At 42.5% G+C, this 72,089-nt stretch overlaps 1 non-coding gene and 1 pseudogene across 1 annotated transcript; one reads left to right on the top strand and one right to left on the bottom strand.

The window, feature by feature from the left end:
* Window positions 1-24,734: 24,734 nt before the first annotated feature.
* Window positions 24,735-43,311, bottom strand: LOC122096477 (annotated as a pseudogene).
* A 14,727-nt stretch (window positions 43,312-58,038) lies between these two features.
* On the top strand, window positions 58,039-58,201 carry LOC122096484. Its single transcript, XR_006145315.1, has one exon. It is a non-coding gene; the product is annotated as a U1 spliceosomal RNA (small nuclear RNA).
* The last annotated feature ends 13,888 nt before the right edge of the window (window positions 58,202-72,089 follow it).

Genomic DNA, 72,089 nt, shown 5'->3' on the forward strand with positions numbered 1-72,089 from the left:
GTTTTTGTTTACGTGGTGCTGAGGAATCAAACCCAGGGCCTCGTGCATGCAAGGAAAGTGCTTTACCACTGAGCCACCTTCCTAGCATGAGCAAACCATTTTATTTGTGTGCACGTGTGTATTTGTTGTTCTTTTTTCGTTAATGTCCAGTATGAGCCCAGCCACAATTTTTGTTTTCTCTTTCACAGTGTCATGGCTCCTTTAGAGAAGGTTTCATTACATCTTCCTTCCCATCATTTTCTCCCCCTTTCCTGCAGCCCGCAGTAACTGCTGGGCCTGCGTAGGTCTCACCTAGGAGGCCTGTGTGCACCGCAGACCAGCGTGGATACCTGCCCTTCTGTCTTTAGCCAGAAGGCTCATGAGGCTACTGTGACCACAGCCGCATTCTTCCAGCCAGACATTCTGTTCTCATGTGTATAGTTGGAGCTAATTCAAAGTTGGGAATGTGTCTGCCAAACATAATTAGGGAAGGAGATAGGGCGTGTAGGGCAGGGGCTGTGAAGCTAGGAGGGTCTGGGAAGTGATGAACGGTGTGACATGGCAGATGGTTCACCATGACCGAGGATGAGAGGGGAATCTTACCCAGGGCATTGACGGTGTCCATGGGCATCTGAGCAGGGGGCTCCCTGCCCCCAATGTTGCCATGGATTTCCTCCCAGGGCAGTGCACTGGTGGGCAGTCCTCCCTGGAGTCCTGCAGACTCCAATCTGTGTCCCTCTTGGGCTGTTTCCAGCTGGACAATGGTAGGCAAATGTGTTCCCCCTGCTAGAGCCTGCTTGGGATCAAGATATGGCAGTTACCTGAGGCTCTCTGAATGCCATTTTCTGTAACCTGCTGTAGGCTGTCTGGAAGGAAAAGGGAACTACTGATTTTGGAACCCATTAAGTTTGAGTGGGACAAGTGAAATGCCAGCTTTTACAAGGTTTTTTCTTGAAGCTGGCAATTTCTACTAACATCTGGGATTCTGGGTCAAATTAGATGGACCATTTCAGCCACCAAACAATGACGTTCAAAGCGGCACAGGCAGAGTTCCCTAGCCAGATGGTTTCCTACTACGAACGTCGTGCCTTGACTGCCTTTCTCTGGCAGCTGCTGATTCTCCTCCGGCTCTCTCTAGGGTGACCACCACAGTTGAGAATGTCTTGAGGAGCAGAGATTGTGACCTCGCCATCCGCAGCCTGCCAGCTGTGAGCAGAGACAATTCCCAGCACCTGCACTGGAATCTGGGAGATTCAGAGACCCGGGATGCCTCAAGGATCCTTTCTCTGCAACATGAAACTTGGGGGCCAGATATAGTGGACCATCTTGTCTGTCCCAGGGAGTGGAGAGAAGGCCCCATGAGCCTGGCGTTCACCTCACAGCAACCTTGTTCATACCTGAGTGGGGAATGGAGTGCCACAGAGCTGGTTAGTGGCTGGACAGCAGTTTTTGAGAAGATAGGCTTCCCAGAGGCCCTGGAATCCAGTGAGTACACCATGGCTCACATCCTTGCAACCAAAACAGTTAAGTGCGGTGGGTCCAGGAGGGTGGGAAGAGGGAGGAGGGAGAACTGTGGGAGAACTACATCAGGCTTTGCCCCCACCCAGGATGTTTACCTGAATTAGATGGGACTTTTCTGTAGTATTGTCATAGACAGATGCTCATTTATTTATCCAATAAACCATTACAGTGTGTGTCAAGCCCAGGGGGAAAGGGGAGGGTCATACACGATGAAAGGTTCCAGTGCTGGTTCCACAGCACATGAAGAAATCTTGGTTTGAGCTGGATACCATTGCTTCACTCCTGTCATCCTAGCTACTTAGGAGGCTGAGATGGGAGGATTGAGGCTTAAGGCCCATGAAGGAAAGCCTATAAGACTCTTATCTACAACTAACTACCAAAAAAAAGTGGATGAGTGGCTCAAGCCATAGACTGTTGGCCTTGAGTAAAAAGGCTCAGAGACAGCACCCAGTCTCTGATTTTAAGGCCTAGGAGTGACACAAGGAGAGGAAAGAGAAAGAGAGGAGGGAAGGATGGAGGGAGAAAAGGAGGAAAGGAAGGAAGAAGGGATCATGCAGGCCTTGGTTTGGAGTTCCTGGATCAAGGGAGCCAACCATTCACAATCTCTGTGGGGACAGTTTCAGAGCCTAAAGACAATACGTAGGAGCAAGCCACTGTCCCCTCAGCAACTTCATGACATCCAGGATCTGAGTGGTCGCCAACTGCAAAGGGAAACAGCCTCGGGTAGACCCTAGGGCTCAGGGTGGGTCATGGAGTTTCAATGTCCCCTGGCTCACCGAGTTTATTTTCTGGTCAGATAAGAAGAAAGTGTCCAAAGGCTAGGGAGGATAGGGAGAGGGAGTGTCCAGAGGGGGGTGGCAAGGGATAAGCAGGAAGATGAAGAGGGAGGATGATCCCAGATCAGGTGTGTCAGGCCATTGAAGCCATGACCTCACCTGACAACCTAGACCATCAGTGATAGAGCCTTTGACCCAGACACATGGCCATTAAAAGTCCTGGCACTTTGGGTTCACCATTGACGACCTCGTTGTCGTCCACTGCAGGATGCCTGTGCAGTACATCCTTGGGTACTGGAACTTTTGCTGGCTCAATCTGAAGATTACACCCCCAGTGTTCATTCCTCAAGTAGAGACAGAGGTAAGACAGCCTGGGAATGATGGCAGGAGTCAGACCCGTGTTGCTCCCAGACTTCCTCTAGGGGACTCTAGGACCCCGTGACTGCCATTCTCAGAGGTAAAGGTGGGTCTCCTTGCTGGCTCAGCCTTTAGTCTAGATGGCAGATGTGGGATTTAGAGAGGGCAGACTGAAGGTCGAGGCTGGTGAGAAAACCAGAGGCACTGGGCTCTGAGCAGGGTTGTTTCTTTGAGGATACACAAACACAGGAATATTACTGAGATGGATCAGCCCTTTTCTCCTTCCCAAGAGAGAGGCACCGAGAGCCCTCCAGTCTGCATCCCTTGGCTGAGAAATTCACTCATTCTCATATCCTTTGGTTGTATAACTAGATCTCACCTGACTGCCCAGTGTCAAGGCAGGACAGTGAGAGATCTTGAGTCCTTGATGAGATCACGGGATTCTCAGTATGAGATTGTACTTGAATGTCCTGACTTGGTGCATGGTCAGTCCCATCTAAGACTGCCATGACCTAGGACATAGAATCTAGAGACTCAGAGCAGGATGGGGTCTATTCTGTTATTCTTGAGTATTATGTGTGAGCTTTGAGCTCCCGTGTGCTCACCTGCTTCCCTTTTTTGGGTGGGTGTATGCTAGAAAAAGCTTAAAACTAGGGCCTGGGTCCGATCCCTTTTTTCATGCTCAAAGCTAGCACTCTGCCATTTGAGCCATAGCTCAACTTGCAATGTTTTTGGGTGTTTAATTGGAGATAAGAGTTCTCAATGACTTTGTTGCCAAAAGTGGCATTCAATTGCAGTCGTCAGATCTCAGTTTCCTGAGGGGATAGTATGACAGGCATGGAAAAGCACCTTTGGCCAGGTGCCAATGGCTCATGGCTGTCATCCTAAGTACTCAGGAGCTGAATCTTAGGATCAGGTTTCAAAACCAGCTTGGGCAGGAAAGACCCTCAGACTCTTCTCTCCAATAAAGCACCAGGAAACTGGAAGTCGTGCTGTGGCTCAAGTAGTACAGTGCTGGACTTGAGCTGAAGAGCTCAGGGATAGCACCCAGGCCCAGAGTTCAAGCCCCACAACCAACAAAAAGAAAGAAAGTAAAACATCTTTGCCTGCAAAGGACGGTGGAGGTGTGTTTGTGTGTATGTGTGTGTGTGTGGGGGGGTGTGTGGTAGACATTTAGCGCCTGCTCTGTCATCATTTTAGATGGATTGTCCCAAACTCTTAGTTCACAGCAGCGGATTCTTCACTACAGGTGAAGCTCTGGGTTGGATGTCGACAATCGAACCTCAGTCTCCTCATGGGACAGTTGTGAGGAAATAAGGGACTAATACAGAGGGATCTTTGGAGCAGTGCCAGGCACAGAGGGAGCAGGTGTCAGATACAGTTCTCAATAATTCTGTGATTATATGACAGGAAGTTACCAGAAAGGGCTCAGATGGGGTCTGTTATTAATAGTGCAACAGGTGTGGGAATATGAAACAAAACATGTCTGTCTTTCATCATTACCCTATTCCCATGAGGAAGGGGATCCTTCACTGTATACAGTCTTGCAGCTGGGGAAAATGAGTCATGGTGAAGCCACGTGAACTACTCATGACCCCCAGCTGACAGGAAGCTCGGCCTGATTTCTCTGACATGCTTCCTAGGACAGTGGGTGTTATTCAGTCCACTTCTTGTGGTGGGAAGTCCACTTCTTGTCATTTGTGGGGTTTGAATTCTGGATCTGGATACTGTCCCTGAGCTCCTCAGATCAAGGCTAGCACTCTACCACATGAGCCACCACATCACTTCCGGTTTTCTGTTGGTTCTTTGAGGATAAGAGTCTCACATATCTTCCTGCCAGGGCCAGCTATGAGCCATGATCTTCACATCTCAGCCTCCTGTGTAGTTAGGATTATAGGCCTGAGCCACCGGCACCTGGCTTAAGTGTAATTCTGGTCTTCTCTCTCTCTCTCTCTCCCTCTCCCTCTCCCTTTCTCTTCCCCCCTCGCTCTCCCTCTCCTTCTCTTTCTCTCTCACTCTCTCTTTCTCTCTCTCAGGAACTGGTTGAATGGGTGCAGGAGGAGGTAGCCCAGCATCCCCATGTGGCTGGAACCCAAGGTGGCCCTCTCATTCTGAAGGTGGGCTGTGGGTCAGGAGTTGTTTTGCTCAGCCTGTTGAAGCAGCTTCATGAGGTAAGCCCCTCTGTGCCCTGGCTAGACTGTGACGGTTATTCATTGTCCATCCCATGTGTCCTTCCCCACATCCCTCTGCTACACCATTGAAGGAAAGTGGATGAGAAGGTATCGCCTTTTCCCCCTGCCCAGCACAATCCTGGGCCTCTGACCTATACCCCCACCTATCTGACAAGACCCTGGCTATAAGACAATAAAAACACTCTGTGTGTACTACCCTTTGCTGGGGAGTGTCATTTTGGTTAGGGGGGTGGGGTTCAGAGGAAAGACTCCAGACCTGACACCTTCCAGGGGACATTTGTTCTTGTGACAGAGCCAAGTCATTGCTGTGGATAAGAACGAAGCCTCCATCAGACTGACCCAGAACAATGCTCAAAGATAGGTAGGCTGTTGAAGTATCAAACCCACTCATGTCTGCTTCCTACTCCCAACAAGTAGGTGTAGTGTGGGTGGCCCGGCGCTGGGCCTAAGGGATTATGAATGGATGGTGGCAGTCAGGAGCTCATGGCTCCCACCCATCACCCTGGCTCTTTGGGAGGCTGAGGTTTGATGATTGTGACTCAGAGCAGCCCGGGCAGAAAAGTCCAGGAGATTCTTATCTCCCATAAACCACCTCCCTCCCCAAACCCACACATAAGCCAGATGTGCTGTGGCTCAAGTGATAGAGCCTCAGCCTTGAACAAAAGAAGCTCAGGGATAACACCCAGGCCTTGAATCCAAGTCCTAGGACACAATCATAAAATAAATGAACAATGTACACATTTTATCTGACTACCAAGAAAGATGGATACAGTCTTCTGCTGGTACTTGTAGCCAATGGTAAGGGGCTGCCCTAGATGTTCCCCTAAACCTCTCCTTCTCTCCATTATCTGTCCAGGCTTAGGCTGCAGGACAGAATTCGGATCATCCCCCTGGATGTGACCTTTGGTACCCTCCCCTCCCCCACCTTCCTTGGGGTTAGGATCCTGGATGCACTCCCTGCTGGGACAATGAGGCACCGCAGAGATGAGAGTAGGTATCCTGGACACTTTTACACACACACACACACACACACGCACACACACACACACACACACACACACATACGAACACACAAACACCCCTAAGTCAACTCAGACTAGCCTTTTCCAAAGACACATTATCTCCTTGGATTAACTGACCTAGGAGAGAATTTTGATCCCCTGTAATGATTATTTTAAATTGGGCTTGCTAGTTGACAGGAGATAAACAGGAGCAAAAAAAAAAAAAAAGCCTTTGGTGCCCATCACCTCAGGCTCAGGCTCATGCCTGTCATCCTGGCTACTCCGGAGGCTGAGATCTGAGGATCACAGCTTGAAGCCAGCCATAAGCTGGAAAGTCCGTGAGATTCTACTCTCCATGGAACCACTGAAAAGCTAGAAGTGGAGCTGTGGCTCAAGTGGTAGAGCACCAGCCTTGAACAATAAAACTCAGAAAGACAGCTCCCAGATCCTCAGTGATCCTCCAGTGATGGAATCCAGGCCTTTCCCTTTGTGCACTGTCAACCCACATTGGCTGGAAGGCAGAGCCTTTCAAGGCTGGAAGACTGCAGAGAGGAGAGGCTCCAGCTCTGCCAAGGTGATCGGAATGGTCTTCTTGGAGGCAGCACTTGAAAAGGGGGCCTTGCTTAAGATTGAGGATCTGACAGGAAGCACAGAGAGCAAAGGTGCTGAATATGATGGACAACACATCAGAGCATGTTCATTTCCAGCCAGGGCTGCTGGTGAGAGACTCAGTATAGATGTGCAACTTGGTATAGATGTGCGAGACTGTCCTGAGACAGGTCTGAGGGGTCATAGAAGAACAGCTATCCAGGGCTGGAATTGTGTCTTAGAGGTAAAGGGCTCATCAAGCTCGCAGGAAAGCACAGGTTGGATTCCTAGGTCCTGCATACACAGAAAAAGCTGGAAGTGGCACTGTGGCTCAGGTGAAAGAGCCCTCCCCTGGAGACAAAGAAAGTCGGGGACAGCGTTGGGGTCCCAATGTCAGGCCCCAGGGCTGTCACCACAAAACAGTTCTCCCAGGGACCTTGGTGACAGGTGGATGGCTGTGCCCTGAAGCTCTCAGTAGATCCATCCGTGCTTTGTGTCTCCTTTGACAGAGGGGAGCTGGACACTCCTTTTGAGCCTGGGCACCCGTGGATCCAGTTATCAGCAACCCTCCCAACGTCTTCCACCGGGATATGGAGCAGCTGGACCCAGAAATCCTCAGGTATCGGTTGGGTGGGGCAGGAGGATATAGGGCAGGCCCCAGAACTCCTTGTGGGTCTGATCTGCCCTGGAAGACCAGGCAATCAGGAGGAGGCAGATGGGAGCTTAGAGAGGGCTAGTGATGTGGAGGGGGCCCTTTAATCCCCATGGCCCCACTCAGATTCTGAGCCTCCCTTTGCTGTCACTGAGGGAGGTAGAGGGGTGTCTACGTGGTAGCTTCTAGAGGAGGACTAGGTGGAAATTCTGAAGGACTAGACACCTTAAGCCAGTTGCTCACCCCTCTCATCCCACACCTGTCATCCTGGCCACTCGGGAGGCTGAGATCCAGAGGATCTCATTTCCCAGCCCAGGCAGGATAGTACCACGAGAGGCTCATCTCCAATCCAACTGGAAGTGGCACTGTGGCTCAAGTGGTAGAGCACTGGCCTTGAAGAAAAATCGACATCAGGGACAGTACCCAAGCCCTGAGTTCAAGCCCCTCAACAAAAAAAGAAGAAAAATAAAAGAAAAAAAAAACAGGAAAGAAAGAAAGGCATCCCTTCCTTGCTTGCAAGAGATTTTGAAGCAGTATGGTTGCTATGGTTGGGAGACCAGATGCTGGCCTCCCCGGCTTTGCCCCAGTATGAAGCCATAACAGGGTGGGTGATGCCTTACCAAGAACTCCAGAGGTCGTGGCCTGTGGTAGGCAGGGAGTGGGTGAATGGGAGCAAGGGTGGGATGGCAGTGTCAATTATATGCTCTCCACTCATGGAAGAATGGTTTTGGATGCTGGTGACAAAGTCTGAAGTGTAGGGTTACATGTGGTTTGTGTCTTGATGAGTTGGGTTTTCCCTTGGTATTAGAAGGTGGCTGAAGCCGATTGTTGCCGGTGGCTCACAACTGTCATCCTAGCTACTCAGGAGGCTGAGATCTGAGGATCGCGGTTCAAAGCCAGCTTGGGCAGGAAAATCGGTGAGACTTTATCTCCAGTGAACAACTAGAAAGCCAGAAGTGGTACTGTGGCTCCAGTGGTAGAGCGCCCACCTTCAGCTCAAGAGCTAAGGGATTGCGTGCAGGCCCAGAGTTCAAACCCCATGACTGAAACCCAAAAATAAAGTAGCTGAGTTTTCTGCATAGTTGTATGTACATTTAGGAAATGCCAAGATGTGTTATGAGCCATTCCAGATGTGTGAGATGTCCTGAGTTTTGTCTACACTTGGTCTGAGAATGGTAGTGCCATCTTCTTGGGTGTGGGATGTTCAGGGTGCTCAGGGACTGCTGAGGCCTTGGGCTACCGTGTGTGTGTGTGTGTGTGTGTGTGTGTGTGTGTGTGTGTGTAAACATAATGTGTCCTTCGTCTCTCTCTGTCTCCTCCCTGGGTGCCTGTCTGCCTCTTTCTGACCTTGGATGGTGCCCCTCCTCCACACTGACCTTGCCCTTTAGCACCCTGTCAGGGTCTACAATGAGTCCTAAATTGCCAGAGGCCTGCATTCCAGTTTTTCTTTGGGGCCCAAGTCCGGCCTGTCCAAATCTTTGGGCGCCTCCAGGGGATTCTGGATTCTGGGTCAGCATGGCCAGCTAGCATAGGGTCTCCCATGCCTCTGGGGGGCCTCAGTCATGCGATGTCCTGTCCTTTTCCTTAGCTAGGTCTCTGGCTGCACGTCCTTCCCTGCACGCTGGCAGTGGAGTGGGGGATGGAAGTTTTCTGGTGGCTCTGGACAGCTCAGCTTCATCGCTGACCAAAGGCTGCTCAAGCAAGGAGGATCCGGGGCTACATGTGTGGTGAGGCCAAGGTGGCTTGGAAATATCCGTCAGTGTCTAGGAAATGTCAACATACCTTGTCGCAGGAAAGTCTATCTCACCCCCCGCCCCAGCTTGGCTGCTCAGGCCCTTCTAGACAATTTGGATGCCCAGAATACAGATGCACACACTTTAGATTCTAAGTCCAGGCAACTGGGAGATGAGAGACCAGTATGGCCAATACCTCAATGTTCTGGGGCATTAGCCTTGACCTGGCTATGTTCCCCTTGTTGTACGTTCACTTCTTAATCCAGTGCTGGCCCAACACTGGCCACTTGTGGCAGTGCTGTGAAAGTGGCAGGAGTAGAAGTGAGATCCAGGGTGACCAAAATCTGGATTTATGGCCTAATTGGGGGTGGAGTGGTGGCAAAGGGTGTCTTAAAAAAATCTTAGAGCTGGAACTCAGGGCCTAGGCACTATCCCTGAGCTTCCATTGCTCAAAGCTAACACTCTACCACTTGAACCACAGCTCACCTTTCATCTTTTTTAGTAGTTTAGTGGAGAGATGAGTCTCACGGACTTTCCTGCCTGGGCTGGCTTCTTATGTAGCTAGGATTGCTGGTATAAGCCATTGGGATCTGTTAAGGATGTTTTTGTGTGTGCTTTGTGTGTGCTTTGTGTGTGTGTGTGTGTGTGTGTGTGTGTGTGTGTGTGTGTGTGTGTGTGTGTGTTTGTGTTTGTGTTTGTGAATTTACCGGGGCTTGAACTCAAAGCCTAGGTGGTATTCTTTAGCTTGGTTACATAAGATTGGTGCTCTACCACTTGAACTACAGTACACTTCAGCTCCCAGAAGCCCCTGACTATGTGGAGAACATAAAGCTCAAACCTGATCATATTTCTTTGTCCTCAGGGAAGGGTATGATCCCTCTGAAGCCTGGAGGAGTAGGGGTGGAGTAGGAGGGGTAACTGTAGATGGGTGCTAGGCTGGTAGAGAGGTACTCTGGTTTTAGCCAAGAAGGATAGTGATAGCTCAAGCTCTCATATTCCTAGCTACTCAGGAGGCTGAGATCTGGGCAAGGAGGGGCAGAAGCTGCAAGATGGCAGGGTAGGTAATGCCCACTCATCTAAGGATCACAAGAGTGTAAATCTGTCAGGCACACCTCGGGTGGGTGTTGAGTTGGGTTCATGAAAAACTTGTGTGCTCACAAATCCACAGCTGGCTGGCTGCTGCTTCTAGCAGCACGTGGAGTCCCAGGGCTCAGAGCCCTTTTTTCCTCACCAGTGCTTGGGGGCAAATGAAGGTCTGCAATCATGGGCCAACTACAAAGGCGCATCGGTAGTGTTCTTTCCCTAGGTCCTGTGGCCCCATGCACGGATGGAGGGGCAGGTTCCCTGGAACTTACTACCATGGCCCAGACCCCTCAGCCCAAGAAGGACTTAGGGAGAAACCACATGATCTGGCTTGAGAGTTTACTATGTCTATGCCTCAGGACTGCCCCCAGTTCTGGCTCAGCTCATCATTACCACCTTCCTGTGTGTGTGGGTGCATCTTGGTACTAGGGCTTGAACTCAGGTCCTGGGCTCTGTCCCTCAGTTTTTTTCATTCAAGGCTAGCACTCTACCACTTGAGTCCCAGAAGAATATGTCTCACCAGGCTCACTTTTTTTTTTTTTTTGCCAGTCTTGGGGCTTGAACTCAGGGTCTGGGATTGCTCCTGAGCTTCTTTTGCTCAAGGCTAGCCACAGTGCCACTTTTGGCTTTCTCTGTTTCTATGGTACTGAGGAATAGAACCCAAGGCTTTGTGCGTGCTAGGTAAGCACTCTACCGCTAAGCCACATTCGCAGCCCAAGGCTGAATTGTAACAGGAGTTATGAGGGTGGGATTTATTGGCTTACCCCATTCAGCATAGAAATCGCTGACTATGTCATATCTTTGCCGAGATTTGGGACCAGTCTGTGACTAGGCAACGAGGAATGATGAATGAGTGAGAGCCACCAGGCCCCAGAGGTCTAGGCTCACACACTACGGAGGGATAGAGAATATGGATCCAGAACCTTCGACCACTCCTACAGCCTAGGAACTCTGAGGGCTTGTCCCAGCTTGCCCAGCTTGGGTGGGCCGAGCACGGACAACCTGCTGAATGCCCATCATTCATATATCATCCATCCATAAACAGAGACATGGAGTTACTGCTGCCTTTTTTTTTTGGAGGGGGGCCAGGTCTGGGCTTGAACTATGAACCTAGGCCCTGTCCCTGAGCTCCTTTTGCTCAAGGGCAGTACTCTGCAACTTGAGTCACGATCCCACTCATATTTTTTTTGTTTTTGTTTTTGTTTTTTTCCTGTGATCTCTTAGAAATAAATGTCACCTACTTTCCTGCCCTGGCTGAATTCAAATTGGCATTCTCTACATCTCAGCCTCCTGAGGAGCTAGGATTACAGGCAGGAGCCGCTGACACCTAGCTTTCTTTTCTTATTCTTTTTTTAACCATGACAATCTGAAATCTTCACTGTGTCATTCCAATGGTTTGCATTTGAAGTAAACTACCCTGGAGTTTGATTGCTAGGACTGTCACCCACAAATGGAGGGAGATCCTGACAAACTCATTCCTATTTGTGTGAATGTTAATGAAATAATAATTAAATTTGCAGTTAATTCATGATTCTATTTTAGAATGCCACACAAATATTATTGGATTTATATCTTCCATTCTAGCACTATGGTATGATTTCCCTAATTGAAGGATATTGACTAATTTTTAATTAATGCTTGTATAAGTATCCAACCATGATACTTCATTAAATGGTGGCATAATGTAATAACTAATAATTGGTAATTATATATATATAATTTAATATCCTCACATTCCCTCTCTTTCAGTATATATATATATATATATACACACACACACACACACACATATACATATACATATCTATCAATGTATATATTGGGCACTACTGTGGCTTGATCGAAGGTCTTCAGAACTTCCTGGCAGCTCAGTTTTCTGGAGGCTGGTGTGCTAAGACTGTTACCCCGATTTATAGATTGGGCATTGTAGGCCATGAGTTGAAATCCCAGCATGGCCAAAAACTTATTCGTGGAGTATGAAGCCAACTTTGACACATTTTTTTTCCTTCTGCGTGAAAGTCCTGGGTCTCAGTATAATGTATAATCCATATGCAAATATAATCTAGGTGATATGATGTAATAAATGTGTTACATGTGTAACAATACTAAATAAATAAGGGTAGTAAACGTCATACACAGTAAACCCATGCATGTAAATAGATCTCATATGTGAATATTATTTTTTCCAGTGCTGAGGCTTGAATTCAGGCCCTGGGACCTGATCTGAATTTCTTGTCTTAAGGACAATGCCACAGAATTACCCAGACCCTGAGTTCAAATCCCAGACCTGCCAGAAAAATGGTGCAAATTCCAAGCCAGGGCCTTATTATTTATTTATTTTTTGGCCAAGTATTTAGGTCTTGGCACCTCTGCCACAGCTGACCCTGGGATCCTAGGACCCGAGTTCAAATCTTGGAGCTGGCAAAAAAAAAAAAAAATAAGGAGAAGGATAAAACTGAGAAGTTCAAGGAGGTGGTTTTACTATTTTTTTTCCTTTGTGTTGTGACCATCCTGGGTCTAAATGACAAGGCCCAGAAAGTGCACCTTGCATTGCTGATGTTTGGTGGACTATTAGGGAAGCCATAGCCAAAACTGGCAACTTAGGCCTGGAGGTCAAATCCCAGGACTACCACTAATGAATGGTGGGAGGTTCTAAGAAACCCATTCTGATGATACATCCATAAAAATGGAATGTTATAAAAGTAACAATTAAATTAGTAGTTTGTGTATGATTTTCATATTATAAAATTATACACAATTATACTACATTAACTAATTTTCAATTACTACTTTATTATGTATTCAATCATGATACTTAAAAAAGGAAGGAATAATTTAGTTGCCAATTGTAGTACTATCATATATGCAATTTCATAATATATAGACATCTATCTTGTTTTATACATATACATCTATCTGTCTATCTATCTATCTATCTACCAATCTACACATTTATTTGTATATATACTTGTCACTCCTGGGGCTCAGTGTAGAGTGCTCTCCTAGTACATACAAAGCCCTGGTTTCTATTCCTCACTACCACATGCACAGAAAAATTCGGAAGTCGTGCTGTCTGACATCAAAAAAAAAAAAAAAAGAATGTTCTGAGCACAATGATATAAGGATAGGATTGCAAATACCTCATCACAGGGCAAGCTGGGAGTCTGGTACTGACAACTGCCATCTAACCTGACTTAGCCAGAAGTAAACCACTGCAACCCAGCTAGCTCCATGGAACCAGATGCTGCTGGCTCATTCACCCCTGTCATCTAAGATACCTGGGGGCTGAGATCTGACACTGGTGGGTTTAAAACCCAGCCCTGGCAGGAAGTCTGCAAAAGTCTGAGCTGTGGCTCAAAGTTTTAGAGCTCTAGCCTTGAGCTAAAGATCTTAGGACAGTAGCCCCAACCCTAGAGTGCAATACCCATGGCTAACTCCCCCCCCAAAAAAACCCACCCCTCTAAACCATTAGATGTGAACTTTGTGCAGTTTGTGACATGTTTCTGAAAGAATGGTGATACTGATGAAAACACCCTAATTCTAATGACAGCTTGTGGGATACAGCTATGTGATGAGACCTTCATGAGGTGTTTTGTGCTGTCTTTCACGGGGTGCATTCTTTCATCTGGTCCACAAATAAGATGATTGTGCACATAAGAAAGTTGAAGCTCAAATATGTCCCCATATCAGGGCCAAAATTATGTATGTATTGAACTCTAATGAGTTGTCTCCTGGCTTATTTTTCTCGGTTGTGACCCTTCCCTGTTGGGCTCATGGCTAGTGCCCTATCACGTGGAACCAAGGACCCTAGGCATCTGTAGTTGAGGTCTGTCATCCTGCCTACTCAGGAAGCTGAGATCTGAGGGTCTGGGTTCAAAACTATCCGGGACAAAAAAGGTCCCATGAGACTATTATCTCCTACTCACCACTTAGCAACTTGAAGTGGAAGCCAGCGCTGCTGACTCGTGCCTGTCATCCTAGCTACTCAGGAGGCAGAGAGCTGAGGATCACATTCCAAACCAGCCTGGGCAGGAAATTCCTTGAGATGGTTATCTCCAGTGAACCACCAGAAAGCCTGAAGGAGTGCTGTAGCTCAAGTGGTAGAGCTTGAGCTGAAGAGCTCGGAGACATCACCCAGGCCTGACATGGGAGGTGGCACAAATGAAGGCTTCCTGTCAAAACAGAGCACTGGGGAGAGAAAGAGCTTGGGGTACAAAGAGGCCTTTTTCTCCTGGACTTCAGAGCCCACCCACATTCATCCTCACCAATTGCCCCCAGATGAATTGCTACAACGCTGTACAGGAGTGAGGCTTTTTGTCTGCCTGTTCCAACAATGAAGCAGACTTCCTCCAGCTGCCTGGGGTGCACAGAAACACTCAGGCTACCCTGGGAACAGTGAGGGGAGCCCCGGAACATGCAATGTCTTGAAAGCACTCTCTGTTCTATGAAATCATTCTATTCAAAGCAAATTTCCTAGCTGGGTGCTTTTGTTCATAAAGAATCTGGATGTTCACCAATAGAAATACATGCATAGATACACAGACACATGGAGTTACTGGCTCTTTTTTTGTGTGGCAGGTCCTGCGGTTTGAACTGTGAACCTAGACATTTTCCCTGTGCTCTTTTTGCTCAAGGAAGCATTTTATTGTGTCTTAAACCATGATTACTCTAGGCTGGGGTGCAGCTTTTTACACCCACAGATGATCCAGGGATCCTAGGATCCTAGTTCAACTCCCAGCACTGGCAAAAAAAAAAAAAAAAAAAATCAAACCAACACAAATGGAGGAGGAAAAAACCAGGAAGTTTTACATAACTGTTTTACCTTTGTTTCCTTTGCACTGTGACCATCCTGGGTCTCAATGACTTGGCTTGAAAATTGAACGTGACCTTGCATGGCTGAAAGCTGGTGGGCTATTAGTGAAGCTCAACTCACACATCTAGGCCCTGAGTTGGATTCTGGGACTGGCACCTACACACTGCTGAAGATCCTAGGAAACTTGTTCCTATATATAGGAACACTAATAGGATGTTTGAAATGTGCTAATTGAATTACTAATTAGCTTGTCATTCTATAAGTTTGTATGCAATAAATACAGCTCATTGATAATTTAATATTTATTAAGTCTTGTACTGTGATTAATTAATGGAGGCATAATTTTAGACCAAATAGTTGGTAGTATTAGAATATATAAAAGTAAGATATAGACATCACTTTATATAGAGTTATACACTAAAATTTACATAAATGTCTATCTGTCTCTGTATACATTTATGGATGCATATACATACATAAATACACACACACACTGAAATCTACACATCTATGTGTTTATATATTGGCCACCCCTAGGGCTTGATCTCAGGTCCTCAAAGTTGCCCGACAGCTTCACTTGCATCAGACTGGTGTGCTAACATTGACTCATTCATGAAGTGGGCCTTCTAGGTCCGGAGTTCAAATAACAGAACTGCCAAAAACTTAATCCTGGTGGAAGATGCCAATTGTCACACTTATTTTCCTTATCGGTGAAAGTCCTGGGTCTCAGGAATGATGTACAATACATAGGCAAATCTATGTCCTACGAAATAGGATGTAAAAAATGTTATATGTGTAATCATACTCACTAAAATACATAATAAATAAATAAAACAGAATAAAATGAATAACTACTCTAGCTGCAATATGCAGTAAACGTGTATGTAAATATAAACCATGGATTTAAAATGTATATGAGTGCTAGGACTTGAATTCCGGCCCTGGAGACAGGTCTGACTTTCTTGTCTTCCAGCATGGTGAGCTTCCCCTTCCCCACAATGCTGCAGATTTACCCAGACCCTGAGTTCAAATCCCAGGCCTGGCAGAAAAAATGGCCTGAATTCCAAGCCAAGGAGCCTCAAAATATTTTATATATTTTTAATGTATGTATGTATGCATATATGTATGTATGTATGTATGTATGCATTTTTATTTTGTCAAGCACAAGGCTTGAACTCAGGTCCGACAACTCTGCCTCAGCTTCTTTCACTCTAACTACTGGACCCACAGCTGAACCTGGGTTCCTGGGCCCCAAAGGCTGACAGGAAAAAAAATAACACAAGAAAAAAAAAAACCCTGGCACCTTGCATATGGCTGAAAGTTTTACATTTGTTTTCTTTGCAAGGTGACCTTCCTGGGTCGGAATGACACAGTTGAAAAGTGTTGGTAACCTAGCATTGCTGAAGGCTGGCAGACTATCAGGGAAGCCATAGGCCAACATGGCAACATAGGCCCTGGGTGGGAAGTCCGGTCCTGACCTTACCAATGGCAGGAGACCCTAAGAGTCTCGTTCCTATTCATAGGAATACCGATGGAAGTTTATGAATGTCAAGGTTGAATTGGTTGTTCCTGAATGATACTACTATAAAATTAGAGTGATTTTAGGAGGCCGATGGAGTTTAATGAATATTTTTGGCACACTAAATGAATACTATTAATTACATGGATGCAATTATTTTGGGACAGTGGTTGATTTAATTAATAATTCATTAAGGATGAAAACAATATTAATTACATGGAGGCATAATAAGTACCCAATAATTGGTAGTAATGTAGCATATATAACTGAATATTATATAGACATCTCTGGCACTCTATAAAGATCTACATTTATTTGTGTACTACCATCTGCATGTCAATCTGTTCTTATTTTGTCAAACCCTGGGGCTTGATCTCAGGTGCTGGGAACTAATTGTGGGCTCAATATGCACCAGGCTGGCGTGCTGACATTCACCCATTCATGCATTGGGCCTTGTAGGCTGTGAGTTCAGATGCCAGCACTCACAAAAATTGAATCATGGAGTAAGAAGCCCATGGTGACACATGTTTTCCTTTTCTGTGAAACTCTTGGATGTCAGGTGTGAAGTTTCATACATAGGCAAATCTATATCCTCTGTAATAGATATAATAAATATTCCATGTGTAATAACAGTCAATAAAATAAATGGCAAATAGATGCATAAAAGAAAAAATTTAGTGAATAGATACACTAAGCACAATATGGAGTCAACATATGGGGCTTGATTTCAGGGCCTGGGAATTGCCTAGGAGCTGAATTGGCTGCTGTGCTTACAATCACTCATTCATGAACTTCTAGGCCCTGAATTTAGATCCCAGCACTGCCAAAAGTATAATCTTGGAGTGAGAAGCTGAGCATGACACGTTTTCTTTTTCTTTGAAAGTGCTCAGTGTCAGGTAGGATGTATAATTTGGATGCAAATCTATATGCTATAGGATGTCATAAATGTAATAAATGTCATAGGTGGAATAATTGTCACTACAATAAATGATAAAGGGTTGAATTAGTGAATAATTCTAGATTAAATTAGATGCAACAATTATAGGAAGTGTGTTAAGTTTTATTAATATTTTATTAAGCATTACCAGAATAAAAATTACATGGAGACATAATTAAATACCTAATAATAGGTAGTGACACATGATGCATAATTTAATTATATATAGACATCTGCCTCAATCTATAAAATATGTAAATATATGTATATATGTACATATATAATAAACAAGAACAGGATATTGAGTAATTATTAATTAATGCTTTATTAATTGCTCAACTCGGACGCATCATTAAATAGAGACATAATTTATTTATTTATTTATTATTATTTTTTTTGGTCGGTCGTGGGGCTTGAACTCTGGGCCTGGGCGCTGTCCCTCAGCTCTTCAGCTCAAGGCTAGCACTCTACCACTTGAGCTACAGCGCCACTTCCGGTTTTCTGGTGGTTTATTGGAGATAGGAGTCTCACGGTCTTTCCTGCCCGGGCTGGCTTTGAACCACGATCCTCAGATCTCAGCCTCCTGAGTAGCTAGGATTACAGGCATGAGCCACCAGCGCCCGGCTGGAGACATAATTTAATATCTAATAATTAACAGTAATCCCTGCAACTACTGCTGTCTCTTTCTTGCCCTCATCACTGGCCTGTCAGTGCCAAAAAAGGCCTCCAGGAGAACCCCTCCACCCCTGCACCAAATGTATCCTGTACTTCCAGTGACTCCTGGTGGTCAGTATGATCTACATGACCACAGAAGAGCATGAGGATAAATGTTACACACAGACATGAAGAACTAGTATGATGGCTTGACCTTCATGGCCTCTGAAAATGAAGGTTTAACCTGCATAAATTTTGCTTCACTATGAATTTTCTATTTTCACACTGAACACCATATACTTTCCTTGTGCTTCCTTTATTGGTTTTTGTCTTATTCTCTCCAAACAAGTATATTATCATGAATTGATACCACGTCTCTGGTGATGGCACCAGCAGATCCAAGTGGAAAAGGAAGTGGGACATAGAGTACCCATCCTTTTCACAAGAGTCCACCACAGGTCAGAAGAGCAAGTCTTAGGAGAGTGGGCACAGCTGCTGCTTCCCTCTCTGAAGCATGGCTCAAGTTTGGAGAGGGATTTCAGGACATCTGAAATATTGAATTATTGAAATATTGAATTATCTCCAAGACCAAAGAAACAACCACATCTAGTAATTGAGCTCACAAGTATACCATGGAGATCCAGTGAAAATGATCAATCAGATGAAGATAGGACACTGTTTAAAATACAGAGAAACAATAGGATTGGCACTGTTGGCAGGAACAATTTGTGTGCAGAAGATAGGGCCAAGGAAGATGAACTGTATTTGATTGACTAGAAAATGGTGACAGAGAAGAAACCAGTAAAGGCAATGAATGTGAAGATGGACAGGGTGCCATGGAAATCTCAGATGGTGCTTCTAGTGCAAGTAGTTATTCTTTGGCAAGTGATAGTAGGAAACCTCAGCTTCCTAAGGCAAGACCTGGCTTTATTGCCTAGCTGGACTAAAAGTCAAGATCCTCCTGCCTCACATTGCAGAGTTCTAGGATTACAGTCATGCATAACCACATTTCTGTTTGAAACATTTAACTTTCATGTTAGATTATTTCTTTTTCACCTGTGGCCTTTATAAGCCTGACTTGGGGACATTTTTGGACCTTGGCATGAACATTTGTCTGGATTATGAGGAAAGAATAATTATTCCAACAGTTTCCCATATTGAAACACCCACTCCTTGGGTACTTGTCAACTCACTGTGTTCATCTGGGCTGTGTGGAGATTGTCCATTCTGCTTTGGTCCTTAAGAGGTCTGCTAGATTCTCAGCTGTGTACCAGAAGAACACAGAGATGGAGGGTTTTAGATAGCAATGAGAAAAAAGAAATTTACTTCACTGAAACTCGGTTATTTGCCTTATTTTTGCCTGTCATATTTACCTTGCTCACAGTTTACATTCTTTTATGGTATAATGAAGTAATAACGTTTATTTTCCCCAGCATTTAAGTTTATTTCTTTGTTTTCATTGAGACAAACTTCTGAGAAAGAACAACTAACCTCATGCTCATTTCCACAAATGGATGTTTTTATTTTCATATTCCCTTGTAAGACAATAATTCTTGGTGTGGAAAGTTAGGAAATAGAAATAGATTAAAATTTTAAACATGATACATTTATTTGTGATGTCAGTAGGCTTTGGAATTTTAGTCACTAAAATGTGTATGACTACTACGCTTACTCTTGCCCACTCTGGTGAGAGCATCCTTAATTACTAAGTTATTAGCAAGTGAATGGATTGCCAGGCAAATTTTGAGAGTTTTTGTTTTCTTGGCAAACCATTAAACATTTCTTTAGAGGAAAAAATACCACACTATTTCTTCTCTTCATAGAGTCTACTATACTTCAGTTAATTCATCTGTAACTATTAGTATACAACTGAGTGTATTTGCTTTTGGGTTTATTGGAGCATTCTAGCAGCCACAAATAAGGGAAACCATGAAGCTTGTGTTCTCTGGGTCTGGATTACTTCCCATAAATAATGCTTTCCCAGTCTTTCCACATTATTACAAATGGTAGTGTATCATGCTCTCTGATGGATGAGTGGGATTTCTCTCTGTTTGTGTGTGTGTTTATACATACATTTATATATATGTATATATATGTACATATACACACATATATGTATATATTTATATCTATATATACATATATGTACATAAAATGTGGTATACATGTATGTAACCTCATACATACATACATACATATATATATATATATATATATATATGTAAGCTCATACATGTATACCACATTTTATTGATCCATTCACCATATGAGGGTTTTCTGGGTACTGGAAAGTGAGAGACATGAGCCTTACCCTCTGTTTGTGGGAAGACATGAGCTCTTGTAGCAGCAGTACTGAGCCTTGTTACCCTTTTTTATGGCCTGAAGTGGTAAAAGCTGATCAACAATTTGTTCATTTTTGCAATTCCTGGGGCCTGAACTCAGTGCCTGTGCACTGTCCCTAAGCATTTTTTGCTTAAAGCTAACATATTAACCTTTGAGCCACAGCAACACTTCTGGCTTTTTCTGGGTATGTGGTTACTGAAGAATCAAACTCAGGGCTTCATGCATGCTAGGCAAGCACTCTACCACTAAGCCAACTTCCCAGCCCAAGATTTTATTTTTTAAAAGCTAACATGTAAAAGAACCAACTACATGAACAACTGTATTACAGGAGGCGAGCTCCATGACTAGAACCATGACTTCCCTGGCCAGAAACCTGGGAGACCAGGCCTTGGCCACAAGTCTCCTGTGTGGTCAGCTTCCAACCACTGAGCATCGTTTCATTGGCCTGAAAGGAAGGAGAGTTTTGAGATGTGAAACATGATGCAAGCAGACAGAGGGGGCCTCATCCCCCATTGTCAACACTGAGGATGGGTACTCACAAATCCCAGACCCTGTGGCACACATGCTAGTAGACACTAATTATGAATTGTGTGGAGTCATGATCCAATGGGCAGATGGGCTGGGCTATTATGAGAAAGGCATAACCTCCTTCAGAATCATATGGACTCCAAAAATGTGAACTAGAAAAGGTCTACTTTGTGTTTGAGATTATTGTTTTAACTTCCTTTATCTGCACTCTGTCCTCTAAAGCCAGCTCCCATGTGTGAACTCTTCATATGCAAGAAAATGAGCCATAAATAAGGCCAAGTAATTGTTAATCTTATGGAAGTCAGCCAGGCATAGAATGGCTGTCTGGGGTTTCTTTTCCTCTCTGAGTTACAAAAAGTGACTTGTTCCTGAGACACAGAGCCCATGTTCTAATGGCTGAGCTATTACTGCTGGATATCACATTTCACCATGTGGATATAACTATAAGAGACAAAGCAGCCAGGACTTTGATGTTCCCAAAATTATTGCCATGCTGAGTGAGTCTGACACATGACTTCGAATGACTGCATGAAGGAAGTGGACATTCTTTTGTTTTTACAATATGTAATAGTGTATACATCGATACATGCTTATTCACTTTACATTGACTTTAATTTTGTCCCAGGTTTTCATTTTGGTTTCAGAGGAAAGTGTCTGGATTTACCATTCCAGCAACAGGCTCTCAGATGCTCATCCAGGGTGAAGAGGGGAGAATGGGTTGAAATGATGACTTCCTTCTGTGTTTCCCTGGCGGTGCTGAAAACCAGACCCAGAGCTTCTGGGCTTCAGGTAAACAAGCAGTGGATAGAGTCTCCCTTCTCAAGAGATGAAATCTTCATGAAAAGTGCCCAGAGGACACTACAGTTTCCACTGCTTTTTTACTTCCACGCAGTGCACAGAGCACACGAGCAAATGCTGGAGGGCACAGGTATGGCTGACTCACCACTCTTCAAGAGAGTCAAAAAAGATGAACACAGTGGCAGGGGACCTGTTCCTCAGCAGAAAGCCTTGCAAGGTTCTGAACATCACCCTAAGTGAGGCTGGCATTTGAGCACAGTCTTGGACAGGTCATGAGCATCTGAAGAGTGTGGAATGTTCTGCTAATCCACAGGTTGACTAAGCAGCCTCTTCTTGGGGGAAAAGGATCTATTATAAGTAAACACTTATCAGAAATCTCACTAAACCTTGTTCTTTATATTAAGTCAGTTCTTCAAGGCAGACAAGTGAGAATGGATAAAGGAGAAGGGCCCTAGGACCACTGAATTTTCCCATCTTAGAGTATCATTTTCTTTCTCAACATACAGTAGGGAAGCCACAGCCTAGTCCTGCTAGCCAATAGAAATATATTCTCAATAGTATATGCCAACATGTTGAGGTCCAGAGAACTCGGGGATAGTGGTTCCACTCTGTTCTCTCAGTAACTTCTCTTCTCTTTTTTGAGATAGGGTCTAATCTAAGTAGGACTTTGGGCTAAGCTACCTTTGTATGCAGATCATAGGCATGTACCACCATGACTAGCCTCATTACTTCTTTTTGTTTTCTTCCCTTTGAAAGTCAGCCAATAGCTCTAACATCGCTCTCTTCCATTTACTTTCTATTCACGCCTTTATCTGGTTCTCTCCATCTGGTCTAACTGGAGCCATCTGTCTCTAGCCAGCACACTGTCATGGTGGTCCATTTTCCTTCTTCCCAGCTAGCTCCATACACATCTGTTTGTTACTAGGGAGTCTTTCCTGACTTGTGCTTTTCACTTTTCCAAATTATTGGATGTGCAAGACAATAAAAGGAGTTCCTGAATTTTGCCAAGAGTGTGAATGACATGGCTGATTCAAGGCTGTTAACCATTTTCCACTTAAACACACAAGCAGTGGGCCAGGATTGGTGGCTCACACCTGTGATCATAGCTAATCAGTAGGCTTAAATCTGGAGGATGGTGGCTCCGAGACCAGCCTAAGCAGGAAAGTCTTGAGATCCTACCTTCAAAATAATCGCAAAAGAAGGGCTGGAAGTATGGCTTACGGTGAGCATACAATCTGAGCAAGAGCTATCATAGTGTAGGTCACCTTGTGCTGCTGGTAGCACAGGCCCTTTAGTCCCAGGTCTGTACTAATAACATCTCTTCAATTCCAACTTTGTGTATGTGTGTGTATGTGTACAACTTCACATACTCATGCACTTGTTGTGTACACTGATAATATTAAGTTACACGTGCTTATGTTGCAGAGACTTCAAACCAATTTGAATCTTTCCAAACACAATGAACCATCAAGAATTCTACCACTGAAACATTCAGTACAAAGATTCCATTTCCAAAATGCCATTTGGTTAGATGGTGTTTACCTATCCATATTTACTTAGTCTTTCCTCTAGTTGACCCTCATCCTCCCATACCATTGCACCTCCACACATTCCCCCAGATTATTGTTTACAATGATCTTAACATTTTCCTGGAAATAAGGATTCTTTAGTGGTAGAATTAGCATTTCATTGTTAGCAAGTCATCTTCTTCAGTAATAACTCACAATGAGCTTAAAGATCTACCCTTAATCAGGTAGGGATAGGTGGACACAGCATAGTAAAATGGACAAAACAGCATTTCAATGCCAGGTGGAGCACTATGGGACCTGACCCGATACCCTCATGTGCTGAACATGGACCTCCAAGGTGAGGGCAGAATACCCTCTTGTACTTATGGGACTCCTGGATATCAGGAAAGTAGGAGGCTGAGACCTGAGTCCAACCCTTACTCTTCTCAAATTGCTGGCGAAGTTTCAGAAAAACTCAGTAATCTGCCCAAGGAAGGTATGCTAGGCTACAGGTGAAGAAAGACAGGAGCCTAAAACGTGGCATGCAATTTCTGAGAAGACACCTTCATACTTACTAAGAACTTATGAGCTTATAGAAATGGATTGGTTGTGGTCAGACAGTGTGGGTATGCAAGCCAAGGAGGGGACTGACCACTTCCTTACAGTATCATCCTATAGTGACAAGAAGAGGAAAATAACCCCAAATGGGACTGCACTGGTCATCTACTTGATGTCAAAGTATTAGGGCTGAACAATACTGAGTGTTAACCTGGACTGCTGGTCAGAGAGCTGGAAAAGTAGGGAGTAGGATGTGAATTGAATGATAAATAGAGGGATGAGTTGATGGAAAGAATTGTCAACTGCAACATCACATTCAGATCTACCAGAGATCTCTCATAAAGGGCCAATACAGTCAACCATGTGAACCCATTAGCACTGGTCATTCTTGTTTGCTAGCCAATCACTTTCTGACTTATCAGACATACACACACACCCCAAATGGCCATGGTTTGATGGACACAGAGGGCTAGAATATAAATGTCAGTAAATGCCTGACATGTTAGCAGAGAGTATCAAGGTTTAGCCACCCTGAACTGTTCATTCCCAAGATTCTCAGCCTGTTAGGTCCTTGTGGCAAACTCAGTGCTCCAATGGGAATAGATGCTGCCTCCAGGCCTCCCTTTCGTATTCTCCAGGTCTCAGAAGTCCCCAAAAGGCTGGTCTGGAGGTGTGGGGGAATAATACAGGCAAAGCCCAAGTGTTGGTGGCTCCAATTCATAGCAATGATAGGGTGCTGCAGAGCTTTGGATTGTGTTGTGCCTCCAAGGGAAGGAAGCACTGTTGGCACATGAGTGCATCAGGGCTTCCTGATCCTCCCTGCCCAACAGCAGCTGTTCTGGATTGAGCAGCACACTGGGATGGGGTATGAGGCACCCTGGGGACAAGTACCCACCAGTAGAGGGATGGATAGGGCAGGTAAATCTACAGAGAACAGTGCCAGTACTGGGGAGCTGTGCTCTTTTATCAACTTCTCCACATTTCAGTTTTCAAAAACAACTTAGACTTTAGAGTAAGTTTCAACCTATGGAAAATTTACACAAGTGTGTTTCCCTCACTGCCCTAGCTCTCCCTTGATTCACATGTCATAAAACATATTATTCAAAGTCAGAACATTTCCACTGAAGCCATATTAGTCATTAAACACAAACCTCATACCAACCTCAACATTGCCTCCTTCTGCCCTTCTCTCACTCAGGAGGCCATCTGGTCCTGTAGATCATTGCTCTCCTCCCCTTTGAGGGGCCAAAGTTCCAACCAAACCTCCATCCTTGGCCATTGTGAGGGGTTCTGCTCAGCATTTGCTGTCTTGGTAGACATAGATTGAGGGATGTCGACGGACTGTTCCTCTTTGGCAGGAGCCTACAGAGCAACAGATGCTGCAGCCATCTCAGTGAATCACACTGGGGCACCGAGGTCACCATGCTTACCCTTGTTCATGGTACTCGTGTTAGAACTCAGAGTACTGTACTTGCTAGGTAGGTGAGCTATATGCCTATTTTGTGCTGGTCATTTTTTAGTTATGGTCTTGCTTCCTATCCAGGTACATGCCTGGGCCTGGACTCACCTATTTTAAGCTTCCTGTTGTAGTGAAGTTGATATTCATTGCTAGCTTAAGAGGAGATGTCACCCAGTTTTTGGCCTGGGCTGGCCCTGAATAATGATCATCCAAATCTCAGCATCTTAAATAGTTAGGAATACACATGTGACTTCCAGCTCCAATGTGCCTTCCTTCTCAACCCTACCAACTCAGCAGTGACTGACAGCTTGCTCTCCTCAGTTACTCTTACCCTCTGGAATTTCAGAGAGGAGTCACGCATTTTCTTTTTCATTTTACCCTAATTGCTCCCAAGATTGCTCCTGAAATTGTACTATCTCCCCTCATTGTAGGCTCCCCAAGGAAGTGATACCTTTGGATACTGGATATTTCTACATGAGGAGGTAAACTTAGCTGTGAACCCCAAAGGGAGATCCTGTTATTTCAGTTGTGGGCTGTCAGTTCCTCCTGCAACTCCCTCAGCTACAGTCATTTTTCATGACACAATGGTCTTCCTACACTCCCCACACTGATGGGTACAAAGACAGCATCATGCCAATTGGCCAGGTCAAACTATGGGACACTCAGTGGTGGAGCTGGAGGAGTTGCACTTGTCCCCTATCCAATCTGACATCCAGTCCCTCCCTTCAACAGAATTCAATCTCTGTGCATTCTCCTCTCTGCCAACACTCTCAGTCTGTCTCTAGAACTAAGGAACAAGGTATATGTAATTGAGAAACCACAAACACAATCTCTCATCATGAATGGACCAATTTAAATAGTGAAAAAAATGAACCACAAAATTATACTGAACCCCTCTCCCCGCTTCTTTTATTTGTGCAAGTTTGCTCCCTAATTGCTCTTGTGTGTTTGTTGGGGAAGGTGTGTGGGTACGGGTGTGGGGGACATTGTGTATAATAGGATTAAACTCAGGGCCTTTGGCTCTTAACCTGGCTCTTTTTGTTCAAAGCTGGCACTCTACCATTCCAGCCACTGATCCCTAGTGGCTTTTTCCAAGCTAATTGCAATAAGAATCTCTTGGGTTTCTCTGCCTACACTGGCTTCAAACTGCAATTCTGGTATCAGCCTCCCAAAAGGCTAGTATTACAGGTGTGTGTGAGCAACTAGTGCATGGCCTCCCACTGCCACTTTAAAAGGGCAGCTTTTCAAGTGAAGTAAAAGAAAATTCTTGATTGAAAATTGGATATCAGTGTGATTTAGGTAAATCTGGAGGCTCCTCATGGGAGGAAAGGCCTTCTCCTTGGAAGTATTACAGCACTACATGAACCAAGTAGGTTTGATGAAATGTCCCCAGAGAACACACAAGATACCCTGAGTGGAACAACACCCAAAGCACAGGTTCTTAGGACATTGTCTAAAATAAGTTTTTAACCAAGGTACTCACAGATGTGCCTCCTATATCCTTGGGAAAGATACCAGTAGAGCAACCATCTGAATCCTGTCCTACGGGGGTACAGGGTATTTGGAACCAAACCTTTTCCTTAGTCCAAACCACATCACAAAGAGACAATATGGATGCTTCTAGTCCAATGGCTGGGCCCTTTGCTGCTACAAAATTAGGCTTCTTAGACTGGATGAAAGTATTCACTAAGTTTCTAAAGTTAAAAACAGTACACAGGGAACAAGTAAAAACATTGCATATGTGAGCAGATGACAAAAAAATTTTCTAGATTGGAAGTTGCCAAGCAGAAATTGTGCAAATCATAAAAACTAAGATTTCTTAAAAAGCCTCCTCCCAGAAAAGGTAGACTGTGGATCTACCTGCTGCAGGTTGTAAAGGCTTACCTACAGCCTGGATATTACACAGGTGTGGCTGCTGCCACCGGTTGTAGGTGACATAGCCAGAACGGCTTTCGTATTTACAGTGGCTCTTGGCCACTCTGACTATTGCATATAGCCTTTCCAACTTTTTCTCTTTGAAGACCCAAAGATCATACTGATTTCAGGGAGTTCTTTTTTTTTTTTTTTTAGGGAGTTCTTGTATCCAAGAAAAAGGAAAATTCAGAGTGAACTTGGCACTAAGATTGTCTGGTACTGACTGAAGGGTTATTGACCAAGGGATATAACCTGCCCCTGCAAGGAGACTTTACACATTGAATTGGAAACACGTATTTTCTAAGGTCTTATAAACTGGACTAAATTAACTTATGGACATGGAGATAAGCTAATTTAAGACATAAGGTTGGAAAGAAAGATCAGCAAGCATCTCAATGCCTGTATCCCATTATGTGTTGGTGGATGCTACTGCCACAGGAAATTGGAGAGCAAAGCAGACATGGGAGAGGGTGGCCTTTGCAGGGGACAAGCACTTGCCATAAAACACAGCCAATGCTGTGCTGGAATTTGTTTTATAGGCTTTGTAGTTCCAGGGAGGTTGATGCTATACTATATAGGGAATCTGCTTCTTCCTCCCTACCATACAGCTGATTCTGTTTTCAGAGGTAGTTTCTTGTTCTGATTTCACACAGTAGATCAAAGCATAAACTTATACCTACATACATATAAAGTTATTCTTTATAGGTAGTTTGAGCCTGACCATTGAAGAATAACTACAACTTTTCATAATCAGAGTTCTAAGCCAGGGCTTGACTGACAACAGATATTGAAGCACTTGCTACTAGTTCCTCATCCTCTGAATACTATCAGATGGAATATAGTGCTGCATCTCCCCTCCCCCCTCCCTCCCCCCACCCCACCCCTCTGCAAGTCCTGCAGTTGAACTCAGGGTCTTCTGCTTAGTTGGCTGGCACTTGACTACTTGAATCACACTTTCAGTTCTGTTTGTATTAATCATTGGAGGCTCAATTTTAACAGACTTTTCTAATTGATCTGGTCTTAACACAAATCCTCTGGATGTATCTCAGACTTTTGAGTAGCTAGAATTACAAATGTGAGTCAATGCTTCCAGCTAGATTATATTGTAAGGAGGGAGGTTGGGAGGTTTGTAAGGAACACAGGAGAACAGGGCTTACAGATGCAGATTCCAGCAATTGGTGTGAGGTGTTGTCTGTTAGGTGAGGCCGACCTCATCTCAGCCTTGCCAATTGCCCCCAAGGTAAGTAATGTTTTGCATTATGCAAGAATTGATCCTTTAAAAGAACAAGCTGCACTAATATCTAAGGTTTCTAAATGAGATGGCCCAAGGCATTATTCGAAAGCTCACAATGGAGTTTAACGATAAAGCTCTGGTACATGAACACATAAGAATCAAAAACTGTCCACGATTCCATGCTTCTCCCATGATATATTTGTACATATATAAAAAATTCTCATCTCAAGCCCAAAGAAACACAGGTCCCATGGTTTCCCTTATTTGCAATGACTAGTATATGTCTGAGGCAAGCAGAAATGTTCAGAGGTGAAATGAGTCCAAGATAAGGACTCACATATTTTTTCTTTCTTGCTATTGTTTTAAACATATTTATAAGATGATTGCTTTGTGGTTTTTATGTCCCTCCTCCTCAGTATAAACCCTGTTTTCACTGTATTTGATGTTGCTATAATTTGTGGAGGGGAAGGGAAAAAACAAATTGTTTAAACAGGGATACAGATGGACCCATTGCAACAATGAGATGTACAAGACGTTATGTCGAAAAACGAACTTTACAACTCTGGTGTGGTATGGGGAGGGAGATGGGAAGGGATGGTAAGGGGAAACAAAGGAGGAGGGAACAATGCTTGATAAGAAATGTACTCATTTGGGCTGGGAAGGTGGCTCAGTGGTACAGTGCTTGCCTTGCATGCATGAGGCCCTGGTTTGATTCCTCAGCACCACAGAAGCAGAAATAAAAAGCTGGAAGTGGTGCTGTGGCTCAAGAGGTTGAGCGCTAGCCTTGAGGTGAAGAGCTGAGGGACAGTGACCAGGCCCAGAGTTCAGGCCCACGACCGGACTCCCCAACCCCCAAAAAAGAAATGTACTCATTACCTTGCTCATGTAATTGTAACCCCTCTGTATTACATTTTCAAGATTAAAAAAAATTCTGGTTTCAAAGTCTTTGAGGAAAATCAATACCAGGATTTCAATAGGATTGATATATTGTTTTATAACTGGAATCTCAATTTTTGCCTGGAATGGTAATAATGTCAAATGAAATTATGTCTCTATTTCAGAGGTCCATGCTAAATTCACCAGCAGCCCTGCTCAGAGGAAGGGTGCAATGATGATGTGTAAACTCATTTGTAAACATGAGTTGAACAGAAACTCAGTTTGTTAAAACACAGCCACCCACCAAATCTTTGTAGAAATGACCTGTCAGGAGAGACCTCTCCGGTCCACAAAGCTGTACGATCATGTACTACAAAAGTCCAGCGGCAGTGTGGCTAGTGGTAGGAGATCATGATGGACCTAAAGAGGAAATGTGTACAGTTTTGTTAAGTAAGTATACATGTGGTTGTGTTTGCTAGCCATGGGGCTTGAACATAGGGCCTGTGCACTGTCTCTCAGCCTCTTTGTGCTCAAGGCTAGTGTTCTACCAACTAAATCCCAACACCACTTCCAGCTTTTTCTTAGTAGTTTATTGGAGATAAGGGTCTCATGGACTTTCTTGTCTCAGCTGGCTTCAAACTGCAATCCTCAGATTTCAGCCCCCTGAGTAGCTAGGATTACAGGCATGAACCAGCAGGCTCCTGGATTTTATACTTATCCTTTAAAACTTAAAATGAAAGCCCATAAACATTAAGAGGTGTACAATGCAGCATACTCAATTTGTATTTGTTCCCACTGGATCATCTGTGAACTGAGTTAAAGGCTGTCTTAGATATGGAAGGGAAGGAAAGATTTTCCACAAAGTTAGTTTTTGAAGACATTATTATTCAATAGAATTCCTTCTGAGAAGACACTTGACAAGATCAGATGTTAGGTCAAACCCTCATGGAATGGTGTAGGAATTGTCTGGGGAAACCAGGCAACAAAATTTGAATTAGGAGGTAATGTGCTTCCTTCCTCAGCTTACTCAGCTTTATTATCTGAAGAAGAAAGGAATGAGTAGGAAGAGGTCAAGTTCTAGGGACAGTTTATGGGTTTGTTTTGTTCTCTCTCCAAATCCTGTAAGATAGGAGTGCTGAGTAATAGCCTCTTCCTTTGGAAAGTCCCCACATTATCTCACTCTATCATGAGAGGAGACCTCACTTCTGTGGAGATAAGCTTGCTCTTGGGTCCTTCAGACACATAGTATGCAGACATCAAAAGTCCAATGCTATAAAGGGAACCCAAGATACTCAGTTTTATCAATGATGTAAGGGCCATTTCATGACAATGAATCTGCAAACTGGGTATCATCAATTCCAATAGTGGAAATAGCAGCCCTGGACAGTGGATGATGTAAGATGTTAATTGATCTCCATTCTCACTTCCCTTTCCTTCCATTCTGAATATTTGCCACAATGAAGAGTTTTGCCTCAAAAAGTTTAAGGAATTTGAGTCATGATACCACAGAAACAGGCAAAAATATAATACATAGAAAGATTGTTTTGTGTAATGTCCCTCATAGGCATATGAAGTTAATTTAAATAAACTGAGTAAGAGAAAGGTTAAGTGAAACAGCTTTAAATAAGTAGTTTTTTCTGATTCTCCCATATTCCATTAAGCAAAATTATCACTGATAAAAATGCATTTACTCAAAGCAGCAGCAATGCAGGTTTCACAGAAGCACAATGTTTCGGTTTCCTATAATATCAGTTGAGCCTTCTGTGGGATCTAGGAGAAGGACATGGCATTGTGAGGCTGGGAGAAATAATAGGAGTGAGGATCTGATGAAAACAAGCATCTAAAATCACCTAAAAGTGCAAGAGATGAAGTTTCTACTTAAATATCTGTATCTATCTTTTCTCTTTCTCTAATACTAGTACTATAAGCCTCAGCCACTGTCAAGGGCAGAGACTGGATACCTGAGGAGGAAGCAGACTGGAGAGCAGCAAGATTGGTAAAAAAAAAAAGCTCTAAGATGCACAGGAGAGGACTCAGGTGGTCTCACAGAAGATGTACAAAGTCACCACTGAAGACAATGGCATGTATGTGTGTTTGTGTATGTGTGTGTGTGTGTGTGTGTGTGTGTGTAAAAAGTGAGGCTTAAAGTCATGCAACATATCCTGAACTATGATTTAACAATGAGCAGTGTCACACATTTATATGAGGTTCTGATAATCTAGAGCAGAATTATGTCCACTGATGAAGGTTTGTAATTTCAAGTCAAGTAAGAAAGCAGTGCCTTCTAGCACCACAAAACTCCAATCTGAGAACTCAGAATAATAATGGGATTATAATATTTAATGGGATTATAATATTTCAAACCATAGGTATGTTATTCTGGGGAATAACAGAGATGGGGGGGATTGAGATCCAAGGCTAGTCTAGGCAAAGTGTTAGCAAGCAGACCTTATCTCAACAAATTCTTCTGCCTAGGTGGTTCATTCCTGAAATCCCAGCTCTGTGGGAGGTGTACGTGAGGGAAGAGCAAAGCCCAAAAATTACTTAAAATACTTAAAGCAAGAAGGGGGCAGGAGGTGGTAGAATGCATGCTAGCATGTATGAGGCTTTGAGTCCAATCAAACGATAATACTATTAAAACAACCCAACAGATGTAAGATGTGCTCATTAGCTGGATTCAGCTTTTTTCCTCTCTACTAGAAATATTTAGAATTTGGGGAAGCATAGGAGAAGTGTACAGCACAAGTACCATGCAGCTGTACATTATCTATACAGCACTCTTAGCCAACATGCTGAGCACTTGCTGGGTTTCAGTTGTTGGCCTCTGATAAGCAGTCATTAATATCAGACTCACAGAAAGAGCAGATGAGTTAATGGAGTCAACTGACTTAAATGACTGACATTGAAGCCTATGCAGGGCTGTGATCTTCAGTTCTAGTACTTGGAAAACTAACCCCAACCCTGATGCAAACACATTGGCTCTGCAAACCTGATTGCATCTGCCATCTTGGTGCCATTTCTCTTTCTATCATCTGTGAGATGGTCTATCAAGTAAGTTAAATCCAGGCCACAATAGAAGACGCTGCCCAGTGCACTGAGATACACCTGCTGTCATCGGCAGTGGCTGTTTTCAGGGCACTCTGGACTTCTTTTATCACCTGGAAGTCACCATAAGTTCCAATGATAAGAACCACTTTGGGTACAGACTACTATAAGCGTTTTACTAGACTACAGAAAACTCATGCCCAGACTGATGTGCTTTGCTTTGCATAGAACAGCAATAAACAGTCTGTACATTGCTTATTTTCTGGAAGGAGAGACATATGTGCTGGGGACAAAATACACTGTAACTATGAAACAAGAGGAATAGCATAGGAAAAGAAAGACCCATCTGTACGGTATTTTCACAATAATAATAATAATAATAATAAGAAGAAGAAGAAGAAGAAGAAGAAGAAGAAGAAAGCCTTTGTTTCTCTGAAGGTTACAAGAAATGGGTATTTCTGCAGTTTGAACAGCAGGTGGCACTTTTAACTACTTTACAAGTGAGTCCAGTCTGTTTGTTGTTGTTTTTATTATTGTTGTTGCTGATTTAGCTTAGGATAGAAACCTAAGTGATATGGTGAGAGGGCACAAAATCATTTAAAATGATCTTGGAAACATTAAAAAACCTCACCAGTGAACAGATTGCAGTCTAAAAATGTACCAAAAATCAAGCCCTGAACTTGTTCTGTATGAGTGTAGCTAGCACACAGACCTTCTGTAGGTAGCTTTCCTTGTCTGGAACAACCTACTCAAGCTGTGTACAAAGGAAAAGAAACAACACTAGAACTTAAAATTTGGAAATGCCCAGTGCAAGTTGAGATGTATGCATTTCTAGAGTCTTCCTAGCACTAAGGGCTTTTGAACAACAATCTCTCCAACAACAATCTCCTTGGCCTCTGCAAGCTGCCTTTTCAGGTATTAGTCAATATGCATGCATAGAAAGCCCCCTTGCTGTGTGCTCTGCCACAACACTAAGACCATCAGTGTTGTAGGATGATGGGGAAACTTCTCCCAGGACAGAATGTGGCCATTGTTATGTTTAGCAAATAATTAACCTGTCAAACTGGGCACCAGTGGCCCTTGACTGTAAACCTAGCTACACAGGAGGCAGAGATATGAGTATGCCAGTAAAAAACCAGCTTGGGCAGGAAAGGCCTTGAGACACTTATCTCCAAGAAACCACCAGAAAACTGGAAGTGGCACTGTGGCTCAAGTGATAGAGAGCTAGACTTGAGCTGAAGAACAGAGAGACAGCCCCTAGGCCTAGAGTTCAAGTCCCATGACTGACAAAATAAAGGAAAAAAAAGTAAAAGAAAGAAAGAAAGAAAGGGAAAAAGGAAAGAGAGAAAGAGAGAGAGAGAGAAAGAAAGAAAGAAAGAAAGAAAGAAAGAAAGAAAGAAAGAAAGAAAGAAAGAAAGAAAGAAAGAAAGAAAGAAAGAAAGAAAGAAAGAAAGAAAGAAAAAGAAAAAGAAAGAAAGAAAGAAAGAAAAAAGAAAATGTCGAAAGAAAAAAACCTGTCATGATGAGAGATATGGCAAAGCTCCAGCCTCTGCAGATAAAGACATCCTGACCTGGGAGATGGCTCAAAAACAGAGGCACTGTTACCTTCTCCTGGTAAGAACCAAAGCTCCCACTGGAGCCCATACCGTTAGAATGGAGCAGATTCCCAGCACATGCCTACAGCCCCAAGTCAGTGTGGCCAGAGTGATTAGCAGCCAAGCTTCCAAGTCCCCTTTGATTCCTGCCTCCTGGGCACATTGTGGGCCAGCTCAGAAGGAGGTTTCAGAAGAGCATAAAGAGCCATGAAGCAAAGCAGTCGTGTAGAAACACAAAGCACATGACTCTCACCCCTGGTCTTCCAGAGTTATTCTCAGATTATTTTGTGGATAAGAAGATGTGAGTGAATCATCTTGCTTCCTGAAAAATATCTCTGTATAGGTAGGCATTCTTTGCCTCACACTGAAAGGCAACCACTTGTCCAAAGGCTGGTCTCATCTGTGGCCAATAAATTTCCTTTTCCCGGCCATCATCCCTTTAACAGACATCTGTATGTTGGCTGATAGCACATCCATGAATGGAGATGTACCTGCGAAGGTTTTGAAACCATAGTGGTCCATGATGTCCTATCACCATTTCTCTCCCACTGTCATCTCAGAATTAGACCAGAAGCTGGTTGCAATCACAGCACATATCAACACAAGACTGTCAATACCTGAACCTTGTCAAAGTCTACTTCAAAGATACCTTTCAGTTTCAATCTATGTCTGACAGAGTATCTACCCCCTACTTTTTTGGTCTAGGATATATGGAGCTATAAACTGGGAGACTTAGAGAATAAGATTAGAGAGAATGGGTCTCCTGGACAGGATCTGCTATAGGTATGACTAGTTGGAAGGAAAAAGAAGCAGCATAAGGAAATATTAACATGGCCAAAGTGGTCAAAAGACATCTCTCCAATGCAAGAATGTGTTTCTGACAAACTTGTTCTTGTTGGGCCATGACCTGGTATGGTGGTGCCACTTTACACTCTGGTCCCAATAGAGTAACATACATGTCATGGCTTCTTCCCTCCACGGCCTAGGCTGACTACCAGAGGTTCATTCCCTGTTTTTACCTCTGCTTTCTAAAAGGGTACACACATCAAGGGGCTCTCTTCTTTCCCTCTACAAATATTCTACCAATGTTCCCTCATTTCACAACTCCTCATTGCCAATCTAGGTGCTGCTGTTCTATGAGTCCTAATGTATCCTCTCCTGAGCCTAACATTTGTTGCCTTTCCTCCTTTTGGTGCTGGGGACTGAACTGAGAGTCATGTGCATGCCAGGGATGTACTCTACTACTGAGCTGCATCTTCACCTCTGAACTTTGTTTATCATACTTGTCAAGAACTCTATTAAGTATTTGATACAATTACTAAGGTACATGAGAATAAGGGAGATGCTGCACTTAGCAATTGGACAAAAAAATCACCGATCTATAGGAATCACCTCCACATTAGCTTGTGTGGCAATGAATGCAGAGCTCTGGCTAGGAGAAAACAAAAGTCATGCCTGAGAAATACATGGTGGTCTACTGGTAAAATTATCAACAGGAGTTTTCTAAGGAGTGAGGCATGAGTCATTAATTATGAACCAAGAACTACTTCTTCAAAAGTGTAAAGAAATAAGCCAAAGCCACCAGAAAAGACTCATGAAAAGACTCATAAATGGGTACTTAAGAGAAAACAAAAATGTTCTTAGTCAAACACTGGTAGATAGGATGGGTGGTGCCTCCATCACAGCTTGGCCTCAATCCTTAACCCACTGAGGAATGAGAGTGCCTTGGCCAGGCCTGCCTTCAGTTCTGACCCAGCAGCCTTAGAAGATTTGGGTTCATCCAACCTGGTCAGTTCTAGGACTAGAGACCCAGGGGTATCAATACTTACTCCATAGGACTCCCACAATGGAAGCTATTTGCACTTTGATCTCCCTGGGGCAAGGACACAAAATAACCTGCTTCTAGTCACAGATCACTCTCTGGGACAGTTTACTTTCTAATGAGTGAGACCAGCTTGGCTTAAAGATCTCTATCCCACCCCTCCCTACCCTACCCCAACCTCAGGCCTGGTAGAGGAAAACTTACGGAACTTACCATCTCCCAACTTTACTAGCAACAAGGTACTTGCACCTCACCCAGAAGTACCTTTTCCTTAGAGCTTTCTATAAGTTGCAGTATTCCCATAGCCCTTTTTCTGAAGAAAAAGGTACTCTTACAGGTTATTGGTGGCCATGGAGGAATGCTTGGCACAGACAACCTGCCTGGAGCCTCACTGAAAGAAGAGTGAAAGATTCTGGCAAAAAGAACCAGTGATTGATTTGGCCTCCAGGGAAAACAGAAGTGTTCACCCTCTTCCTGGCCATTGTAGGTTCTAAGCAATTGAGATTTCTGTTTCACTCATGTAAAGTAAACATACCCAACAGGCTAGATCCATCCATCCCTTATATCCTTACAACACCCTGTGGGCCTCAGACAGCTTTGACTGCTGGAAAAATGAACATGAGAATGGGTCATTGGGACAGGCCATGTCTCCCCTCCTCTCCTTGACTTGGAAGTACTGTGTCAAGCAGTTCTTGATACACTATGGGACTGGTCAGCTTCTCAGCCTCTCACTCCCTCAAACATCTAGAATCACTTCTGTACTTAAAGCTGCCAGACACCTTGAGAAACTACCCTGGCAACCAGGAACTTGCACTCATCCTGTGAGTGCTGCTTCATTGCCAACTGAACTCTAAACACAGGGATCAGTGTTCCTGATACTGTTTCTGGGGAATGTGACTGAAATCCCTCTGATGGGACATGAGACAAGAACCTGTGGTTGTCTGAAGGAGAAGTAGCATCTGGATCTAGTTTTCTTTCTCTTCAAACTGCTTTTTTGCTAGTTGCATGCTTTTGAGAGATTGAAAACTATAAAACTGGGCCAGGAGGAAAAACAACAACATTGGCACTTGTCATCCTCCTCTTCAAAATAGCAGAAAAACCATGAATTTAATACTCCTCTTGAGCACCAGTCCTATATTGCTAAGATTAAATCCTTCTGTCCAAATTTATATTTCAAATACACTGAAAGAATAAAAAGGATTCTAAAGAAGAATAAGGGCTCAGGGTATAAAATGTATACTTCTTTATTTATACAAATAGGGTTTTAAAACAATCATATTTAAAAGAAATCTGCATTTTTACATTCACTGTCAGTGAGTTCCTGACAGAGAAGGCTGAGCATGATGATACATAGCAAGGTCCCACTGCAGGACAACAGAAGCTCAGGATAGCACCATTTATTTGAGAAGCAGTAGGCAGGCCCTGGCATTCCTGTTGCACTGCTAGCAATGGGAAATCTTAAACCTCTTCTTCCACAAGACTTCTTCAAATTCCCCCTGTTCATCAGCAGTGGCATCTTTGATTTGCTGGTACTTGGACACCGGGTCATTGATGTTGCTTTCAGCCTCAGTGAACTCCATCTCATGCATGCCCTCGCTTGTATACCAGTGCAAGAATGCCTTGTGTTGCAACATGGCACTGAACTGCTCTGAGGTGTGCTTGAAGGGTTCCTGGATGGCCGTGTTGTTGCCAATGAATGTGGCCAACATCGTGAGGCCATGTGTGGGAATGTCACACACAAGTGTCTTCACGTTGTTGGGGATCCATTCTGCAAAGTAGCTGCTGTTCTTGTTCTGCAAGTTGAGCATCTGCTCATCCACCTCCTTCATGGACATGCGGTCTCGGAAGATGGCAGCCGCTGTCAGGTAGAAGCCATGGCGGGGATCACAGGTGACCATCGTGTTCTTGGTGTAAACATCTGCTGGGTGAGCTTGGGCACTGAGAGAGCATTGTACTGCTGGCTGGCACGGCTTGTCAGGGGTGCAAGGCCAGGCATGAAGAAGTGCAGGCAGGGCAAGGACACCGTGTTCACAGCCAGCTTGCGCAGGTCTGCATTCAGCTGGGCAGGGAAGCGCAGGCAGGTGGTGACCTTGATCATGGTAGCCAACACCAGGTGGTTCAGGTCTCCATAGGTGGGCATGGGCAGCTTCAGGGTGCAAAAACAGATGTCATACAGGGCCTTGTTGTCAATGCAGAATGTTTCATCTACATTTTCCACCAACTGGTGGACAGACAAGATGGTGTTGTAGGGTTAGGTGAGGATGATAGGGTTAGGTGAATAAAGGCTCAGCCCAGCACTGGGAACTAGAGTGTCTGGATGTTAGGGAGGAGGGGTGCCCGTTAGCCATCTCCCATGGACTATGATGACATATCAAATATGAAGTTGTCTGGTCTGAAACTCTGGCCAAATGGTTCCAATCTCACTGAGTCTAAGGTGCCAGTGTCCAACATCTTGGGCAAGGGCATGACACTGAAGGTGTTCATGATGCTGTCTGGGAACTCCTCTCGGATCTTGTTGAGACTCAGGGTGCCCATGCCTGACCTGGTGCTACCTCCCAGGGAGTAGGCCAGCTAGAAACCCTGGAGACAGACACACCTTTCTGCTCACCACTTCCAGCACAGACTCCACCAGCTCGGTTCCCTCTGTGTAGTGGCCCTTGGCCCAGTTATTGCCTGCTCTGTTCTGGCCTATCAGACACAAAGACATGATGAGACACATACTCCAGGAATAATGACTTTGCTATATGCATTGTGAAGACTATAGGCTCCTCTGAGCAACTTTGGCTATTATTTTAGATACACTGGTGAAATAAAGGAAATGTTTTCTTTTTTGGGGTCTAGTCGTGGGCCTGAACTCTGGGCCTGGGCGCTGTCTCTCAGCTCTTCAGCTCAAGGCTAGTGCTCTACCACTTAAGCCACAGCACCACTTCTGGCTTTTTTTCCTGATTATATGGTGCTGAGGAATCGAACCCAGGGCCTCATGCATGCAAGGCAAGCACGGTACTGCTGAGCCACCTTCCTAGCCCCCAGGAAATGTTTTCAATGTATCTGGGACCCTACAAATCACCCAGGTTCTAAAGAAAGTAAAGACAATGTGGAGGAAGATACATTTTAACCCAAACCACGTACTTCTAAAAATGAACAGAGCCTGGTGATGGGAAGGGGTCTCAGTGGTAGAGTGCTTGCCTCACATGCACAAGGCCCTGGGATCGATTCCTCAACACCACATAAACAGAAAAAGCCAGAAGGGATGCTGTGGTTCAAGCGGTAGAGTGCTTGCCTTGTGCTGAAGAGCTGAGGTACAGTGCTCAGGCCCAGAGTTCAAGCCCCACGACCGACCAAAAAAAATGAACAGAGCCTGCCTCAATACTGGAAAAGTACTTACTTTCACAGGCGGAACAAGAGAACAGAATGGTCAGAGGGAAGCTAAGCTGCAGGCACTTGTCTGCACCTTGCTCAAACATAGCTGTGCTTTGATTTCTGGTGTCCTGAAATGGTTCCCTGTTATTGCCAGGTATTTGAAATGGCCAGCAGCACTGAAACCTTGTTGGAGGCGTTCCCTGCTCGCTGATCATTCCCTTCAGAGGCTGTTTGCAGACTGGTATTTATCTGTGCTGATTGAGTGGACAGGGACATGACACCTGTGGACTGAAATAGGTGGGTTAGGTGAGGATGATATCTAGATGAATAAAGGCTCAGCTCAGCTCTGGGAACTGGAGTGTCTGGATGTTAGGAAGGAGGGGTGCCTGTTAGCCATCTTCTATGGACCATGCTGACATACTAAATATGAAGTGTCTGGACTGAAACTCTATGGTTCTGATCCTACTAAGTCTAAGGTGCCAGGCTCTAGGTCCACCATGATGGCCCGAGGAACATATTTGTTGCCTGTGGGAACAAGAGTTGACTTGGGCCTATACTTGACAAGGAACTTAGGAGCAGAGCTTATGATTCTAAGTGGCTCTCAGCATTCATTATAGAAATTACAGCATTTCAGACATGGAAACAGAAAAGATATCTTGAGAATGAATCACCATGCAAGAGGCTTCAGCAACTTTAAGGACGTTTGCAGTTGTCTATTTCCATGCATTTTATTCCTTTGCTTTGGGCATGGTGGCTGAAATCTCAGCTACTCAGGAGGCAAAGATGAGCATCAGGCTTTGAGTCTAATGGGGCAAAAGAAAGATGACAACACCTTTTTTTTTGTTGTTGTTGTTCATGGTGGGGCTTGAACTCTGGGCCTGGGCACTGTCCCTCAGCTCTTCAGCTCAAGGCTAGCACCTCTATCACTTGAGCCACAGTCCAACTCTCAGTTTTCTGAGTTGTTTATTGTAGATAAGGGTCTCAGGGACTTTCCTGCCCAGGCTGGATTTGAACGATGATTCTCATTTCTCAGCCTCCTGAGTAGCTAGGATTATTGGTGTGAGTCATCATTGCCTATCAGCAAGAAGCTTTCTCTTTTTTGTTAATTTTATTTTTATTGTAAAGGTGCTGTATAGAGGAGTTACAGTTACATGAGTAAGGAAATGAGAACATTTATTGTCGAACATTGTTACCCACTCCTTTGTTGTTCTCCCACTATCCCTTCCCTTCCCCAATTAAAAGTAGCTAGGTGCAGAGCACCAGTGGCTCATGCCTATAATCTTAGCAACTCTGAAGTTGGAGATCATCACTGTTCAAAGCCAGCCTGGGCAGGAAAGTCTGTGAGACTCTTATCTCCAATAAACTAATAGAAAACCAGAAATGGCACTGTGGCTTAAGTGGTAGGGCTGCTTGTCTTGAACAGAAGAGTTGGGGCACAGTGCATAGGCCCAGAGTTTAAGTGCCACTGCCGACAAAAAAAACAAACAAACAAAACAAAAGAGCCAGGTGTGGCTCTTCAGCAAGTAGATGTAGGGGGAATTCAAGTATAATGCTTTCCTGGGGAAAATACATAAAATTCATATTTCTTGTGTTATAATGTTTCAATAATTGTTATCAAATAGCACATTTCCCTGTATTCAAATACTCAGAGCAACCTTGGGCAATTACTTGCAATTTGCCATTTAACCTGATTTTTCAAAAGGGATATCAGTTAAAATGATATAAACATGAGTTTGAGACTGCCCCCTTCCTAAACAATGACATGAAGAAAACTGGCCATCCTGCCTGATATACAGGATCTAATAAAGACACAACATAAAATACTGTTCATAGCAGTGACACAATTCCACACAACGACTCTCAACCAAGGAACCACAAGATTAAAGTCTTATATCTTACTTAAGCAATATCAACACAAAATACCAAGGTGAGGACATCCCCAAATGTAGATCTATAAAACTCAAATACATTAAATAGCTCTGTCCTTTTGTTTGCACTTTTTCATTGGTTTATTACACAGGAAAACCAATTATCTACGATTCTGTTTGTATACAATGATGTAGAATGGAAACTCTTTATATAAAATTAAATGAATTTCACATTGACAGTTACAAAAACTGACAATCTACTCTGTAGACTTCAGTAAGGTTGTTTGTATTAGGAAAGACAATATGTATCATTTAAAAGCAGTGTTTACACATTATTATTGGGTTTTTCTACATCACAACAATGTTTTTTACTTTAAAAACCTTAAAAAGAATTTATTGTTGGCTAAGTATTCATATTCAAAATGCTGAAGTCCAGAAGTGTTATAGATTTCAAGGTGAGACACTCTATGCTTTATGATTTGGACTATTCACATATATATTAGTGACTGAACATCCCTCTTTAAAATTTTAAAATTTTCAATTTCAAAATTTTTTTTTAGAAATTTAATCTGTATTTTAAAGAGGGCAATGCAACTGGGCTCTGGTTGCTGAAGGGTGAAATTCTAGCTACTCAAAAGTCTGAGATCTTACGATCGCAGATTGAAGCCAGCTGGGGCAGGAAATTGTGGGAGACTCTCATCTCCAAGAAACTACCTGAAATAGTTGGTGTCATGCCACCTCCTGCGGAGTCTGCATGAGATCGCGTTAGACAAAGAGCTTTAAGGAAGCATGCCTGCAGGAAGGGGGTGTTGGTTCAAGGCTTCCCATACACTTGGCTGCACCTTTATAGCCTCTACCTTTATTCTTACTATATTCTTCTTGGCTGTACATTCGTTGCTTTTATTCTCCTTTTGGCTATTTTTCTATTGATCCGTGAACAGAGCATGTTGTTTCTTTCCAGTCCAATAGAGATGACTTCTCTAAATAATAAAGACTAGGACCAAAGATTAAATGTGGGCGATGCCCCAATCAATCATCTGATGTGACGCTGCCTCCAAAAACTCCTACAACTTCACAAGCGGTTTTGCGGCTCACGCATAGTAAACATAAAAACTTAAAATTTGCAAATATGTTACAACAAGCAGAATTAATGAATTAAACTAAGCTAGAAGGAGTTATCCCAGAAGCCCAGAGAGTTCTAAAAAAAGGAACCCCTGATAATAAAAGGAAAAGAAAGATTGAAGAGATGAAGGACAATGCCTATGCCCAGAGTTGAAGCCCCATGACAAAAAAAAAAAAAAATCCAGGTGTGGCTAGTCAGCAAGTACAGGTAGGGGGAATTCAGTAAAAGGCTTTCCTGAGGAAATTCACAAGTGTATACTCAAAAATTAAAACAAAATATATGGTGGAGTGGCTCAGGTGGATACAGCACTTGACTTACAAGATTGAGGCCCCAAATTCGAACTACAATACCACCCTAAGAAAGGCAGGAACTCCTTCCTTGTCATTAGTATTCCCCAGGGACCTATTCTGCCACAGTATTGGAAGCCGGACAGGAGACACTCACTAGCTGCCTCATTGTAATATACCTCGATTCTCTGCAGCTGTAAGCTGCTGTCTACATAATAGTTGCCAGTGCAGTCAATGTTGTGCTCATCGCTTAGCATTTCCCCAAACTGAGATGGAACTAGAAGTGTATTATGGCCTAGAATGTTAACTGTCCAAACAATGGATTTTAAAATAACTATAAGAAACCCAAGTCCTGTTGACACAAATATTTTTGTAAAAAAATTAGATATTTTAAATTAAAAAAAGCACAAAAATTGATGGTATTTTAGTTTTGTTAATCTCTTTGCTATCTGGCTGAATAGAAGACATCTGGGTTCTCCTATGTTTATTCCATCTTACGGGATACCATATTCTGTTTGGATTCTATGATGAGAACCTGGCCTTATATGGACATGAAATTGCCAAAGCAGTAACTTGAAGACTCAGCTAGAAGGGTCTCCAGAACCCCAAGGGTCCTCAGATCATACACCGACAACCACTGATTTAGAAAACACCCAACTTAAGGGAACTGAGATAGGGCATGAAAACTCAGAGAAATTTGCATTAAGGTGGATGAACTGTTCTCAATTATCTAATACTCATCAGTTGACAAAAAGGGAATCCTCTGTATCTGTCAGCTCAAAGACACTGCACTCCTTTCATTCAAATCAGACCAAAAATGCATTAGTCTATTCCCAGGAAACTAAGTACAATGACTTGAGTCTCAGGTAAGACTAAGACATGCAAGGGATTTGAAACCACCCCAGCCTTGCTTAAAAAACCACACCCACCTGGGCCACACAAATTAGGGAAATTGGGGAAACTATCTGGGGGACTTGATTTCCAGGAGGTTAGGGACTACTATGGAGCCCCACCTACCTCAGCCTAGACATGACCACCACCACCTGCACCCTCCAACCCCATCCTCTTCCTCCTCATCCCCCTAAATTTGAGACTAGGATCCTAGGCCAGTGTCATGCTCCCCTTTGTGCCAATCTGGTTGCCACAGTGGCTTGCCTGTATGTACACGATCTCCCTCACGGTGTAGGACTGGAAAGAGTTGGATGTGTGTCCTCAGCAGTGGTGTACACAGAGGAAAACAGGTAGGGCTGGGGAGCAGGAATCTGACACAGCCAACTCAGATCCCCATTTAAACATCTGTTTGTTACGGGGCAGAGGAGATGGGGTGGACTTGATAGGCAGAGCCAGCAGGTGCTCCAACTCAGTCTGCCTATTGCTGGGTAATCAGAGATAGCTACCTGTTATCACTTAACCCTGGCATCCAGCTGTCAGCCTCAAGTCAATTAGCACAGCTGCCACTCTATTTGGAACCTCTTGCCACACTGCCATCCACCTCCCACCCTGACTCACAAGAGAGGCTGAACCCTGGGATCCAGGAAGCAAGAGGAGGGGCTTCCTCTACACAAGGTACTTGTGCCAGAAGCCAAGAACAAGCCTACCATCTATTTTTGATAGGAGGGCCTAGAACTGAAGGGGCACGTTCTGTTGGATTCCATGACTGATTTCCATTCTGGGAAGAGTCAGGGGCTTAGGGCCTTGCCTTCATACTCAGGTTTTCTTTTCTTTTCTCTTAAAAGCAGCTTGCTTTATTACTTAAGCCATAGGTCTACTACAGTCTACTTTTTGTTTCATTTGGCTTCTGCTCCAAGCGTGAGAACTCAGCTCCTGCTCTGTGTATGTGTGTGTGTGTGTGTGTGTGTGTGTTTGGCCGGAGTTAGGCACGTTGGTGTTAGGGCTTGAAATTAAGGCCTGGTGACTCTTTCTGAGATTTTTACTATTATTGAGATTAGGTGATTACCTAAATTTCTCTTATTTCAGAATATTGTGGAATAGTGATATTTAGTTGAAGTCACAAACATATTTTAACCTTCACAATGCAAATTGTCATTATTATGGTCGATAAAGTTTGTGAATTCTATTAGCTTTGACAATACAATTCTATAAGCTTTGACAATACAATTATTTCTTCCAGGTGATATATACATTTCTTTCCTTTTGCTTACTGTAAGATGTTCTGTCTTTCACTCTCATTCCTCTCCTCTCTTTCTGAGGTTTTATTGATTTACTTAGTTAACTGAAGGGTAGATGGCTCTACTACTTGAGCCACAGATAAACTTCTGCCTTTTTTAAGTGATTAATATGAGGCAAGAATTCCATGGGTAGTCCAGGGCAGTACAGAGAGGCTTGAAATCTGAGGATCAGAGTTCAAAGTCAGCCTGGGCAGGAAAGTCAATGAGCCTCTTAACTCCAGTCAACCTAATAGGTGGAAGATAGTAGAGCTGTAGCCTTGAGCAAAACACTTCAATTTTAAGTCCCTCGACTGAACACACTGAAGCAAGTTTCATGGATTTTCCTGTCCAGTATGGCTTTGAACCATGACCTACAGATTTCTGTTTCCTTAGCATTCAGAATTATAAGTGTGAGTCAACATTTACAAATCTTTAATTACCTCTTCTTTCACCTTTTCAGTTATTTATTATTTCTTTCTTTTTGGCATTTGTTATTAGGCACTAACTATTATGCTGTTTTTTTGTTTCCCTTGAAACTACCATGACCTACAACTTTGACCACAGGTAAACTACAGACTGTTTTTCTTTTTTGCAGCTCTTTTTCTAGGGCTTAAACTCAGGTCACAGTGACTGAGGTTCTATTTTTTTTTAATTGAGTGGTGGTTCTTAGGTCTTGAAATTAAGTCATGATGACTTTCCTTGAGGTTTATTTATTTTTACCTTAATAGTAGCTTGTTTCACTACTTGGGCCACAGCTCAACTTTTGCATTTTTTTGTGGTTAATAGGGGATTAGAATATCAACAGAAAGTCAAGAGCATTACAGAAAGGACTGAAATCTGAGAATCATGTTTCAATGCCAGTCTTGGGCAAGAAAATCAATGAGACAATTATCTCTAATAACCACCGAGAGGTTGGAAGAAGTAGACCTGTAGCCATGAGCAAAACATAGCAAGTTCAAGCCCCCATACTGAACACAGTAAAATATGTCTCCTGTACTTTCCTGCCTGGGCTGGCTTTGAACCAAAGTCCTCAGTTTTCAGTAATCTGAGCAGGTAGAATTACAGTTTTGATTTAGAAGGCCTTAATATGCTCCTTTTCCACCTTTTCATTTATTTGATTGTCCCTTCCCCCTTTTTCAAAGTTCATGTCCTTTATTATTAGGGCCTACTCATTTATGCTCAGTATTTAATTAATTAATTTATTGATATTGTCAGTTGTGGGGCTTGAACTCAATGCCTAGGAACTGTCCATCAGGGACACAGCAGGCACACTACTATTTTCAGACATAGTGCCACTTCTACTTAGTTGGAAAAAACAGTCACCAGGGGACCTTTTAGCCGAGGCTGGCTTCCAAATGTGATTCTCAGATCTAAGCTTCCTGAGTAGCAAGGATTACAGGCATGAGCCAGAGGCACCTGGCTTGTTTTTTTTAGATCAAAACTAGCAGGCTCTACATTTAGGCCACACTACTTCACTGTCCATGAGATTTTTGGCCTTTTGTTTTTTGCTCAAAGCTAGCAGGAACAAAAACTCAACTCCTGACGTCTTTTTTTTTTGGGGGGGGGGAGGCTTGAATTCAAGGCCTAGTGACTCTCGCTGAGGGTTGTTTTGTTTTGTGTTGGGTATTTTGTTTTTCATTTCAAAGCTAGCAGGCTCTACTACTTGAGCCTCAGCTCAACTTCCGCCTCTATTTTTCTTTTAGTGGTTAATAGTAAATAAGAGTCCCATGGGAACCAAGGCACTACACAGTATCCTAAAATCTAAGGATTACAGATTAAAGCCAGCCTGGGCTAGAAAGTCCATCAGTCTCATCTCCAATTAAGCACATGATACAGGAAGTAGTATTTTTAAACTTGAGTAAAAACCCTCAAGTTCAAGCCCATGTCTGGCACACTCAAAAAGAAGTTAGTTGGACTTTCCTGCCCAGGCTGGATTCAAACTGTGATCTTTACATTTCAGCTTGGATTAAAGATATGAGTCTATATTATAAAAAACTAATTGGCTCTTTTCTTCTTCAAATACATTTATTTATTTGTTGGTTCTCTGTCTTGTTTTTAGGGCCTCACCAATCCTGCTGAAGGATAGAATGCTCTAAAACTTTAGTAACAGTTGCAATTTGGTTCATTTTTTAGTTTTGGTGGTTAGTAGGAGGTAAGTATAGACACTCCCACAAGGTCCTGACTTATACTGATTGCGGTTCATTGTCAGGGGACAAGGAAAGTTCATGAGACTCTTATCTCAAATTAACCTCCAAAAGATTGGAAATGGTCAAGCAAAAACTTGTAGATCATATCCCAGAAAGGATCACACACACACTCATACACACACACACACACACACACACACACACACACACACAAAATGGGCTTTTTACACACACACACACACACACACACACACACACACACACAATGGGCTTTATGGGCTTTCCTGTCCTGGTTGGCTTGGAATAGTAATGCTCAATTTCAGTGTTTTGAGTAGCTAGAATTTCAAGTGTGAGCCACCAGTTTCTTGTTAATTTTTATCATTTTTAAGACTCTTTGTGCTCTCTTGCACTTTTTAAAAAAATTTATTTTGTGGTTGTCTTAGTGCTAGATCTGTTTTTCACTTACCTTTTTAAAAACTTTTTTTCTTAGCTTTTTTTATGCTCAAGGTTGCTGCTCTACCACTTCAGCCACAGTTCCACTTCTTTTTGCTGATTAGTTGGGAATAGGAGGCTCATTGATTTTCCTGCCCAGGCTGGCTGTGAACCACAGTCCTCAGGTTTGAGGATACTGTGTAGTGCCCTTGGCTTCCTGTGGGAAACTTCTGTCCTATTTACCACCAAAAGATAAAGAGTGTGGGGCAGAAGTTGATCTGTGGTTCAAATAAGAGAGCCTGCTAGCTTTGAATTAAAAAAAAAATACTTGGAAGTCTAATTCTGGTACTAATTGTACACTATTCAAACAAAACAAAACAAAAAAACAAAAACAACTTATGCACAGTGACCAGGTAATAAGGATTCCTAACTGATAACCTGAACTCATTTCCCAAAGCCTTTTTTAGATATATATGGTCATTTGTGTCAGCTGAGGAGAGATTAAAGAACAAGGCTTTACAGGCCAGTTACTCAGGACTTGGAAATCAGGATCCATTGGTAAAGCTTTTCAGAAAATGACTAAAAACTCACTCTTCACAATTCCAAATGGTTCTTCCCTCTGTGCAAGGGAAAGAGGGATGAGAAGGAAGAAATATGGGAACTAAGAACCCTCAAACAAGGTAAGTTATGTTAACTTTATTAGATAAAGTAAAACATAGGTGTACGGTGTGCAATCCAGAAAAGGACATGTCACCTCTGTGTGGATCCCAGTTAATTTAGTTAATCGATGGTAAGGAGTAAAACCCACTATTGTATTTATAGAAAGGAGCTACATGGCAGGCAAGTCAGTTCACTAACCTCAAGGATTTTGAACATAAAGGAGTGAAAGTGTTTGACTCTGTTTGGGTAACAGGAAGGAACAGAGCTGAGGAGGACTGAGATGTGCAGACATTCCCCAAGAAAGATCTCACTGACATCAAGTCTTCAGATGCATGCTGGTTGCCAGTGGCTTATGCCTGTAATCCTACTCAGAAGGCTTAGATCTGAGGATTGTGGTGTGAAGCCATCTGGGATAAGAAAGTTTGTAAGGCCTTTATGTTTTACAACTCAAGAATATTCATATTTGTTGCTAATTGCAACCCAAGGCAGTGCAATAGGATACCAAGCTGAAGAAAATTAGAAAATACACGGACAGGTGTAGAGAAAAAGAAAAAAAAATCAATGAGGACCTGGGGTCCCAAGGCTTACTGGCACTTGGGCCCCAGGTCATACAAGCAATCATATTTATTTGGATTCACACTGGGAAGGTTACCATGGATACATGCAAAAATGAAGCTTCTATATGGCAATCAGAGCCACCACAGTGAGTGAGAAACACTGGTTCCCTTTTTGTTTTGAGAAAGGAGAATGCAACCTAGAGAAAATCCAGACATTTGGTCTATTTTATCTAGCTTCCTAGGTTAAGTTGTCAATTCTTTTACCTCCCAGGCTTCAAGGCCTTTAAAGCACTATGGAAGGGGGCAATAGCTTAACACTCTCCAGAGCTGTGCTTTTTTTTTAATTGTGAAAATACCATACAGAGGAGTTACAATTACATTGACAAGATAGTGAGTACATTTCTTATCAAGCATTGTTGCCTCCTCCTTTGTTTCCCCTTACCATCCCTTCCCCTCTCAACCCCCCTTCCTTCCCCCCACCCCCTACCGAAGTTGTAAAGTTCATTTTTCAACATAACATCTTATACATTTCATTGTTTTAATGGGGTCACCTGTAACCTTATTTATATATTTATTTCTTTTTTTTTTATTGTGAAAATACCATACAGAGGAGTTACAATTGCATGGGCAAGATAATGAGTACATTTCTTATCAAGCATTGCTGCCTCCTCCTTGGTTTTCCCTTCCTATCCCTTCCCATCTCCCATCCCTCCCCATGTCGTGCCCCCCACCCCTCCCTCCAGCTCTTCCTACCCCCCCCAAAGTTGTAAATTTCGCTTTTCGACATAACGTGTTGTACATCTCATTCTTGCAATGGGTCCACCAGTATCCCTATTTAAACAATTTGTTTTTTTTTTCCTTCCTTTCCACAAATTATACCAACATCAACTACAGTGAAAGCAGGGCTAATTCCATGGGGAGGTACATACAAAGCAACAAAGAAATCATTTTATAAATATGTTGGAAACAATCTCAAGAAAGAAAAAAAAAACATTTGAATCCTTATCTTGGGGTTCATTTCACGTAACATCAACTTGTCTGACAGTTTCTGTTTGTCTCAGACATATACTAGTTATTTCAAATAAGGGAAACCATGGGACTTATATTTCTTTGGGCTTGGCTTACTTCACAGAGCTGTGTTTTAACCTTTGCATAGTCAGCTCTCAGCTTTCTGAGTACTATTCAGGTGATGTTCCAACCTCTCAAACCTTTTCCAGGTTCAACAGCTCAGCTTGAGTCTCCTACACCTATTAATATTAATAGTATGGATTACAAACAGTAAAAAGAGAAAAATAACATTATACATTTAAACAGAAATAACTGACTTCATTCATTTATACAGGACAAAAAATTTAGCACTGCTGTTTAAGTCACTCATGGCTTTCATAAAACTTCCTATATACTCCTTAGAGTGTCTTTTTACCTCCCATTTTTATTTATTGCATTTGCATAGTAGTATATCATCCTTAAAATCATATCACCTCATAATTAAAGTTTATCTTGTAAGTAAATACTTGTGAGACTTCAATAAAATATCAAAAAAGCTGAAAGTGGAGCTGTGGCTTAAGAGCTATAGTACAAGCCTTGAGCAAAAGAGGCTCAGGGGCACTGTCCAGACCCAAAGTGGAATCTCTAGTGTCCACACATACACCCCCCCCACCCCAGACCCCACACACAATCAGATGATAATGTCTATGAAGTTCTTCCTTAGGATGATCTTGGTGATGCATTTGTGGTAGTAGACAGCAGAGTCGCTGTAGTATAACACGTGTCTAAGACCTGGCATTAGCAAAGGCTATCATGTAACATATCCAACATAATGTCCAGCTCTCTTGATGGTAGATCTGCACATCTTGGGACTTGATGGGACCCATGTACTCTTCAACTAGCTTTCCCATCCTCTGTGCCACCTGCTGCAATGATTCATTATCCACACCAAATATGCTTTCATAACCTTTCCCTAATTATCTGAATACTGGATGCCAGAGATGTCACGGAGACACTCTGTGGCTATTCCCCTCCCTGACAGTCCATTTTACCTCCTATGCTCTCCTCACAGATGTGGACAATGGTCTCTGAGAGACTTCATGCCTGATCTTGGAGAGATTTAGTTTTATTGTATCCATAAGCTGTGGGAAATCATGCAGTGAAGGGTCCAGGTTAGGAACATAGCTCCTCCTTCTGGAGGTTTTCCTGTATGTTCTCTTGGCCATTGAACAGAAGTGGGGACTCTGAAAGGGAACTTATATGGTGTTCTCTGTCTGTCTTGGTCCATATAACATAGAACCACTTTCCCATCCCTTTAATGATTTAGACATGCTCCATGTGATTTGTGCTGCACTGCTCTCAATGTAGTAACAACGTAGAGGACACAACTGGATGTTGTGTGGATAGCTGTCAGTACTTGGGCATGAGTCCCCTTCCAGGCAGGGCCCATAACTCCATGCTGGGAAAGTGAGAGGAAGATTAGCTGTCTTATATCTGTGTAATCTGAATGACCCCAGGAGGCATTGAGGCCTCCTCTTCATGCCCATGGCCCCTCAGCATATTGATAAAGAATGACACACCATGCCCAATCATCACCAAAATGCTCACCTGGTCCTGGGCATTATCACCACCGTCTCACCCACTTCTAGCAAATTCTCTTTTTCAAGGCCTTGCCAATCCTCCTCCTTGCATTCTCAGTTAAAATACTGCTGTCCATGAATAAAGAGCAGAAGACAAGGAAGCAGGTACCCTAGGGAAAGTAAATACTGGACCTCTTCCATGGTGAGAAGATAATGCAACCTGCAAGTATAGAATAGCGAAGGAGTTAAGATGGTTGTGCACACAGTTTGTGCAGAAAAAATGCCAGACCTAGTATGCCCTGTTCAGAGTTTCAGTCCATAATCGTCTCTAACAAGGACATCTCAGGTACCGATAAACCAAGTTCATAGTGTCTTTCCTTCTTTTATTCTGTGCCTTTCTGGGGCTTGCACTCAGGAAATGGATACTATCCCTGTAGTTTATGTTTTTCCCCTCAAGGCTACTGCTTTACCACTGGAGCCACAACTCTACTTCTAGGTTTTTTTGTACATAATTGGAGATAAAAGTCCTACAGGCTTTCCTACCCAAGTTGGCTTCAATCACTGATCCTCAGCCTCATGAATAGCTAGGATTACAGGCTTGGCCACTGAGCCTGGCAGCAATACTCTTCCTTTTTTATTTCCTTTTCTTTATTTTTTTTGTAAGTTATGGGCCTGAATTCTGGGCTTGGGCACTGTCCCTCATCTCTTCAGATCAAGGCTAGTGCTCTACCACTTGAGCCACAGTGTGCCTTCCAGCTTTCTTTCTGCTTATATGGTACTGAAGAATTGAATTCAGGGCCTCACGAATGCAAGGAAAGCACTCTACCATTGAGCCACCTTCACAGACTCATCTTTCCTTTTCTTAAAAAAAATATTATTAGGAATATGATGTTCAGAGGGGTAACAGTTAAGTCAGTTAAATTAAACAGTTGTCAGGTAATGAATACATTTTTGGGGGACAATTACACCCCTTCCCTTGCTCTCAGTTTATCCCTTCCACTGTGGCTTTTATGTGGTTAACTGGAGGTAAGAGTCTTCCAGACTTTGCTGCCCAGGGTGACTTTGAACCACAATCCTCAGACATCAGTCTGCTGATGAGCTAGGATTAGAGGCTTGAACTTTAAAGTCAGGATGACTGTTCTGAAGATTGTTCTATATTGCCTATGGGCTGTGGGCCTGAATGGACTTAGGCAATGAATGCCAGGCAGGTCTGTCATCCGGAAGCATGTGTCCTACGTAAGCCTGACTGGCTCTCAGAACAGATAGGTGATGCTTTCAGAGCAAGAACCAGTGTGTACTAGCTCAACAGAAGTCCTCACTATATTTATCTCATTCAACAACTACTGGGTTGCTTATATTATCAACACTTTCTTTCTTAAGAACATTTGTATTGTAAGATTGAAGTAACTACAGATTTGTAATGGCCTAGGAATATATGTGTGTTATCAGATTTAATATCCAAACTACATAACTGCTCCGAATCGTTTTATTTATCTTAAAGTAGTTCTTGAATAATACTCTTTATTAGTAATGATATTATTAGTATAAGTATTAAAGTTCTCCAAACAAGTTTCTCTTATTAGATGAATTCTTACAGTGACATTGATATTACTTTCTTTTTGGGGGGGGGTCCAGTCGTGGGGCCTGAACTCTGGGACTGGGCGCTGTCCCTCAGCTCTTCAGCTCAAGGCTAGTGCTCTACCACTTGAGCCATAGCGCCACTTCCAGCTTTTTTCTTATGTGGTGCTGAGGAACCGAACCCAGGGCCGCGAGCATGCAAGGCAAGTGCTCTACCACTGAGCCACCTTCCCAGCCCCAAAGATTCTTTTTTTTTTTTTTTTGGTTGGCCGTGGGGCTTGAACTCTGGGCCTGGGCGCTGTACCTCAGCTCTTCAGCTCAAGGCGAGCGCTCTACCATTTGAGCTACAGCGCCACTTCTTACAGTGACATTGAAAGCATCTTCTGGAGCAGCAATGGAAAAGATACTTGGTGAATACTAAGAATGAGGGATGAGAAGTGTGGAAAACAGAACTAAGAGACTTACAAGTGTGACTGGGAAACATCTTCCACAGAGCAGAATCCCAGACTTTTGAAGGTGAGTCGGTCTGAGAATAGGTCTTCAACCAGTTCACGTGACCACATGGGTGAGTCTCAATGTTGCCACATAGATATTATTTTGATTCCTATATGAAACACTCATGTCTGATGGGCTTTCACAACACCAGATTTATGAAAGTTTGCTGTCTTCTTTCCTTCAATATTACTTCACACTTCACTATTGAGTGCATTTTTTTCTTTTAAAACATGTAAACTCAACACCATCTTTTGGACTGAGGTGTTTCCTGTCTCCCTAAAAATAGCTCTGTTATTTAAGAGGCTTCCTGACAGGTTCCAGTGCCTCACTTCTTTAATACTAGCTACTCATGAGGCTGGGATTTGAAGATCATAGTTGAAGCCTGCCATGGTAGGAGAGTCCATCAGAATCTCATCTCCAATCAATTACCAAAAAAGCCAGAAGTGGAGCTGTGGATGAAGTGGTAGAGCAGCAAAAAAGGCATAAGGGCAGGTTGCACTCAGCCTCAGCCTGAGCCTCAGCCCAGCCTTCAGGCACACACACACACACACACACACACACACACACACACACGTGTCTTGTCCATGGGGTCCCATGAAATCGTTGGAGACCTGTCTTCAAATGGACTCACCCTTATATTCACGCCATTAATGTGGAAATTGGCTCTCAGTCACCTATAGATCTATTGGTTCAGGTTGTGTATTTTGCATCCCACTTCCTCTGCTTGTTTTCTGAGGTGAGTTTTGTAGCTCAAAACAGTTGTCCATACACTTCAAGATGCTGCTTATGGTCTCAGGGCCTGCATTCACAATCCAAATGGAAAAATAAAATATAACCTGAGACCGTCTGCTTACTTTGAGGACCATCTATTCAGGCAAGGGCAGCTCCCTATGAATGGCATACTGGAAGCCAGGCTCAGGGTGTTCAAACAGACAGAAGCGAGGTGTGGAGGGCTTGAGTTGTTCTGAGGAAAAGCAGAGAATGGAGGAAGACAGAGAAACTGGGAAAAGACAATCTACCTTCCCATGTTTCCTTGCAGTTCCTGATCCATAGTACAACCTTTGCTAATTGTTCTGCTGTGTGTGTGTGTGTGTGTGTGTATGTGTGTGTGTGTGTGTGTGTGTCTCCGTGAATGTTTGCATGTACACAGTAGTTCTGGGCCTTGAATTCAAGGGCTGGGCACTGGGATGTCAGGATGAATGTGAGCAAGTATATCATATGCGTGTGTGGAAGTAACTCCATCAAACCTCTCAGTGTGTGCAACTAGTATATACTAATGAAAGTGAAAAAATGATTAAGCAATGCTCAAACTCCTTCCTAAGCTATTTAGAGATAACTTTAAAAAGTATGAGAAAGCATTGTTGGTAGGGGATATGAAAACAGCTGTAGTTAAAACTATGGGATTATTCAAGGCAGGTCCTAGTGGCTCATACTTGTACTCCTAGATGCTCAGGAAGCTGAGAACTAAGGATCATTATTTGAAACCTGCCTAAGCTGGAAAGTTATGACACTCTATATAAGATATACTACTCAGAAAATGCTCAAAGTGGTGCTCTGGGACTCAAGCAGTAGAGTGCCCTAAATTCAAACCACAGGACTGGCAGAAAAAAAAGAAATAGTCCAAACTTAAGATGTCTAGGGAGTTTTAGAATAACTGTCCTATAAAAACAAATTACTATATCTTGGGGTTCATTTGTTGTTTTTGTTTTAGATTTATTATGTAAGTGTTTGGTTTCCTTTGTATATTCTTCCCCCTGTGGTATATCCCCTGTTGTCACTGTACTTGACTTTGATACCCTGCATCTTGTAGATACATTTTTCTAATTTGGGGAGGGGAAGGGAAATAACAAAATGCTAAAACAAGGACACAGGATGACCCGTTGCAACAATGACACCCATAAGACAGTATGTTGGAAATGAACTTTACAACTTCGGGTGGGGAGGAGAGGAGTGTGGGAGGTGGGGGAGGTAAGGGATAGTGGAAGAAAAACAAGGGAAGGGGTAACAATGCTTGACCAGAAATGTACTCATTGCCTTATTTATGTAACTCTAACCCCTCTATAGACTCTTTACAATAAAATAAAATTTAAAAAATGAAAAATAACTAGTTACAGCTAGAGTAGGAAAGGAAAAAAAACCTTTCACCCACTGGCCTGTGGCAACAGTAATTAGAAATACACAGTCAGTACAAATAAATTGCAATCCCCCTACAGATTCATGCCTATGGCTACTTCACCTTCTTTGTCCCCAGGGGAAAGTCAGGAGAAATCAGTACAAGCTTCCCATCCTGTGACAGTCTACTCAATACCTGTACCAAGATTGTCATCTGTAGGATATCAGATGGAAAAAGTCAACATTCCTTCCAAAAGGGTCTCAAATGAGCCTTATAAACCATAGCCTCCTACTGTCCTGATTTAAATCTTATTTCCCTTCCCAAGCTACAAATACATATAAACTTGTGGAGGCCTCTAGAGAGATGGACAAAGACTTATAAAATATATACTATATTTCACACCTGTAGAAAACTAAAACTAGATCCTTATATAGCACCCTGCAACTCCAAATGGATCAAAGACCTTGGAGTCAAAGGAGATAGCCTGAAACCATTACAGGAAGGAAGAGGAAAACCTCTAGGTCTCCTTGGCACATGCCGAAAATTTCTTAATAAAGGCCAAGAAACACATAAAATCATAGAAAAGTTGGACTAATGGGATTGCATGAAACTGCAGAGCTTCTGCATGGCAAAGGACATAGCTAGCAAGATCAATAGAAAGCCCAAGTACTGGGAGAAGATCTTCACTAGCCATACAATGGACAAGGGTCTCATATCTAAAATATATTTAGAACTCAAAAAATTAAATTCCCCAAAAACAAATCCTCAAAGAAACAACTGCCCCATGAATAAGTGGGCTAAAGACTTAAAGAGAAAGGTCTCTGAAGAGGAAATAGGAATGGCCAATAGACACATGAAGAATAAAAATGAAAATCAAGACAATGTTGAGATTCCACCTCACCCCAGTTAGAATGGCTATAATCAAGAACTCTAATAATAACAGATGATGGAGGGGATGTGGTCAAAAAGGAACCTTACTGCATTGTTGGTGGGAGTGTAAACTTGTTCATCCCCTTTGGAAAGCAGTATGGATATTCTTCAATAGACTCCACATAGAGCTTCCCTATGACCCAGAAATCCCACTTTTGAGCATTTACCCAAATGATCGCAAACAAGGCTATATTAAAGCTACCAGCACAATTGTTTATTGCAGCATTATTTACCATAGCTAGGATATGGAACCAGCCCAGGTGTCCCTCAGTAGATAAATGGATCAAGAAAATGTGACATATATATGTATATATACATATACATGTATATATATATATATATATATATATATTTATACACACACACACACACGTACACAATGGAATTCTATGCCTCCATTAGAATTACATCACCCCACTTGTTAGGAAATAGAAAGACTTGGAAAAAATTATATTAAGTGAAGTAGGCCAGGCCCCCCCAAAACGTAGGTCTTATAGTTTCCCTTTTTTTTCAATAACTAGTATATGTCTAGGACAAGAAGAAAAAATCAAAAGTTATGTACATATGACCGTATAGGATGATGTTAAGTGAAATAAACCTCAAGATAGTAACTCAAGTGCTTTTTTCTTCCTTGCTATTGTTTTTAACATATTTATAATGTACTATGTGATTTTTTTTGTTTCTCTGGTATGTTCTTCCTCCAGGGTATTACTCTGTATTCACTGTATTTGTTTCTGGTGACCTGCGTCTTATATGTACATAACAAGATGCTTAAATAAGGATACAGTTTAACCCATTGTAACAATGAGATGTACAAAACACTATGTTGAAAACAAACTTTACAACTTTTGTGGTGGATGGGAGGTGTTGGGAAGGTGGGAAGGGAAAGGATGTTTGGGGAAAAAGAAAGGAGGAGGTGACAATGCTCACTAGGAAATGTGCCCACTACTTTACTCATGTAACTGTAAACCTTCTGTACAATATTTTTACACTAAAAATATTTTAAAAACAGCTTAAAGAATATATACTATGTTTCAATAAATTGAATGAGGATTCATAAAAGGCATGTTTTGAATTTTATTTTTAAAATAAAATGAGGGCTGGGAAGGTTGCTTAGGGGTAGAGTGATTGTCTTGCATGCATAAGGCCCTGAGTTCCATTACTCATCACCACATAAGTCGGAAAAAGCCAGAAGTGGTGCTGTGGCTCAAATGGTAAAGCACTATCCTTCATCTAAAGACCTGAGGGACAGTGACCAGGCCCAGATTTCAGAGTTCAGGCCCAATGACTGACAAAATGAAAGAGAGAAAGAAAGAAAGAAAGGAAGGAAGGAAGGAAGGAAGGAAGGAAGGAAGGAAGGAAGGAAGGAAGGAAGGAAGGAAGGAAGAAAGGAAGGAAGAAAGGAAGGGAGGAAGGAAGGGAGGGAGGGAGGAAGAAAGTTGAGATAGTGTCCAGAGCCAAAGTTCAAGCCCTGAAAAAGTACCCCCTCACCAAACACAAAATCATACACAGGGCTGAGATTCAGCTTAGCAACTTACCATGCATGAGTTTTGATCCCTAAAACAAGGAAAGGGAGGGATTGGGTGAGGGAAGAGAGAGGGAGGGAGAAAAGGATAGGGAGAAATAACAGCATATAGAAAAGAGGGTAGCTCTGCATAATAAATGATATTCACTAGGGTACATGGTCAGGCAAACATTTTCTGTAAAGGAACAGAGTAAGTACATCCAGGCTTTGGGAGTCACATGATATGTCCTAAGTATTCCATTCTTCTGTGGCAGTGTGACAGGGGACACAGATAAAATGAATGCATTATAACTTTACTAACATTCACTGAAACTTGAATTCTATTTTTATTTGAAATATGGCTAGTGTAACTGTGTGTCTGAATTTTTAATTTTATGTAATTTTGCTTACTGTAAGTATTGTCACTTACAACTTTGTGGCTGGCTACTCCACTGAGTAGAACAAGTCTGGCCACTGATGAAGTCTTAGAGCACCTCCAAAGTAATCCAGGAATACAAGCCACGGAAGTCACTCAGCTTTTTGGTAGTCACAGTAAGAAACAGTAAAATAAGAAAATAAATAAAACCTTCAATTAAAAACACCAAAGGAGCTTTAATAAAAATTCAGCAAAATTTATCTAGTATTTAAAGCTTAATCCTCAGATTTCAGCATTCTGAGTAGCTAGGATTACAAATGTGAACTACTCTCATGTGTTTGTTAGTTTTTTAAATACCAAGTCAGCCTTATTACTTACCTGGCACTTCTTACTTACCTGGCAGGGGAGATACTATGGTCATGAAGATGGTTTTCCAGGGCCAGGCTTATCTATTGCACTTCAGATGTGCTGACCCCTGAGATTTCCCCAAATGTGGGAAATTCGACTGTATAATTTGTGGTAGTGGGGGACTGTGTTAGTTCTCTCCACTGGATAGATAGATAGATAGATAGATAGATAGATAGATAGATAGATAGATAGATAGATAGATAGATAGATAGATAGATAGATAGCATTGTATTTTATATTGGCCTCATCTGCTTTCCTGCACTCAGCAGTCACTTGGTCCTAAGGACTACTATAAACGATGAGGTACCTCTAGGACTACTTTGTAGTTGCTAGGAACTACAAGGAGTAGAGAAATCAGCTTGAACTCACCATGAGAAAATAAATGAGGAATTTGGGTGCAGGTGGCTTACACATGTAATCGTGAGATCTGAGGATTGCAGTTCAAAGCCAGCCCATATAGGAAAGCTCATGAGATTCTTATCCTCAATTAACCACCAGAAAACCAGAAGTGGGCTCTGGCTCAAGTGGTAGAGCACTTCACTTGAGCTGAAGAGCTCAGGGACAGTACCCAGAGTTCAAGTCCCATGACTTACAAATAAAAAGAAAGAAAACAAATGAGTGACCAGAGCCAATGGCTCATACCTGTAATTCTAGCTAGTTAGAAGGCTGAGATCTGAGGATCAAGGTTCAACACCAGCCTAGGAAGGAAAATCTATGAGATTCTTATTTCCAATTAAGCACTGAAAACCATAAGTGACAATGTAACTCAAAGTGTTAGAGCACTATCCTTGAGCACAAAAGATCAGGGACAGGATCCAGGACCTGAGTTCAAGCCCAACAACCGACCAAAAAAAAAAAAAAAAAACGGAATGAGAAGCCACCTTAATGAAATAGCTAGGCAAGTACAATATACAGAATAACTCCTCCCTTCCTTCTTTTCTTCCTTCTATTCCTTCACATCCTTTCCCCCTTTCTATCCTAGAACTTAAACTCAGGGCCTCATGCATTTTAGGTAGGTACTTTACCAGATGAGCCATACACCTGCTTTTTTTGGCTTTAGTTATTTTTCTTTCTTTCTTTCTTTTTTTTTTGGGGGGGGTCCAGTCGTGGGGCCTGAACTCTAGGCCTGGGCACTGTCCCTCAACTCTTCACTTGAGCCACAGCACCACTTCTGGCTTTTTTCTTTTTGCTTATGTGGTGCTGAGGAATCGAACCCAGGGCCTCAGGCATGCAAGGCAAGCGCTCTACCACTGACCACCTTCCCAGTCCTCATTTTTCTTTTGTTGGTTATGTAACTTGAACTCTGTGCCTGGGTGTTGTCCCTGAGTTCTTCAGCCCAAGGTGAAGGCTCTACTGTTTGAGCCACAGTACCACTTCTGGTTTTCTAGTGGTTTATTGGTGATATGAGTCTCACTGGGCTGCCTGGCCTGGCTTTGATCTGTGATCTTCAGATTTCAGCCTCCTGTGTAACTAAGATTACAGGCATGAGCCACCTGCGCCTGGCTTGGCTTTAGCTATTTTTGTGGTAGGGTTTTATGTCTATGACCAGGCCAGCATAGACCATAATCCTTCTTTTTACCCTTTCTGAGTAGATGAAATAAGAAGCACAATGCATTGGGTTCAATATTGATTGAGATCCAATATTTTGAATGTTTTTCCTGGGCTAACATCAAATCATAATCCTCTCTGTATCTGTCAAGACCCAGCAGCTAGCATTACAAGTGTGAGCTCCCATCCCTGGCTCAAATTTCTGATGACTAAAACATCTGAACAGAGTTTTAATAATTTTAAATGATGAATTTGGGGGCAATGGGTGCTCTTACTTGCCTAGTTGCAAATTGCACCAAAAATTCCAAATATTAACTTTTGATTTCCTAAAGTACATTAAATAAGCAGATAAACTTTAAAAAGCAATTAACTAAAGAAAAAAGCTAAACAGAATACATCCTTACCATTGTAACTTTGGACTAACACCTTGTCAATCATTGCTTCCATCATAGGTTTTTGTCTGGGCAGTATATTCCATACACGGATGATGCCACCCCCAAGGTTGTGGGCTAAACAGCCTATATCCACAGGAGTGAAAGCCAGGCTCTAGGCAAACACACCAAAGGAAGGCAGGGTCCAGCAGCATTGTACGTGGCAATGTCCCAACATATGACCCGAAGTTTTAGGGCAGCTTAAATAAAGCTTTTTCCTTAGGAATAATACTGTATTAAGGCATACCTCTTCTTCTGGGTTTATCACTGCTTAATTGGAGACAAGTCTCATGGACTTTCTGCTTGGGCTGGCCTGAAATCATGTTCCTCAGATCTCAGCCTCGTAAGCAGCAAGGATTATAGGCATGAGCTACCAATGTCTAAATTGATTATTCCTTTAATAAAAATCAAAATGGCTACAGTATGGTTTAACAGAGAGCTTGAGTCCTTTTCTGAGCCTTATAAATTTTCTGACTAGAAGCAGAATGACAAACTGACATGTGGGAAACAATGTACCATATTAAACCATTTTTCAGTAGAGTATCTGGCTCATCAGTTTGGCTCTTGTCCTCCTATTCTAATGGTGACTTTTCTGCCCGGGCTGGATTCAAAACACAATCCTTACATCTCAGCCTCTTGAGTAAGATTATAGGCATGAGCCACCTGTCCCTGGCACCATCCACATTTCTGTACAAGTGAATAAAACTCAGTGATGTAGTGTCTACCTCTTTAACCCAAAGCAGGTAAGAAACCAAAATTGAATTTGAAATTCAGTTGAATATGAGTCTATATTCTTAACAACAGGGTTGTAAATTATTTGGTCTTTGCACAAGTCTCTTAGTAGATAAAGCACACATGTCATGATTTTTCTATTTCAAATGGTCCATGAGAGATAGCTCGGCATGGTATGGTAAGCCTGTAATTCCATCACTTGGGAAGCTGAAGCAGAAGCAAAATAAGTTCAAGGCCATCTTGGCTATGTAGTGAGATGCCATTTCAGAAGGGCAGGAAGTAAATGGCTCCTGATTATGTAAGCCTTGGCAATTACTTTCCCATCTTCTGTGTCTACAAAGAGAAGCCTAAGACTCCAAAGCCAAACAGAAAACATGACCCAAAGACTAACACAAAACAACTGGATACCAGCTGTGTCGACTCATTCTTGGGCCAATAGAGTGTCAACCAAAGGCACTCTTGAACAGTTGAGTCTATGTCCCCTCCTCTTCTCTTCAGAAAGGGTCATTTCAAAATCATCATTCCTAGAAATTAAAAGACATCAGTGATATTAGGATTTCCATTCCAGCATATTTATAAGCCAGTGAACACTTAAGACATTGGCAACTATACAATTAAGTGACTAGCAATTGGAACATGGTACATGAAGACACTAATAGTTCATAGTATATGGTCTGTGAATTAGAACTTATTAAATTTGCTACCATAGCTGCAGCAGGTGGAGTAACAGTTGGGGGAGGCAGCAGCAACCTTGGCTCCAGCCCCTTGACCTCCGGAGTGCATCATGGAACCTAGCAGCCCTTCACAAAGGCTGGGAGAGAAGAGAGCTGCCATGGAAAGCTAGGATCATGCCTCTGGTGTGGCATGCGACCATCACCTCACTTCTGCTTCCTGGCTAGATGAATAGGGGCCGCATGCCTGTGTCACCTCACTCCTGCTTCTGGTCTGGGTGGGTAGGAGCCGTGTGCCTGCACCACCTCACTCCCACTTCCAGTCTGGGTAAGTGTGGGCTGCATGCCTGTTTCACCTCACTCCTGCTTCCACTCTAGGTGAGTGGGGGCCACGTGCCTGTGTCGCCTCACTCCTGCTTCTGGTCTGCATGAGTGGGGGAGTAAGGGCCATGCTGCCTGTGTCACCTCACGACAGCCTCCGGTCTGGGTGGGTAGGGGCCATGTCCCTGCATCACCTCACTACTGCTTCCTGGCTGGATAAGTCTGGGCTTGGTGCCCTTGTCACCTTACTCTGTCTTCCGGTCTTAGTGAGTGGGGGCTGCTTACCTGTGTCACCTCACTCCTGATTCCAGTCTGGGTGAATAGGGGAGTAGGGGCCATGTGCCTGTACCACCTCAATCTTGCTTCCGGTCTGGGTTGGTCTGACTGGCTGTGAGCTAATTACTATGTCCAGATGCTGTTTACCAGCCCACGCCAGACGTTAGACTTTTCCAGTTCTCATAACAAAGCATGACATTAATGGATTAGGATGGCACCTTGCTAGGTTTGAGAACCATGTTATTAAATTGTGTGTGTTTGCATGTGCACTGGTCTTGGGCCTTGAACTCAGGGCCTGAGGTCTATCCCTGAGGTATTTGATCAAGGTAGAGCTCTACTTCTTGAGCCACAACTCAACATATGGCATTTTTTTGTGGTTAATTGGGACTAAAAGTCTCCCAGATTTTCCTGTCTGGGCTGGCCTTGAACCACTATCCTCATATCTCAGACTTTTCAGTAGCTAGGATTTACAGGTGTGAGCTACTGGTGCCTCTGTATTTGCTTGATTACCATCCAGAGAGAACTGTGCTTGGTAAGTGTTCTGGAGGAAAAAGAATTGAACTCTTCCAATGAGCAATGGTGAAAATACTCAGGTTCTAGCCCGGCATTGGTGGATCAGGCCTCTAATTCTACCAATTCAGGAATGTGAAATCTGAGAATTGCAATTAGAAATTAGTGTGTGGAGGTCAGAGTTCTTGAGACTCTTTATCTCCAACAAACTATCACAAACCTGGAAGTGGCACTGTATCTAAGTGGTAGAGCACCAACCTTGAGGGAAAATGCACACAGACAGCACTCAGGCCATGAGTTCAAGTCCAAAGACCACAAAAAAAAACAAGAAAAAATTGGGTTCTTCAGTAGAAGTTTATCATTATAAATATCTCTTTCCCATTACATTTAGATCTGTCATAGATGTATGAATCTTAGGGGAATAAGAAACTTGGCTAAAAAATATAGGAAGCATTGTGTGTGTGTGTGTGTGTGTGTGTGTGTGTGTGTGTGTGTGTGTGTGTGTTTGCCAGTCCTGAGGCTTGAACCTAGGACATTAATCTCTTGATTGGCTTCCTTCCATCAAGGCTGGTACTCTGCGACTTGGTACACAGTCCTACTCCCAGATTTTTAATTGTTATTTGGAGATAATAGTTTTACACACTTTTCTGCCTGTGGTGGCCAATTCTGGAATGTGATTATTTTGAATCATGCTGTAAAAAATGAGTGTGCAAATAGCTGTACTATAAGGCTGACTTACATTTCTTCAGGTGTATATGTAGGATTTCTTGTGTGGAACTTCCACACTGATTTCTGTTGGGGCTGTAATGATTCACTTAATTGCCATCATTGTGTAGGGTATCTTTCCCCACCTCACTGCAAGTATTTCTGTTTTCTTTTTTAATAGGCATTCTGATTAGGCAGACATGAACTTCAACATAGATTTGATTTGCATTTCCTTGATTACTAACGGTGTTGAATATTTTCATGTATTCCTTAGATACCTACATCAGTTTTGGGGAACTATCTAGTCAATTCCCTTGCCTATTTATTGATTAGATTATTTGTTCTTAGGGTGTTTCATTTTTTGTCTATATATTCTAGATATTAGGATTTCTTCTGTTACTCAAAAGGCAGGAGTTTAGGCTTATTTTACTTAATCTTAACAAAAGATGCCTGTGAGCTTCAAATTATTTAAATGATGATTGATTTAAAAATGAGAAGGATGTGGCTCACAGAATAGAGTGTCTGTCAACATGTACAAGTTCTGAACTCAGAGTACAGTGTTTACAAAAAAGAGATTCTATTATTTTAGAACAATAAAAGCTAATAAGCTACATTTTCTCAAAATATGTAATTCTAAATATTTCACTATTCTTCGTGGTAAAACTATTGCAAATTTTAGCACAAAATAATAATTTTAGGTTCTATTTTTTCCTTGGTAATCATTCAAGCCAGCAAAACTGAAGAAAATACAAGTTTGGCTAGGTGCTGATGGCTCATGTCTGTATTCCTATCTACTCAGGAGGCTGGGACATGAAGATTGCAGTTCAAAGCCAGCCTGTGCAGGAAACTCCATGAAGCTTATCTACAAATAACCACCAGAAAACTAGAAGTTGTGCTGTGGCTCGAGTGCTAGAGTGCTTTCCTTGAGCTGAATAGGTAAGGGACTGCCCCTCGGCCCAGCGTTCAAGCCCCACGACTGACAAAAAACAACAAAAAAACAACTTTGTATAAAGAGTAGAATCTCCAAGTTTTTATTCAAGTTTTTTAGTTCTTGTGGCAAATGTTTTCATTGGATAGAAAGTGGACAGATTATATGTCATTGTGATAAACTTGCTACTATGTGGTTGCTTTTCTCCCATTTATAATTTCATCCATCTAACATTGTTGAAGATGAAAAATCCATCAAGGACAAGACATACTATTTGGAAAAACTGGTAAGTTGAAATGACTATTACTTTCTAGTTTGGCAAAGAAGCTGTGATTTTCCTTCCCTCCCCAGGATTTGAACAATGAAAAAAAAAAATTGTCTTGGTTTTTCCAAAAAGTGAGGAATACAGCTCATATTCAAATAATTAGAAGATAATGAAATGAATGTTTAGGATACATAATATGCTTAATTTTGAACCTTCCTCTCAAGAAACTTCCAAGAAACTTAGCACACATTGGTTAGATATTGATATCAAAGAGCCCACTGCAGGTGCTTCATACCTATAATTGGCTACTCAGAAGGATGAGATCTGGGATTGAGATTGGTGCCAGCATGGATGAAGTCCCCTGCTGTTAGATCATATGTCTCTTCCTCCCATCCTCAATGTGAAGTTGTCTCCCCAGATTACCATCGTTCTGATTCATTGATATTATCATTGGGATTTTTGGTTTTCTCCTTCAGCATGAAATTTGCATGGAGAAGGCCATTCATAGCTGTATTCACATGTTTCTCCAGTTGCCTACGGCAGTGCCTGGTCCTTAGTGCTTAGTAGCTTTGTGTAGAGATGAGCCTTAGTGCTTAGTACCCTTGTATAGAGGTGAGCCTGCTCTGCTCATGTAATATCAGAATTCAGTCAGGAAAACTCATCAAGCTGTGGTCTTGTAGTTAATAGTCATTTATTCTAATTATTCTTTTCCTCCTTGTGTATCTAAGTCCACATAAAGGTGAGATCAGTGGCTGACACCTATCCGTTGTGATGGAAAAAGAGGTTGTGACATCATAGAAGTTATTGTGAAGCTGCAGGATGACCCCACCACGAAAGCACCCAAAATGGCAGGCTCCCACATTCACGAATACATTAAACAAACCGTCATTCACTCTCTGCTAGGTTTAGACTCAGCGTTTCCCTTTCCTATTTAAATTAAAGAAAAATTCAAGACATGCCTTTTTTGATTTGTCATTGAATTATTGATATGTCCCTCCAAACAAAGGAAATAAGAATGCCATTTAATGGAATGTAAATGTAAGGCATGGAAAAAAACAACATAAAAGTTCCTAGGGAAAACATCAAAAGTGGCAGCTGCTACAAAAGTTGGTTCTTAAAACCAACTGGTGTCTCACACCAGTAATCCTGGTATAATATAAGTTAATGAAGTTTTCTTTTTGTGCCAGTCCAAGGGTTTGAACTTGAGACCTGGGCTCTGAGTTTTTTGCTCAAGTCTAGCAATTTACTACTTCAGTCATATCTTCACTTCTAGTACATTTGGTAGTGTAGTGGAGATAAGAATTTCCAAGATTTTTCTGCTTGTGCTGGCTTCAAACTGTGATCCTCGATGTCAGCCTCCTGAGTAAGATAACAGGCATGAGCCACCAGCTAAAAGTTACTTTTGTGAGATATAAAAATTTACTTATGTAAGATATAAAAAGCAACATAAACAAATGAAACATTAGAACAAAACTGGAACAAGTTACATAGAAGACATAAAAAGACAAACCCCAAAGCCCCAAGTTAAAGCCTAAGGACCACCACAAAAGAAATAAAGAAGTGTAGAAAAAGTAATAGCCAGTGACAGAGTTTTAAATTAATCAATCACAGGTGGCTTACACATGTTATATTAACTACATAGGGGACTAAAATCAGAAAATACCATTTAAAAGGCAAGCCCAAGCAGGGAAATCCTTTGGCCATTTTTCTGTGTGTGCCAGTCATGAGAGTTGAATTTGTTCTACTTTATTCAAGGCTGGAGTTCTATCAATCTCAGCTTTTTGGTGGGATCACTACCAGCTAACTGGAGATAAAGAGAATCATGGAATTTCCTTTGCAGGCTGGCTTCAAAACTGTGATCCTCAGATTTCAGCTTCCTGAGGTATTCTGTGCATTGCATGAGACTCTTATCTCTAATGAACCACGAAAAAAATAAAGAAAAGAAAAAAAAAACAGCTGGAGGTTGAGCTGTGTCTCCAATGGCAGAAATGAGACTGATTTCTGGGACAGCACCCACATCTTGAGATAAGCTTCAGGACCAGTACAAACAAGAATAAAATAAATAAATGAAAAGAAAGGTAGAAGAAGAAAAGGGAGAGCAAATTTCAGAGGATAAAATAAAAACTGAGGTAGCTTACACTTGTTATTAAAGTTACTCAAGGGTCACACATCTGAGACTCAGTGTTCAAGGCCAGCCAAGGCAGGTGAGTCCATGGACTTATCTCTAATTAGCCAACTACAGTTTTTTAAAAAAATCCACAAATTGTGCTGTGGCTCACGTATTAGCATGCTAGTATTAAAAATGTACTGTGACGGGGCTGGGAAGTTGCCTCAGTAGTAGAGTGCTGCCTTGCATGCATGAGGCCCTGGGTTCAATTCCTCAGCAAAAAATAAGAAAAAAAGCCAGAAGTGGCACTGTGGAACAAGTGGTAGGGCTCTAGCCTCAAGCTGAAGAGTTGAGAGACAGTGCCCAAGCCCAGAGTTCAGGCCCCATGACCGGCAAAAATAAAAAGTACTGGGACAATACCCAGGCTCTGATTTATAGCCCAAAGCCCAGCATACATATAGAAATAAAAAATAGAAATTAAAAAATGTATTGGAAAATCCAATTAAATTTTCCAAATGAGCCATGAGTTTTTGTTTCATGTGTGTAATCCTAGAAACTAAGATAGATGAAATCTGAGGATTATGGTGTCTTATCATAAAATCACCAGCAAAACAAACAAACAAGAAAACAGAAGTGAGGCTGTGATTGGAGTTGTAAAGCACCAGCCTTGAGTGAGAAAGCTACAAAACAGTGCCCTGAGTGCCTCAGAGATCCAGCCTCTGGATCACAAAAAAAGATAAGAAAAATAGAACCCAGGGCTGGTGACTCATGCCTGTAATTCAAGAACCTCAGTAGGCAGAAATATGGGGATCCAGTGTAAAGACCAAACTTAGCAAGAAAGCCCAGAAGACAGTTCTTTGTGGCACATCCTAGGGCTGGAACTGTACTACTCCCAGATTTTTGGCAGTTAATTGGAGGTAAGGATCTTAGACTTTCTGCTCAGCGTGGCTTTGAACCATGATGGTCAGACTTCAGCCTCCTGAAACAGGCCAGGCCTTGCATGAGTTCTAGCTCCAGGACCATCACACACAAAACAATGAAATGAATAAATATAAAGAAGGGTAGAAGAAGAACCAATAACCGAGGCTTCAATGAGCCAATCAGCCAATCATTGGTGGCTCATAACTGTAATTCTAGTTACTCAGGAGGCTAAAATATGAGGATAATATTTAAAGACCAGACCAATTAGGAAAGTCCATAAGACACGTGTGTGTGTGTGTGTGTGTCTGTATGTCTGTGTGAGAGTCCTGTTGCTTGAACTTGTACTGTTTTTCTCAAGACTCTACTATTCTCAGCTTTTTAGTGGTTATAATTGGAGATATCATGGACTTTCCTGCCCAGGCTGGTACAAACGTTGATCCTCAGATTTCAGCCTCATGAATCTTGACAGGCTCTACTCATTTCTAATTAACCACCAAAACAGAAAAAAAAACAAAAACCCTGGAATTGAGCTGTGGTCAACTGGCAGAACTGGGCAATAGTATCTGGTACAGCACTCAGACCCTGAGTTCAAGCTGCAGGACAAACACAGAAGAAATAAAAGAAAAGGAGGATAGAAGTACAAAACCTCTATCAGTGATAGAGGTTGAAATGAATCAAACATTGGTTGCTCACACATGTTATACGAGGTACTCAGGAGGATGAAATCTAAGGATCACAGTTCATGACCAGCCAAGGCAGGAGAGTCCATGAGACTCATGAGACTCATCTATCTAATTTGCCACCAAAAATAAGCTACAAGCTGTACTTTGGCTCGTGCGGTTGAGTGGTAGTCTCAAACAGTAAGCTTGGAACAGCACCTAAGCACTAAGTTGAAATCCTAGACACACATTTCAAAAAACAAAAAAAAACACAAACTAAAAATGATGGGAAAAGAGAAAGCCAGTTTCAAAATGAGCATTGGTTTTGGTTCATATGTGTATTCCTAGCTATTCAAGGTTCAAAGCTAGACTGGGCAAGAAAGTACATGAGACTCTTTTACCCAACTACTCAGTGTAGATATCATTGTAGTTGTAAAACATTGTATTTGTTGAAAAAGCTAAAAAAAAAACTTGTTTATTGATCCAGAGATCAATTCCTGGTGCTAAAAAAATGTAGGAGAAGAGAAGAAAGGCCAATTGTAAATTGAAACATAAGCCTGTGCTGTTGATCGTGGAGGCAGAAATCTGAGGATCAACATTCTTTTTTTCTTTTTCTTTTTTTTTTGGGTCCAGACGCGGGGCAAGAACTCTGGGCCTGGGCACTGTCCCTTAGCTCTTCAGCTCAAGGCTAGTGCTCTACCACTTGAGCCACAGCGCCACTTCTGGCTTTTTTCTTTTTTCTTATGTGGTGCTGAGAAATTGAACCCAGGGCTTCATGCATGCAAGGCAAGCGCTCTACCTCTGAGCCATCTTCCCAACCCCTGAGGATCAACTTTCAAGGCCAGGTCAAGAAGCAAAATCCAGGAAACTTTGGGTATATGTGTGTGTGTGTGTGTGTGTGTATGTTTGTGTGTGTGTGTGTGTGTGTGTGTTTGTATTTGTGATGTGTGTGTTTGTGTACCATACTTTGCTAGTACCCTAGCATTAGCAGATTTTGGGTGGTGAATTGGAGATAAGAGTGTCATCGATTTTCTGCCCAGGCTAGCTTTGAAACGTGGTCCTCAGATTTCAGCCATCTAATTCAGTTGGAATTTGAGCTATGACTTAAGTGACAGAACTGGGCAAATATTTTCTGGGACTCCACCTAAACCCTGAGTTGAAGCCCCAGGACATGCACAGAAGAAATAAAGAAGAGTAGAAGTAACCAAGGAAGAGTGAGTGACAAAGGCTTAAATGAATCAAGCATTGGTGGCTCATACATGTTCTACTAGCTATTCAAGTGGCTAAAATCTGAGGATGATGGTTTATGTCCAGCCCTGGCAGTAGAGTCCATGAAAATCTTGTCTGTAATTAATCACCCTCCCCAAAAAAGGGCCAAAAAGTTATAGTGTGTCTCATGTAATAGTGGATAGCCTTGAATAAAAACTTCTGGGACAGAATATGAGCCCCAATTTGTAGACCCAGTAACAACACACACATGCAAAAAAAGAGTAAACAACAGTAGATAGTGGCAAGCACATATTAAAGTTTTAAAATGACACAAGGGTTGTTGGTCCTGTGTATAATCCTAACTACACAAGAGGCTGACATCTGAGGATTGTGATATCAAGTCAGCCTGGGCATAAACGTGCTTTAGATGCTTATCCAAGCTACCTAGCACAAAGCCCTGAGCTGAAGCTGAGGTGATAAAGTAGCAACCTTTGTTTAAAAAGCTAAGAAATAGTCCCCAGAGCCAGAGGTCAAGCTGCAGGACCACTAAAAATTACAAATAAATAAAAAGGACAGTGGAAGAAGAGAGACTGAAATCTGAGGATCAGAGTTCAAAGCTAACACAAGAAAGAAAATCCATGAGACTTTGTGTGTGTACATCTCTGTGCCATCCTGAAGCTTGTGTGTGCCATCCTTGAACTTGTGCTGGTTTGTTCAAGGATAGAGTTCTACCACTCCCAACTATTCAGTGGTTAATTGGAGGTCATAGTCTCATGGACTTTCCTTCCCAGGCTAGCTTGATTTATGCTAGGCTTTGTCTCAGACTCTTATCTCCAATTAATTGTCAAAAATAAAAGAAAAAAAAACCTGGGAATTGAGTTATGGCTCAAGTGGCAGAATTGGGCAATCAGTTTCTGGGACAGCAACCAAGCACTGAGTTCAAGCCCCAGGACAATCACAGAAGAATTAAAGGAGGGTAGAAATGCAGAAGGAAGATCCAATGACAGAGTTCAATGACAGATCCAATGACATTGGTAGCTCACTGATGTTCTATCAGCTACTCAGGAGAATGAAAGCTTAGGATCACAGTTGAAGGCTAGCCCAAGTAGGAGAATCCCTGAGACTCTTATGTCTCACTTGTCACCAAAAATATGCCACTAGCTGTGCTCTAGCACATGTGGTAGAGTGCTAGTTTTAAACAGAAAGCTCTGGGACAGCACACAGACCCTGGTGCTGATGCCCTAGCACAGACACTTACAAAGAAAAGAAAAAAAAGCACAAATTATAAAAGATGGGAGAATGAGAAAATTATAGTTTCAAAATGAGTCATAAGTTATTGGTTTATGTGTGTATTCCTAGCTACTCAGAAAGATGAAATATGAGGATCACCGCTAAAAGCCAGCCTGGGCAGGAAAGTGATTGAAATTCTTTTCTCCAACTACCCAGTAAAAGCTGGATATGAAGGTGTGATAGTAGTTGTAAAGTACTGAAATTTCATGAAAAAAAACTGGGAAACAGTTCCCTGGTCCATAATTCAGCACAAAGTCGACCAAAAACAAAACTGAAAGAAGAGGAGAAATGACCATTTGAGATTTGAAAATAAGCTTGGGGCTGGTGGTTCCTGCTTATTATTTTAGCTATTCATGGAGCTGAAGTCTGAAGATACATTTTAAGACCAGTCCAAACAGGAAAGTCCATGGGGCTTTTTTACTGAGTGCCTAGGGCTTGAATTTGAGTATTTAGTTGATTCAAATAGTCTCATGGACTTTCCTATCCAGGATAGCTTCAACTTCAATCCTCAGATTTCTGCCTCCTGTGTCTTGCTGGGCTTTACATGAGACTCTTATCTCCAATTAACCACCAAAAGGAAGAAAAATAAAACCTGATGATGAGCTGTGGCTTCAATGGCAGAAATGAGAAAATAATTTCTGGGACAGCACCCAGATCTTGATATTAACTTCACACAAACAATAAAATAAATAATTGCAGAAAAGTTAGGAGAATAAATGACTAATTCCAGAGCTTATAATGAGCCAAGCATAGGTGGCACACATCTGTGACAGTAGCCACTCGGGAGGCTCAAATCTGAGGATCACAGTTGAAAGCCAGCCCCGGTAGAATTCATTGACTCAAATCTAAGTAGCTACTTAAAACAAAACAAAAACTAATAGCCACAAGTTATGCTGTGGTTCATGTCTTAGTGTGCTAGTCTTGAATAAAAACTTCTGGGACTGCAACTGGGCTGATTTTTAGACCCAGGACCAGCATACACAAGAAAATAAAAATACAAATAGAAAGGTGTAAGAATGGCTGGGAATGTGGCTTAGTGACAGAGTGCTTGCCTGCCATGTTTTAATCCCTGGATTTGTATCCTCAGTACCTCATAAATAAAAAAGGCTAGCAGTGGCACAGTGGCTCAAGTAGTAGAGTTCTTACCTTGAGTAACAGAAGTTCAAGGACAGTGCCCAAGGCCTGAGTTCAAGCCCCAGGATTAGGAAAAAGAACCACCCCCCTGTAAGAAAATCCAATTAAATTTTCAAAATGATCCATGCATGAATGTTTGGTCGATATGTGTAATCCTACTGACTCACAAGAATGAAATCTGAAGGTTGTTGTTCATAGCCAGCCTGAACAGGGAAGTGCATAAGTCTCCAACTAACCAGCAAAAAACACCAGAAATAAAGCTGTGGTTGTAGTTGTAAAGCACCAGCCTTGAAAGAATAACTTATTGAAACAGTGCCCTGGCTC

Source organism: Dipodomys spectabilis, unplaced genomic scaffold (assembly GCF_019054845.1).
Source record: "Dipodomys spectabilis isolate Male_0828 unplaced genomic scaffold, ASM1905484v1 ptg000374l, whole genome shotgun sequence".
NCBI lineage: Eukaryota > Metazoa > Chordata > Mammalia > Rodentia > Heteromyidae > Dipodomys > Dipodomys spectabilis.